General features: G+C 31.0%; 4 protein-coding genes, 2 long non-coding RNA genes and 1 pseudogene across 13 annotated transcripts in view; 4 read left to right on the top strand and 3 right to left on the bottom strand.

Annotated features, from left to right (window-relative positions):
* LOC121172903 (uncharacterized) overlaps nucleotides 1-1,654 on the bottom strand; it is a 2,813-nt gene extending 1,159 nt beyond the window's left edge. The window contains exon 1 of the long non-coding RNA XR_005886712.1: nucleotides 1,345-1,654. This is a non-coding gene — a long non-coding RNA (uncharacterized lncRNA). The remainder of the gene's footprint in view (nucleotides 1-1,344) is intronic.
* A 6,413-nt stretch (nucleotides 1,655-8,067) lies between these two features.
* On the top strand, nucleotides 8,068-18,394 carry LOC100815340 (putative 1-phosphatidylinositol-3-phosphate 5-kinase FAB1D). Of its 4 annotated transcripts, none has more exons than XM_006589401.4 (13): nucleotides 8,068-8,352; nucleotides 9,649-9,948; nucleotides 10,056-10,089; nucleotides 10,174-10,818; nucleotides 11,297-11,441; nucleotides 11,513-11,854; nucleotides 12,841-13,686; nucleotides 13,930-14,246; nucleotides 14,636-14,762; nucleotides 14,910-15,047; nucleotides 15,551-16,951; nucleotides 17,158-17,427; nucleotides 17,815-18,394. In XM_006589401.4, exons 2-13 carry the CDS (start codon nucleotides 9,708-9,710, stop codon nucleotides 18,127-18,129), a joined length of 4,821 nt encoding a protein of 1,606 aa, XP_006589464.1. In that variant the 5' UTR covers nucleotides 8,068-8,352; nucleotides 9,649-9,707; the 3' UTR covers nucleotides 18,130-18,394. The 4 variants fall into 4 exon arrangements, with proteins under 4 accessions (XP_006589464.1, XP_006589465.1, XP_014618814.1 ...); XM_006589402.4 differs by having other exon boundaries at nucleotides 8,068-8,357; XM_014763328.3 differs by lacking the exon at nucleotides 10,056-10,089 and having other exon boundaries at nucleotides 8,069-8,352.
* A 2,131-nt stretch (nucleotides 18,395-20,525) lies between these two features.
* Nucleotides 20,526-22,595, bottom strand: LOC100792831 (multifunctional methyltransferase subunit TRM112 homolog A). Its single transcript, XM_003536344.4, has 2 exons — nucleotides 22,433-22,595; nucleotides 20,526-21,188 (listed from the first exon to the last, which is right to left on the bottom strand). The coding sequence occupies exon 2, from the start codon at nucleotides 21,139-21,141 to the stop codon at nucleotides 20,773-20,775; it is 369 nt and encodes a 122-aa protein (XP_003536392.1). The 5' UTR covers nucleotides 21,142-21,188; nucleotides 22,433-22,595; the 3' UTR covers nucleotides 20,526-20,772.
* Nucleotides 22,596-23,767: 1,172 nt separating this feature from the next.
* On the bottom strand, nucleotides 23,768-27,879 carry LOC100814815 (probable arabinosyltransferase ARAD1; annotated as a pseudogene).
* A 1,283-nt stretch (nucleotides 27,880-29,162) lies between these two features.
* PTP1 (tyrosine phosphatase 1) lies at nucleotides 29,163-34,142 on the top strand. 3 transcript variants are annotated; one of them, XM_006588448.4, is made up of 9 exons: nucleotides 29,163-29,547; nucleotides 29,641-29,737; nucleotides 29,823-29,905; nucleotides 30,032-30,172; nucleotides 30,250-30,384; nucleotides 31,953-32,101; nucleotides 32,203-32,344; nucleotides 33,591-33,669; nucleotides 33,854-34,142. In XM_006588448.4, exons 1-8 carry the CDS (start codon nucleotides 29,353-29,355, stop codon nucleotides 33,657-33,659), a joined length of 1,011 nt encoding a protein of 336 aa, XP_006588511.1. In that variant the 5' UTR covers nucleotides 29,163-29,352; the 3' UTR covers nucleotides 33,660-33,669; nucleotides 33,854-34,142.
* A 4,550-nt stretch (nucleotides 34,143-38,692) lies between these two features.
* LOC100814283 (uncharacterized) lies at nucleotides 38,693-40,098 on the top strand. 2 transcript variants are annotated; one of them, XR_005886710.1, is made up of 4 exons: nucleotides 38,693-39,073; nucleotides 39,180-39,310; nucleotides 39,501-39,579; nucleotides 39,748-40,098. It is a non-coding gene; the product is annotated as an uncharacterized lncRNA (long non-coding RNA). The 2 variants fall into 2 exon arrangements; XR_005886711.1 differs by having other exon boundaries at nucleotides 38,693-39,310.
* A 2,119-nt stretch (nucleotides 40,099-42,217) lies between these two features.
* Nucleotides 42,218-52,970, top strand: LOC100812676 (protein PSK SIMULATOR 1). 2 transcript variants are annotated; one of them, XM_006589400.4, is made up of 13 exons: nucleotides 42,218-42,560; nucleotides 42,802-43,322; nucleotides 44,679-45,004; nucleotides 45,124-45,216; nucleotides 45,351-45,441; nucleotides 47,010-47,103; nucleotides 48,715-48,812; nucleotides 49,267-49,336; nucleotides 50,318-50,421; nucleotides 50,820-50,936; nucleotides 51,677-51,753; nucleotides 52,070-52,114; nucleotides 52,194-52,970. In XM_006589400.4, exons 2-13 carry the CDS (start codon nucleotides 42,966-42,968, stop codon nucleotides 52,705-52,707), a joined length of 1,986 nt encoding a protein of 661 aa, XP_006589463.1. In that variant the 5' UTR covers nucleotides 42,218-42,560; nucleotides 42,802-42,965; the 3' UTR covers nucleotides 52,708-52,970. The 2 variants fall into 2 exon arrangements, with proteins under 2 accessions (XP_006589463.1, XP_014618812.1); XM_014763326.3 differs by having other exon boundaries at nucleotides 42,784-43,322.
* Nucleotides 52,971-68,628: the final 15,658 nt, after the last annotated feature.

Raw genomic sequence — 68,628 nt, 5'->3', positions numbered from 1 at the left:
GGGGGTGTGGAGAATACATTGAACATGGGAATGCAGAGATAGGAGGAAACCAAGACAACGAATGTTTCAGATCTTAGCATAATCTTGCGACACCGATGGCGCTTTGAAGAGACTATTGTCACCAAATAATTGAATATCAAATAACACGGTTTTATCTAAATCTCTAAAACTTTCTAGGTAACCAAATATTAGGCCATGCAACACTTCCAATAATATACTATATCACTACGCAATTGATGCTAGAAATTATTAAGACATGGTATCTCTTAAAAGAGATCACCAATTCAATTCTACACGGTCTTTAACTTTTTGGGGGTACGTATTAGCATATGGCCGTTCCAGTTTGGCTATAGAGTGGAGACGGTGGTTTTTGGTTAAGTATCCTATGGATCTAATTATCCACATGTATATGGATAGGAATTGAAGACTCCGGATTTGGTCCCATCAATTATGTATGTTCAACAAAATATTCATAAGAAAAATATACACAAACTCGAAAGACAAATAAAAATAGAAGGCATATATGGAACGAGAATATAAATAGTTTAATGTTACTACAAAGAACATAATAAAATTGTCTTACATAAAAAAACAACTTTAAATAAATAAGAATCACGGTAGTAGTTGATAACTATATATACGACTACTTAAAAAAATAGTGTGTATTTATTTTTTAATCTTAATAGGAATGAACATAGGTAATGAATAATTCACTCAATAAATACCCGTAAAAATTGTTCATGATGTAAGTTAATTATATTATTTGTTTGATAAATATGGGTACAAACACAAGTATTATGATTTATGAATACCTTAGTACACCCTTCATCCTACACTTGTTTTTTTACAGCCACTTCATCCTATACTTATAAACACACAATTATAATAACAATTTAAAAACTAAACTTATAGAGTAATCGACTATTGTTAATTTGTCCTCTGTTATATATCAATCTATAGAGCGCTGAGAGGACCTCGACGGAAGCTAGCTATACTAAGTACTGACCATTAATTAAATCATAATGTATGACTATGACTATACTATAATGTATTTAATTTTATCATTGTTACATTTTTATATGGACATGCGTGTAGACTATTATGATTATTGTCTAGCTTGTTGCAATAATAAAATCATTGTGTATTTTTGCATTTATTATGACTTATGCTATAATCTCCGGCCACCTTCTGATGAAGTCAAACATCATTTACAGACAATGATACGAAAGTTAATTATTTTTAACATATTGAGAAAACAAATAAGATAGCATCTGTATAACAACGGTAAAATAGTCAAATATATATCATATATCAACAGTAGAAATCAAATGGCCAACTACTAACCTAGAAAAAGAGAGAGCAAATCATGAAACTCCGAAGGAAGCTTACATGCGTTATTAGGATGAAGCAAATGGTTAATGGTTCAAGAGATTTTGAATGTTCTAATACGAAAAGACATTTTTAAAACCAATATATAACAGTTATTTTATTTGTCGCCTTACATATCATTATCTTTTTTTTTTTTTTAAATGGTGTGGGTGTCGTTAACCAAATAGCACAAGAAGCATTTAAAATGCTTGATACAAATTTCTTAGTTAAAGAAAAATAAAAAGTATTTTTAAGTATTGAGATGTTAAATATGTGTTTGATTGTGTTTTTGTTTATTATTTTTCAAAAAAATTATTTTGAATAAAAGATTTCAAAAAATTGTTTTTTAAACAATTGAAATAGGGGAAGAGAATATGAAAATGTAAGGAAGAATATTAATAATAAAAAAACAGAAAATATAAAAACTTAGAGATATTCTATGTTATTATTTTTAAACTACTCTTATTATTTCTTCTTTTTTTTGGAAACAAAAAATATTTAAAAAAAACTATATACCCTAAAAAAGATCCACTTTTAATTTTAATTAATTAACCCATTTTTAAGGAATTTGATATTTATACACTATTAGATCAAAATTTATGTTAATATAACTTAGAGGATGCTAATTATACAATTTAATAAACTTATTATATATAATCGTCTAATTGTAAAATTTAATAAAGATGTTGTATAAACACTTTTTTTTTATAAAAATGTTTTTGAAAATAGAATATCTCTAAATTCAGTACGTTGTTCCATTTTCTGCTTTTTATTGCCTACATTTTTTCATCAAAATTTTATATTTTCTTCCTCTATTTCAATTTTACTTTCATTTTAATTCATTGACCTATTCTTTAAAAATACTATCAACCATTTCAAGTCCATGAAATGCTTTTTTTTCGTCATTCAATTTGATGTTATATTTTTAAATAGGGACATTTTTTTAAGAGGAACGTGTATTATTTGGATTTTTTATTTATTTTTCTTATCAAGGAAAAAAAATGCTAATATAGGTGACAAATTCGGAGTGGCCGGAAGTCACTCACAAGTACCAATTATGTGTGCAATTATTGCTTCCATTCCATACACGAAAACCCCTCACCCAATTACATTGTTCCATTTCATAATCTAATATCATGATATTCACAAACTCTTTGCAATAATTCAAGGATAAATTAATCCATAATGCCACGTGGCGATCCACCTGTGATCCCAATCATTGAAGCAACATAACTAATCAGCATCTCTTGGAACTCAGATACAACTTCTAATGAAAGAAAGACAAGTGGACCAATCATATGTCCCCGCGTCACTCATTCAAACTATGATTCCAAAATTATCCTCAGCCGCTAATTATGTTGACCACATAAAATCACATTGAGTCAGTGATTGCTCTCCAAATATGTTTCAACGCGTGATTTTAGAATGATATTTTTTCTTTATTATTTTAAAATATAAAAATAATAAAACACATCACATACTTTCTAATTAATATTCTAAATGTACGTGTTTTCCTTAAAAAAAATGCTCAATATACTTTTTAATTTTTACTTATTAACAGACTAATTAGTATGTTGAAGATAAGATTAAATTATTTGAACACAATTTAAGTTTGATATTTGACAATAATTTTTTTCAAATTTTACTTACCCACAAACTCTAGATTAGTTGATACTATGAATAGGGTGTTAAGGAAAAAAAAACTAATTTGTTTTAAAAAAAATTTCAAAAATAACTTTCCCCCTCATTCTTTAACATCTTAACCGTTGTATTACACATACTTCACTTAATTATGAAAAAATTATTGATTAAAATACTATTTAAATTTATTTTATGAAACATTATAAACATAATTATAAAATATTATAACAATATTTTACAATAAGTTTATATAAATTTGAAGTTTGATGCGGCCATGATGCACCTTCAATGCTGCATTTCGTGAAGCTTATTATGTTATTTTAGTCACAACTCATTACCTCACATTTCATGTAATTATAGAAGAAACTAAAGCTTTAATGTGACAAAAAAAAAAGGATTAAGGTTTACTAGGTTTTCATTTTTTTTAAATACTATTATAATTATAATTTCAAATGAGGTTTTTTATAATAAAAAAGTTGAATTATCTTTGGTTATATTTATTAAATTTTTACAAGGAAGGGAGGGGGGATCTTCATTTTAATAATTTTTTAATATAATTATATAAAAAATACAATGCTATTATAATACAAATTTAATGTTCTATGTTTTGATTTATAAATATTATATAATTCTATTACTCTATAAATAAATAAATAAAATATCCTCCATTCCTTTCCCTTATAAAAATTTACTCCCAAATATATAATTTTTATTTATTTAGTCGCGTACAAAAGTAAAATGTAACAAAATAAATAAATGATACGGTGTCCTTTTTTATATATACATATAAGTGATGCAATATTTCTCACCTTTAATAAAATAAAAAATAGAATACCTTAAATTATACAATAAAGAAATTGTCCTAAAATTCGACGTTTTCCTCTATTAAAAAACTGCAGTTAAAAACAAAAGTATATAATATTTTTCACAGCATAATGTAAAAAAAAAATAAAAATGTTTGTTCTTGTGTTCCCAACTTTCTTCCTTGTATCTGACTGTACCTCGGAGGATACAGCACGCAGGCCCATTAAAGTGGCAGATTCGCCTTAATTTTCAGTGACTAATTTTACGCAACAATTCTCTAAAATAAAATAACAAATAAAATTCTACGCAACGATTTCTCTCGTGAATTTAGTTCAGCTGTTGGATATAAAGAAAAGTGTGAAAGGGAATTAAAATATTCAAAAAGTTGAAAAAGAAACAGACGTCTAACCTCCTAAATGCAATTGCAACAGACAACGCCGTCTTTTCCAAAATCAAATTCCATTTCGGTTTCAGACCATCTAACGCGTTTAATTCATATTCAACCCCTCGACGTTAACATAATTGCGCCTCTGGTACGCTATCCATCACTATCAATGTGAACCTCATCAGCATTCTAAAATGGATATACTACCATTTACTGTAGATATTTAACATATTTATTTAAGTTATATACTGAAAATATGCTATTCGCTATTTTAAAATGTATTCCCTAATATATAAATCATTTTTATATAAAATATATTAATTATAATTTAAAATTTTATAAAATAACAATAAAGTGTCTGTTAAAATTTCTCTTGAATACGAAGGTTCCTTGCCTTGTATATTTTTCTGATGCCCCGCCTTCCTTTCATCCATTCACAACTTTACAGTATAACACTTTTGATAAGCACAAAACTTAAAGTATAGTTCTATAACTATTTTTCAATAAGAATTAAAGTTTTATTTTGATAATATGCAAAAATAAAGATTTATATTAAAATAATATGCATGTTACTGAGGGTTTTTTTTTTTTTTTAAAGAATGCATGTTACTGAGGTCATTTACATAATTGAAAAATAGCACGAAGATCATTTACATAATTGTATGTAAGTTTTTTTAATTTTGATAATTAACTATAGTCCTATTTGAATGAATTTTTTATTTACTTATAAAAAATTAGGAAGGTAAAATAATTAAAATAAGTTGTTCACATAGATTAAAATTAATTTATGTACTTAATTTTTATGAAAAAATTCATTTAACTTCTTTAAAAGTTAAGGTGAGTAAATTGATTTTATCTTATGAAAAAAATCAATGTTTTATATTTTTTTTATCTTATAGTAAATACTTATAAATTGACCCTAAAATAACAAGATATCTTACAAATTGAAAAGTGTTACTAACATTTTCATAAGTAATTTATGCACTTTTTTCAACAGTTTTATTCTTTATTATTGGTTGAAAATCATAATTTTATAGATCTCATTTTTTGTTTAAGGAACTTTACACGTGATTTGATTTTTCAACAAATATAACAAAAAACAAAAGTAAGTTAGAAGAAGTGCTATTATATTATATATCAGTATTTCACCACCATGTTAGCAAAAAAAAAAAAAAGTATACGACCACCCGTGTGCCGTGTAGAATAGAATAGTATTATTGTTATGATTTAATATTTATTCTTAGATGGTGATATAGGACCAAGATTCAATAGGCCATGGTGGGTGAGTAATTAATGTAAGAGGCAATATAAAATATTAAAAAATACCTTTTAAATAAACCCGGCTTCTGTTTTATAGTTTAACTTATGGAATAAATAATTTTTCGTAACAAACTAATCATCAAATCGCAGACGACGAACATGTACTTAGCACATTCATGTTAGCAAAGGTCAATAAGTTCTCAGTGGCTGATATAGATTTATTTATTTTAGATGCGTATATTTTGAAATTCAAATTCAAAAATTTAGACACAATTCGTTTTAGGTTATTCTATTTTTAACGTGTGCTGCTTCATGGGGTATTATTGGTTATGATAAGCGTGGTAATTTAAAAGCTAAAAATGATTGAGAATAAGTTTTAGAAGGTATTCAATAAAAAAATGTAAGATATAATAAGGAAAAAATTATAACATTATTAAATTTTATAATAATTACTTTAAAAATCACACAAATAATAATATAAAATTATTTTACTCATTAATACATCACTATTAAACTCAAATAAAATTAGAAGTTACACTGTAAGAATATATATACTCTGACATGCTGGCTATTTTGAGTTTTAGCCGGCAACATTCATGTGCATGTTCTGACATGTTTCAAAGAATACTTGGTCATCAGTTTATTTTAGAGACACTTTGCGAAAAGAATACTTAGAAAAGCAAATAAAAAGTCATTATTAGAAATATATATTAGGAATAAAAATTTAACAAAATTTTAATAGGGAATATAAGCAAAATATTTCTAAAATTAGTTTTGTAAAAAGTGCACTTAATCTTAAATATCAGCTACAATTAAGTTATGCTCATCTAATGCCAACTTTCACGGATTATTATTTCCGAAGTAGATAATTAAACGTTAAATATCTGTCCTTACCCCCCACCCCTATTGGTCCCACTTCAGCATGTAACTACTATTTTTGAATTTCAAACTTAAATCCCTGTTTTAGTGTTGGATCACCTCAACAAATATGTATGTAACATATCTTCATAATTTTATCTGTCTGAGTCCTCTCCCTCCTTTTAACTTTTAAGTTTAATTTTCAAGTCAACTTGTATTTAAGAAAAATAGATAAAAGTATTTAGCGTTAGATTGTAGAATATAAAAATTATTTAAGATAAAGAAACAATTATCACATAAAATATCATTTTATCGAAGATAAAGAAACAATTTTATCTCTCTTATATAATTATGGTTTTGACTGTTTTAAATCTGTGTTAATTATATTTCAAATATTTCATTTTTAGGTGTATTTGAGATATTCGAGAGCTTATGATTAATTTCTCAAGCAAATAAAATTCATTTAAGGGATTGATGTTTATAATTTTTTTTATATGTATAAATCTAAAATTGATAGCCGACCCCACCTAATGAGATAAGGCGTTGTTGTTGTATAAATCTAAAATTGAACCTACAACGGTAATCTTAAAGATATTATATCACAGTACCATAGTTTGATGATTTAAGATAATGTGTGTTGTATTTCTATACTTATTATTTATTTTGTTTCAAAATCATAAATAAGATTATGATGAATGTTAAATTGTCTTCTTAATATTGTGCACACTAAAACATTTATTTATGGTCCAATGTTATAGGAAATTTTTATATGATTAAATTAATTTGTAAATTTCTGAATTATTCAATAATTTTTAATTAGGTTCTTTAATTATTTTTATAATTGGATCCTTGTTGTAAGGTGAAGCCTAGAAATTTATGAAAAAAATATTTGAGTTGAGTGGAATAAAGATGTGAGAATACTAAATGAAAAATTGGGTTCAAAACTTACAAATGTAAAAATATTAACTTGGAGAGGTGAAAATATTCATTATATAGCCCTAAAGATGATAACATTGAATGCAAGAACTAATTAAGTTATTTTTTTTAACGATAATTAGATGAAAAGATAAATTAAAAAAAAATAATTATAAGTTCAATGACTCAATTAAGAAAATAATCTAACAACGTAATTAAAAATTATCAAATAATTTAGAAACTACAAATTATTTTAATCGTTTTATATTATAAACTATCAAGTAAACTATTGTAAACATTTTACTTTTTCTAACGTATAATGTGTATTTAAACACGACTTTTCAGAAAAATACTGTACTATATATATAAATTTTAATATTTTTATAATATTTTTTCTCTGAAAGATTTTGCACTATTAATATATATATATATTTTCTAATTTATAATTACGTGAATGATACACACAGCGCAATACACGAAAAAGGGCGAATCTTGAAATATCAGAAACCTGGAGGTGTCTAGTTGCAATATTAAGGCATGGGAAAATACCCTTTCACGTCCATGACGCGTACATAGCCACGTATTTGGACAAAGATTAGCCCAAAATCTAGCGTATGTAGCTGTCAGTATAGGGTACACGCGACCCTCCAAACAACTACTAACAAATAAATAACTAACATCCAATTTCCAATTTTCCATGTAACATTTTCTTGTAGATAAGAAAATTTTGAAAATATGAAGAAAAATATAAAAAATATTTTTTTTTTTGATATTTTTCGGAGGCAAGCAAATAGAGTGGTCCCACACAGGTAAAATTTTCTTCGTTGTGTTTTATTCTTTTTCTTCTTCTTCTTCCTACTTCTTTTCCTCTTCACACAGTTCTCTTGTTTTTTTTCTTCCATTCAGCAATTCTTCCATTCTTCATATCTCTCCTTTCTCTTGCTTACCCTCTTCTGTTTCCTCCTAAAAGATTGCGACTTTGCCTATGTGGCTCGGTTTCTTTGACTCGTTCACACCAAATTCTTTGCTTATTTCTGAAAACAGTGCAATTTTGTGTCTTTAGGAGCTCGGATTCATTTGGGGGTCACATCCTTGTATTTGTTCTTGGGTTTGCTTTGACGGTAAGGTGTGCATTTCTTTCTATTTTTTTTTTAAATTTCAAATTATGGGCTCTTATTTTAAGCCTTGATGGGAGCGGAAAATGGCAGCTTTCTTGATGAATTTTGGTCTAACATGGAGGATTTGATTGGAAACAGAAGATTTGATTGAGTGCTTTGTCTGATTTTTGTGGATCAGTCTTGTTTGGTTTCCTTTTTTCATAGTAATGTTCTTTCTGCTTTGAGCTCTGATTCATTTATTCACTACTGTTTCAAAGCTGTGTCTAGCTGTTGGCATTGCTTGCCATTTTAAAGTTTCCAATTCTAGATTTTGGGTTCTCAATGCTTTGTCAATGCACTGTTTACAAATGAATCTGGAATTGTAGTCCTTGATTGAGTTTTGTGCTGTCTTGTGTTTTAATTTATGTGTGGCTAATGAATCTGTGTCGTCCCAGTTGTTTTTACTTTGGTACCAATTCTTTTGATCTTGTATGGGTTGTTTGCTTTTGTTTGGAAATTAATATCACCAACATATCACCTTAAGTGGATGATTTTTTCTTTTCTTTTTTGCACTGTTAGACTAGCAATATTTTCCTTATTCGTTCTCTCGATGGAAACTGAGCTTTCCTTCCCGCAAGCTTTGTTTGATTCAACTTGCTGCTAAGTTGTTCTGTATTTCCTTTCCTGTGTTTATTGCATCAATCCATAAATAGGGCTGATTTTTCTCCTTAGGTGCACTTCTTAAAATGCTTTATCATTTTCGTGTAGTCCATGAATTTCAACACTCTCATATCTTACCAAGAGGCTTCCTGTCTTTCTCTCTCTCTGAAAATGTTTTCCATAAAATAAAGTAATTAGCATAAGCAATGATTTCTAATTTTCTATGATCTTTTTATGCTCCATGAAACACTTAGGGTCTTAAAACAATCATTTGATTCTATGGTTATATAAGAGCGAATATCTGTTTGATATAGGGTGCTATTGTGAATTCCGGCTTATATTTATTTAGTTAGATGATGCTTTTTCCTCTTTCTTTTCATTCTTTACATGTTACAGTTTTTGTTTTATGTACACATTTTAATTTGAATATGTAGTGTTTGATAACTATTACTTTACTCAAGGAAAAGTGAACTGAAATTGAATTTTATGCATCTATATATATATTTTTCTTTGGAAGATTTGATTTATTCTAGTTGGTCTATATAAGGAGTAGGAACATTATTATATTGACTTTTTGGTGAGTTTTAATGAATTAGTTCAATAAAGAGAATTTTTTTTTGAAAAACTCACTTAGTACTCATATACTTTTTGTTGTACCAGAATAAGTGATCAAAATCAGGCCTCTTTATAATATAGTTTCTGGATCAGTGTTGGATCGGATGTGTAGTATGTGCCGTTATTGTGGTGTGGGCTTGTCAGAATCAAATTTTGACAACAAGAAACAGGGAAATGAGAGTAGTCTAAAGTTGAATGGTAAAGTTTCCATTAGGCCTTGCAAATCTTGTGGAGAGAAGCTAGAGCGAGCAAATGCGAAATGGCATAGTACAAGTCCTTATGCAACACCACTTATCAGTCCAACTACGTCATTGCTAAGTACTGATAGCTGTGTCTCCACTTGCAGTAATTACTATCCTCCTGTCCTCATTTTATAATGTTGATGATATTAGTCTTATATCACAAGATGGTCTTTATATAACCCAGTCTTTCTTCAATATCTGATATTTCAGGTGAGTTTTCAGTTGATGTGAACTCATGTGATAGGTACTTTAGCTATGTCCAAACAGAGGTGTGAATATAATGCTTAACTCAGCTATGCTCAAATACTTGCTTTGTTTCTTCTATTAGGAATAGTCAAGAAGAAAGTTCAGTTGAAGGTGTTGTGGAAGAGCTTGATTATAAGTTGAATGGTTCACCAAAAGTGATGGAAAACAATAACAACAATGAGGGTTACACAGTGAGAGATGTGGAGATTGCACAAGGACATAACTTTCAAGAAGTAAAAGCTGATTTTTCTGAAGAACCTACTGCATCCTCTGCTGCTGAAGAAGCTGAATATTCTCTTCCTGATGATTTGGATGTCCAAACTTGGGAACCTCCTGAGCCAGAAAACCCACAGGATGATATGGAAAATAGTGTGACTTGTAATGACGACGATGAAGACCAGGGCCTAGGGATTGCAAACTGGGGTGAGCCTACCTCTATGAGTAGTTCTGAGAATGAATTAAGTGGGAGCTATAGGTTCAAAGAGGAAAAACAAAGAGCAATGGAAGAAGTAATGAATGGGAAATTCAAGGCACTTGTTGGTCAGCTTCTTAAATCTGTGGGAGTTTCCTCTTCTGATCAATGTGATAAGAGTTGGGTGGACATAGTTACATCTTTATCATGGGAAGCTGCTTCTTTTTTGAAGCCTGGTGCCATTGGAGCTAATGCAATGAATCCTGATGGATATGTTAAAGTGAAGTGCATTGCTGCTGGTTCCCGCAGCGAAAGGTAAAAAAAAGAAATAGGTTATTAAGAATTTGCTTTCTGGTATTTCTATTTATTGTTTGTATATACTTGCACTAACTGGTAAGGACATGGTGGTATATTTATTTAAGAGTTTTTTTTTTTTTTTTGTTTCAAATGCATAATGGTATTATGTTACTATGGTTAGGCTTTTGAGAATTCATTTTGCATTATGTTATTTTTAAGGTGTTTCCCCCCCTTAGCTATTTAAGAACTTTTTTCAAAAATTCTTTTCCATATTGAACGACATATAGAGTTCAATTATTGTGACGTTTTCAGTTTGACATTTCCTTTAGCAATATGTTTCACTTGTTTTACTTTGATATTTTTTTCCTACTATATTGAACTCATAGGAGTCTTGCCTGTCTCATAATCATTTAAATGAAAATTGAGCATATAAAAATTAACATACAATTTTATGAGTCATAATAGCAAATTTTAAAGAAAATATTTTGTGTTGTAGTCAACTGATCAGAGGTTTGGTCTTCAAAAAACATGCTGCTCACAAGCATATGCCTACTAAGTATAAAAATCCAAGATTATTACTGATCAGCGGTGTGCTTGGCCATTCTATCAATGGGCTGTCCTCATTTGACTCCATGGACCAGGTTACCTAATTAGATTGGATTCTGTCCTTATTAATATTCCATTCTCTGGCTGATTATTTTTTCGTTTATAGGAGAAAGATGATCTGAAATCTAAAATGGATCGTATAGAAATGTGTCATCCAAATGTTATATTAGTGGAGAAAACTGTTTCTCGTGATATACAAGAGTCAATTTTGGCAAAGGGAATGACACTTGTGCTTGATATGAAGCTTCATCGTCTAGAAAGAGTTGCATGTTGTACTGGTTCACCAATTTTATCATGCGATAATTTGAACGGTCAAAAGCTAAGACACTGTGACTTTATCTATTTTGAGAAGTTTGTGGAGGAACATGATGCTGTTGGTGAAGGAGGAAAGAAGCCCATCAAGACTTTGATGTTCATTGAGGGCTGTCCTACACGTTTGGGCTGCACGGTATGCCATTACCAGTAACTTAGAAACTCTGGTTTCTTATTTATTCTAATTCTTAATCTTCCAAACTATTTAGACGGATTCTTCATCTTTTGTGACACTGTAAGTTTGTATGTGTTTATTGACATATATTTATTTGAAAGCACATGTGCTTGAATAGTTTAGCATTCTGTCTCTTTAGCATGCTATGATTATGAAGCATCAATATAGATGTGGATACCATACTGCACTTACAGGTGTGTTAGTGTATATGACAATATATTAAATAATGACACAGCACTTTTTACATATACTGATGCTGGTTTTCACTTTGAAAGGAAATGTTAGAAAAATATAAAACCATTTACGTATTTTTTCCTAACAGCTCAAGTCTCAATGAGTTTTCTAGTTATATTCCTAGTCAATGTTGGACATCTTAACACATGCCTCACATCCAGGATTGGACATCTAGAGCCTCAAGTTTTGCAGGTTGAACATCTAAGGGTGGCCCAATATTAAGACCAGATAGAATTTATATAAAACCATTCATGTGTCTTCACCTAATAACTTAAGCTTTTGAGATAGTTGATTCATGACAAAAAATAAACTGCATATCATATGGTTGTTGTATACTATGGAGCATGTTGTTAAACATTAAAAACTACTAATGCTCTCATTTTCAATGAATGGATGTTTCCATATATCAGTATAATGCCTGACGAGTATTTTCTCTGACTTTGGTATACAAGAAATTTTAAACAATTTTTTCTTCATAGTTATCAGTGTAGCAGTAAGTTAAAATTGGCTTGCAATCCTTTATTTCCAAACTGCTCCTACAGGATATTTATTCTCCACCTTGTGCTTTGTTAGTTATGATGTTTATGGATTTTGGCTACCATCATCTGCCATGATATGAATGTGAAATTATAGTTTATGGCCTCTCTTCCTGAAAATGTTTTTTTATCTAGTGTTTTGGATGTTATTAACTTAAGTTTTACCTGCAATTGCAGATTTTACTGAAAGGTACACACAGTGATGAACTGAAGAGGATCAAATGTGTCATGCGGTGTGCAGTTGTCATGGCATATCATTTAATCCTTGAAACCTCCTTTCTTGTTGATCAGAAAGCAATGTTCTCTACCATTCCTGCTGTGAGTGTAGCAGATATCTTGCCAACTGATAAAAAATCCTGTGATTTAGCATCCACTAATTCAAGCATTCCATCTCTTGAGTATTCTGCTGAGAATGGAATAGTTAGTACTGATATTCCCATATGCAATGGACTTCATGAAAACAACATCAATGGTTTAAACCTAGGATCAGAGGAGTTTTCTCCATTCTCTTGTGAACCATATAATCCAGCCGTATTTTCTGGGTTCTCAGCTATTTCATCTTCTCTTAAAAAGGTTATGGGGGACAGTTTTCCCTTTGCATCTTCTGCTCCTTATCAATCTTTATCAGCTTACTTTGGCTTCAATGGAAGGAAACCTGACGGTCAGGTTAATGAGTCGATTTCTGTTTTAAACTCTCTGGAGGCTGATGAAAATACCATGATGGAAGCAAAAAGTCATTCTAATGAAGTGAAGTTACTTAATGGTGGACAATCCCTGTCTTCACCTGTGCATTTAGATTCCAATGGGGATATAAGTAAATATGATGAAAATAATAGAAAAGAACTCCAACGTAAAGATGATATCAATGCAGTGTTGGATTCTCAGAGTATTTTGGTCTTGATGTCTAGATGGAATGCCTTAAGAGGGACTGTATGCCAGCAAAGTCATTTTTCACATATTATGTTCTACAAGAATTTTGATATTCCACTTGGAAAATTTCTGGAGGATAACTTACTCAATCAGGTTTTCATTGCTTTTTTCTCCCCCTTCATTGCTATATTTAGTCGACTAATGGTAATCATATGATAGAGTGTGATTCTAGATAAGTTCATTTAATAAATCTATACTTATGGTTGACAAGCATGTTGGAAATGAAGTTTTCAAATGCAATATCATTTTTGTGTGTGTGAATTTGTGTATTTTCTCTGCAAAATGCGGTTGGACTGGGTTTATGTTCTAACTGATTGTTTTTTGTTTTATATACAGACAAGACTTTGTGATGCCTGTCAAGAATTGCCAGATGCCCACTTTTATTATTATGCTCATCACAGTAAGCAGCTTACTATCCAAGTTAAATGCTTGCCCCAGGAAAAAAGTTTGCCTGGGGAGGCAGAAGGGAAAATTTGGATGTGGAGCCGTTGTCGAAAATGCAAGTCTGGTTCTACAAAGAGAGTGCTGATATCCACCACTGCCCGTAGTTTATCATTTGGAAAATTTTTGGAGCTCAGCCTTTCTTACTATTCTTCTAGCAGAAAATTGAGTTGTGGACATTCTCTTGATAGGGATTTTCTCTATTTCTTTGGGTAAATTGGTCTACATATTCCTTTTTATAGTATAATCTGCTCTGTACTTATTTATGTTTTTGTTCAACATGTTCAATATTTGATTTAAAGAAACAGATGTAGTGTTTATTAGCATGTCTACCTTGACTTCTAAATTCTATTGATTATGAATTAGGCTATTTAGTAACATTTAGTTGATTTCATTTTGTACTAATACAAATTTGAAGTGCTACCCAAGTACTTTAAGATTTGGGCATGAACTTCACTGTGCTCAAGTATGTTTATTTTTATATTGTGCTCTGTATAGGCGCTATGACTTGTGGCTTAATAACATAAGGAGGGTTGGCAGTATGTTAACCTTGCGTGTTATCTACATTGATGCTGGGTTTTTTGTCTTCCTTATCATGCAGATTAGGTCACATGGTTGCAATGTTCAGATATTCTTCTGTTGCCACATATTCTGTGTGTATGCCTCCTCGAAAGCTGGAGTTCTGTGGTGCAATAAGACAAGAGTGGCTTTTGAAAGAGACTCAGAATGTATACTCCATATTAGGCTATTTTTGTATAGATATTTCTTTGATTTGTACTGGCTGAAATATTTTGTATACATAGTTGGGCATAGTTATGTTCTTAATTCTAATACATTCCCTACACTAAAATTACCTATTTCCCCCCCTGTTTAAGGTGTATATGAAAGGCATAACATTATTCACCGAAGTTGCAAACTGTTTGAAGACAATACAATTTGATGGCCTTGGAGGATCAATTAGAGATTTGTCTGAAGTTGAGAAGATGTTCAAGCAAGAGCAAGAAGAATTCGAGGTTAGCTTTCTGTTTGGAGAATGATTTAGACATTTTTTTTTTGACAAGGAATCAACTTAAGTCCTAATTTGAATGTGCTTCTAAAAGTTGTGAGCCCCAAATCCCTCTTTCCTACCTATAACCTCAAATTTGGACATTTGTTTAATATGGTATGCCATAACTTATTTAAAAAGATTCTCTTTGCATTATTAATAATGAAAATAACTAAGATAATAATACATGGAATGAAAGTGACATAAAGTCTAATAGAAGTAATACCTAAAATTTTAAAATTTAATATTGATATTACGATAGCTCTAGTCAGAAGTTTCATTGCCAATGCAAGATTTAATTTTAGTGTAATTTATGGTCTGGAAAGATTTAATTTGTCACTAGTTATACATTAGTTTTAGATTTTCATTTCGTTTGATTTCAAGTTTTCCCCCTTAATGAAAGCTTTGTGTATTGTGATTAGTACGATTACTGATGTTCTCTTCCTTTGACTTCTTGTGTTATGATAACAGGCAAACATCAAGACTGCTGTTGCTAAAAAAGGGGATCCAGACCAGGCTGCCTTCAAACTTCTCAGTTTAAACCGATTGATGTGGGATCTTTTGCTTCAATCCTATGTGTGGGTCCGGCGCTTGTACCCATTACACTCACCTGATGGTTTAAGACTTGAATCTGATGTCTCTGAGAAAGTTATGCATGAACATGATTATTCAAAGGTGGAAGGTATTGCTAGTAGAGAAACTGGGTCTATGGGTAATTTTATGGAAGATGGGGATGCCAATGTAAAAATTATGTTTGGCTCATCTGTGCAAGTAAATGAACTACCGATAAAGGAAATTCCTATCAGTGGACCTTTTCTAGAGTGCAATGAACTGGCTGATCCATCTAACGCACAGAATGAGAGGATACCGATTGTTGATGATTTGAGATCAAGAAGATCTTCTGACCAAAACTTGAATTTGAGTCTGGATGTTATACCAACTCATCTTGAAGTAGGTGAAAACTCTCCAGTTTCTACAGATATTCAAACTAATCATTTGGTTGCTGATTTAAAGGTATTAAACAAAATTTCTTCCTTTCATTCACCAATTTCCAACATGCTGGATTCAAATGATTGGTTCTGGAAGCCATTTGCTGACATTCGACAGATAGGCATAAAGGAATTCCAGAAAAGATTATTGCCAAAATTTGAATTTGTAAGCAGCTCTATTGCTGAATATATACCCACAGCCCATCAATTAATCACTGAGGAAGGTACAAGGTTGCATATCCCTCTCAAGACTGACAATCATGTTGTGTCTGACTTCGAGGGTGAACCCTCAAGCATAATTGCTTGTGCACTGGCCTTATTGAAAGATGCATATGAGGTGTCAGAAATTGATGATGAGGATGAGAGAAACGAAAGTGGAATAACTTCAAACTCAACAGAATGTTTGCATGGCTTGACCAATGGTGCTGCCTTAACTTCTTCACACTCATTTTCAAGAAGTTCTTCAGATTCAGATTCTGTGCATTCTGCAGGAAGCACTTCTTCAGAAGAGTCACGAGCCTCTCGTGCTACAGAAAACCATAGCATAGAGATTGCTATGGGTTATGCTAAATCACTTGGGAGGGAAAAATATTCAGTGATATGTCATTATTTTAAGCAGTTCCGTGAACTTAGAAATTGGTGTTGCCTATCTGAGCTTGATTTTATTGCTTCTTTAAGCCGCTGTAGGAATTGGGATGCCAAAGGTGGAAAAAGCAAGTCCTATTTTGCAAAAACACTTGATGACAGATTCATCATAAAGGAGATTAAGAAGACAGAACTTGATTCATTTTTGGGGTTTTCTTCTCTGTATTTCAAACACGTGAGAGAATCATTTGAGTCTGGCAGCCAAACTTGTCTTGCAAAAGTCTTGGGGATATATCAGGTCGGTGAGCTGTTTGTTATGCATCTTTTTCTTTTCCATTGGGCAACTTTTTCTCCTGTTTTAGGCTTACATGTTGTTCCCTGAAAATAGTTACTAATAGGGAAACTAAAAAAAAAATGCTATATTTTCAGGAACCAAAAATATATTTAAGCCACTGCTATATTTTCTGGCTTCATAGAATTTTAAGCATTTCAATCTCAATACAGGTTACTAAAAGACACGTTAAAAGTGGAAAAGAGGTTAAATATGACCCCCTCATGGTGATGGAAAATCTTACCTACAATAGAAATATTACTCGCCAGTATGATCTTAAAGGTGCTCTTTATGCCCGGTACAATTCTGCTGCTGATGGAGCTGGAGATGTTCTGTTGGATCAGAACTTTGTGAATGACATGAACTCGTCCCCATTATATGTCAGTCTTAAAGCAAAGCGTTATCTTCAACGTGCTGTTTGGAATGACACATCTTTTCTGAATGTAAGTCTGCATTACAAGCAATATGCCTATAAGCACAACTTTTCTCACTGAAATGTATTTCTCTGGACCAATTTATGTGCTAAAGATGGGGTATATACTTGGTAGGATGGAAAAGAAGGATATAATATAAAAGGAAGGGGCTGAAAATAAAATTGACAATTTATTTAACTATATTTTCAAATATGAGAAATTGTTGTACCTTCCCTTCATTTTTCCAATTTTGCATTACTAAAACACTTGTAATCCTCACCATAACTGGTATTTGTTTCTAAATTTTAATATACATGATGTTGCCCTAGTGTTCATATTTTTCTTGAATTTGTTCTTGTTTTGGACTTATTTTCCTGCTCATCTTATTGTTTATTTCCTTGTTTGCTCTATGTGCAGTCTATCAATGTGATGGATTACTCCTTGCTTGTTGGAGTAGATTCTCAGAAGAGCGAGCTTGTCTGTGGGATCATTGATTATCTCAGGCAGTATACGTGGGATAAACATCTTGAGACATGGATGAAGTCTTCACTTGTTGTGCCAAAAAATGTGTTGCCGACTGTAATATCTCCTAAAGAATACAAAAAGAGGTTCAGAAAGTTTATGTCTACATATTTTTTGAGTGTTCCAGATCACTGGTGTTCCCAGAAATCCTCCAATCCTTGCAAACTTTGTGGCTCAGGGGAAGATGACCCTTCTCAGCAAAAGCCCTAGCACAAGAGTGCCAAGTGGTTTCTCTGTCCAAATCTTTTTGATTTAATTTCTCAAAAGAAAAAAAAATACAAATTGAGAATTTATGCAAGTAGTTAGCAGTACTGTATATAGACAGTCAATATTGATTATAAACCTAGCCCCCTGCTATTCTGCGATTTTTAGCGAATTTCTAAGGATGCTGTCATACAGGTCCATCCTCTCCCAGTATATGAGATGAGTAAATTTTTGTAAAGCCTAAGGTAAATGTAAAGGTTTATTTAATCATTGAAAAGTACAGTTGCTAGCTTTCCTTTGTACCCCTCCCCTATTTTTTTTTTTTGCCACTTTACAGACTAGAGTAAAAGCACATGCTTAAATTGTTTTCTTAATCAGATTGTTATTGATATTTTTCAAAACAGTAGTGTTACATGCTAAACAAAAAGTGCAAGTTAGAATTTGATAAGAAATATGCTAAATTGCATAGAATAATGTGATAGGAAATAGGAACTCATAATAAGTGTGCCAACTTATATAAAATATTGTATAAAATCGTTTTGGCCGAGTAACATTTTTTCCTTTAAAATTTGATTTAAGGAGGGGTGGAGAACTGGAGATTCTGAAGCAGTCAAGAAGGATACAGTTCGATTTTCCTCCCTTGTGATGTTCAATTGTTTATATAAGTCAACCGAAGGGGACATATAAGTAATGAAGCAACGCTTTGAATTTTATTTTTTTTTTCTTTTCAAGTTTCATCCCAACTAGTTAATGGATTTATGGAGAGTGACTACGGATTTCTTAGGTGACATGTGACATGTGACATGATGGTTTCAAATCCAACCTGAGGAAACTAATTAGATTAAATGAGTGACGCACTAAAAACAATGGTTTCGACTGTTATAGAGTAAGGATCATTAGTTGATAATTTTTCGATTTTTAAATGGAGAACTTACATTAGAAGAATTTTGAATCCTAAAAGTAGTGATTATTAGTGAATGCCAAAAAAAAAAAAAGCAAAAAGAGATGATTCATTTTTATTTTTTTTTGTTAAATATGCTTTTGATCTTAAACTTATAAAAAATGCCCCGTCTTAAGTTTATTCTGTTAACATTTTTATTCTATTGTAATCAAGTATTATGGTTTAAGTGATGACATAAAAATCACATAGATTGCATGACATTAATTAATAAAATGTGATAATTACATTTTTTTTTGATAAATTATGTTTTTATTCTCGTCTTCTCATTCAATAATCTGAGTGTCTCAATTATTTATAAAAATTCACTTTGATCCCTTAATAAATTTTTTATTAATCTTAGTGTTTCAACTTTTTTTTTACTGTTTCAACTATTATTAGTTATTGTCTTAGTTCCTTCCATCAAATATCATCATTAAACAATGATGTGATAATCATGTGACTTGTCATGTAATTTATTAATTTTATGTACCAACTATCAATGGCATGGTGAATGTTGTCGATTTGAGAATTTGAAGTTCTGATGGTGTAAAATTGTGAGAAAAAAAATCTTTTTTAATTCTTATATTTTTGGTCAAAGTGAAAGATTCTTGTGAGAAAAAAAATCTTTTTTAATTCTTATATTTTTGGTCAAAGTGAAAGATTCTTGTAGTTTATATTGACGGATTTGGTTCACAAACTTTAAAAAAATAAGAGACTAAATCTGCATATTTCTTAAAGTTTGAGAATTAAATTCATCTATATGGAAATATAGGAACATTGACCATATTCAACTAAAATTATAAAAGACTAAATACAATTTTTTTTACTTTTAAAGAATTTAATTTTAATACACCAACAGTGCATAGCATTTTTACAACATCATTCATACATAATCATGTAAAATAAATTTATTGATTTTTATAATAATAACCTTAAAAGTCATTTCAAGAAAGATGATTCTAATCGTTTGATTTATAACTTTTTTTACACAATATGTGACAATTAATCTCAATTAAAATAAAAATTTATTTAAACTATTTTAATAAATTTTTAAATATTTCAACAAAATATCAAGGAAAGTGCTCTTCACACAATTTATTTAGTGGCACACAATTGTAAAAAATGGCATTATCCCAATTCAAATGTTCGTCCAAAATATAGTTTGCATGCAGAGTCATTCACAGGCGTAAACATTGCCCAAGCTAAAAGAAAATTCCCGCCGAAAGTTATTGCTATATTAGGAAAAGTATATTTCCACAAGAATTTTCATTTCCAAGGAAGGAACCTGAAAAAAAAATAGGGTCAAGAAAGACATGACTACCTTGTTTCTTCAAACATAAAAATTAACGCCAATATTTCACTGTGAAAAAGTTATCAGACTAAAATACCAACAGAACCATGTAAACATATCAATTCAAGTGCAAAAATAATGAAGTGAAAATGAACCGAGTAACACACTAACTCACGGTCAATGGCAACTAACTTCTACACATAAAATCCAGCACATGCTCTGTCAGCTGAGGAATGATCTCGGCAAAACTATCCAAGAATAGCCCGGCCAAAGGATACAACATTTGTCAACAAAAAGAAGGGTAAAATTGACACCCACAACTATAAATTTTAATTGCAGTTCCATTACCAGCATTCTTAAATAGTGTCAAAAAACCTAGTGCCACTAAACAGTTGAAGGTGATGATTAAAAACACAACTCAGACTTCGTCCTCATGAAGAAGCATATTCGGAATGCCCTTGCTGACTGGAAAACGTCGTCCAGTCTCAGGGCAAACAAGGGCACCTTCTTCAAGGTCGAGTTCCAAGAGAGCATGGTGAAACCTGTTCAGAAATTCATCAGAATCTAGCATGGAAGAGTTGGCCTCCTCAGGTAGTTCAGTATATCCCATTGCCCGCGATGCATCAACAAAAGCCTTCCAATCAACCTTCTCAAACATCTTTTCCAGAAACTCACTGTTCATTTCCATGGTCTTTTCCATCACTTTCTCTGCTTCAATGCGCAAAGGAAATCCATTCACCACACCCTTTATGTTCGATGACAGCATGTTATGTGTTATAAGTCTCATCTTTATCAACAAGTCACAATATCAGCAGCAACACTTGGCACTTAGCCCTACAAGTTCAAAATACAAATAAACAACACAATCAAGCATCCCTACAATACATAATCCCAATGAATCAAGTTTGTGTCAGGTTTTAGTGGCTGCTACATGGTTTTTGAACATATCACATGTCTAGGCAAAATGAAAATGAATTAAATTATACCCAAGACAAGAATCTTGAACAAAGTACAATAGAAAATGACAAAATCAGCATGTTTAAAGTCTAAACACTAAGCCAAGCTACAATATCAACTACCAATGCTAATTTTTTTTTTTTAAAAGTCGTTATGCCCAAACCTATGGTTTACAATTTATGCCAGTATTACCTAATTGGCCATCATTATCACATATTGGTAAAAAGTTGTAACAACCTTATAATTAGTATACTTGTTTAGCAGAAATAGCATGGATTTTAACATAAAGAAAATGTGAATCTCTTTGGCATAGCCACATCATAACTTGAACCATTAATTTTTTTTTGCATAACAAAAGCTTGCAAATACCTAGATTATCTAGAGAAACTGGGTCACATTCACATACAGCATCGAACAAGACCACTTTCAAAGTAACTTGTACATCACAGTTCACTATTGTTTTACATAATTCAATTCCTTATGCTCAATTGGTCTTTTATTTCCGTTGCAATTCAAAAGAAATGAGCAAATACATCCAAAGCACATTCCAATTCAATTCTAGCTATACATTCCTCTCACTCTAAAGATAAATTGAACTATTAAAATGCCAACACACAATTATATGGCCACTATAGTTCCATGCACCAAGTCCTAACATAATCCACTTTGAAACAGCAAACCATAAAGATACCAACTCAAGTACAAACAATGAGTTCACACTTCACAGGCCACGTAGCTATACAGAACATACCTCATCAGACCATTCAAGAAGGTGTGTACGAACAGAATGTTGGTGCTCAAAACAACAGGTCAATGATACAGATTTTCAGAAAACAGAATTGATGAAACAACGTATGCAGAAGCCACAACACACACACACACACACACACGCGCACCTTTTACACTTCAGAGGATGTAATTACAGAATTTACAAGACAAGGGACTTGTAGGCGGAAAAATTGGAGAACACGACATGTACCAAAGCTCTAATAGTTTAGGGTTTTTTGTCCTCTTATGGGTTAATTAATTCAAGCAAGAAGCTTTGAATTTTGATGCCCAGAACCCTACCGAGATAAAGAGAATCACCGTGCTAGACGAAACAGAAAGAGAAAGAGAAGTACCTGACGGAAACGCGACGCTCCGGCGAGATGTGACGGTGGCGGAAGACGTCGACGGCGGAGTGCGAAGACACAACGCTGCAGTGTGCTGTGGCGGCGAGATGGTCTGTCTGGGTATTGGGTGATGAGGCGGTCTAGGTTCTTAAAAGGTTTACGAAAATACGAATTCTTATTTTAAATTAGATTTAATTTAAGATTAAAGGCTGATTTGGTGATCTACGCTATCCTATCTTACTGTAAATATACTTTTTTTTGCATTGATAGCATATGATAATGATATAATTATTATATATGATAATTTTTATAATATTCAACTTATGATATAAAAATATATGTATTATTATAAAAATTTAAATTATATTTTTGACACAAATTTAAATTATATTACTAATTAAAATATTGAATAATTATTTTTTTAAAAAAAAAATCAAAAATAAAATATATTTTTAATCCTTCTAAAATATGTAAAATTTGATTTTAATCCTTCTAATTTTAAAATATGCTAAAATATGCCATGAGTCATTTTTTATTTTCTATCTAAAACACTTCTTATCTCTGTAAAATGTTTAAACTACTTGGAAAATCAAAATTAGACAAAAAATGACACATGACACATGACACATTTCAAAATTAGAGAGTGACTAAAAACAAATTTTTAGAGGGAATACAGTTGAACATATTTTAGGGGAATTAAAAACATATTTTATCCTATATTTAAATAATAATTATAATTTTGAAAAACTTGTATAGTGGTGTGTAGTTCTTATGTGTTTCCTTCTACAATGATTAAACGTGATGAATCCTAATTGTTGATTATTGCCAAAATTTGAATCCTAAAGTGAGCATGAGTAAAGAAAGCAATCCTAATCGTTGATGATAAAATCAATGATTGATGTTTCAATACATCAATGATTTGTTATGCATGTGAAAGTAATATCCATAATTATTTTCTAATTAATGACTGTGATTTGTTACTTGACCCTTTAGAGAAGCCAGATCCATTAAGGGAAACTTGGACGTTAGGAGGCAAGTGTAGGTGAGGAAATGTATGATAGGGTAAAGAGTTGGAGTTAAAAGGAGTTTGACAATGATATATATGGTAGTGATAGTAGTAGTGACAAAGAAAGAGGGGAGTTGTTATGAATTATGATTGCGCAAGTGAGAGAAAGAAAGGCCTATAGTCAATGATAAGCACACCTTGGCCGATATACAATTGCATCTTGAAGACTAACTTCTACACCATACATGAAAACATATCAATTCAAGTGCAATAAGAATTTCTTTAAAAACTAACATCTGCACCATACATGGAATCATACTAATTAAGTGCAATAAGAATGAAGCAAAAATGAAATACCGAGTAACACATTACTGACGGTCAATGGAAACTAACTTCTACACCATACACACAAGTATCCCAGTATCTAAAGATTAAACGCCCCTCAACCCCAAAAAAAGAAGAAAATGAGCCCTTTTGGTACAAAATTGAACCAGATATTAACCCATATCTCAGCCCCTTTTAAACTGGAAAAATATAGAACTACTTAAATTCAAGTACAATGACAACGCCTTGGAACTGACGCACCAGGTGGTTTTCTTCTCTCTCGAATTATGGCTTCTTTTATCATTGACAGTTTTTGGTGAACTTTCTTCCATATATGATTCACTGCACCATCCACAGGTATTGGTCCAATACCACCTGGATGGCCATTATCATAGACAAAGATGGGCTGTACCTGAGCCATATTTTGGCGGAACCTGTCTTTCTGCTCTTTGGAAAAGCTTTGAAGATGATTGCCTAGCCAGCTAGGTTTCCGGGCATCATTAACTGCTGGAAAAACAGAAAATTCTGCATAATCCACCATACCTTCAAATGGAAGCTCGATGATGTCGCTGACAATGACGGGTATACAAAGACTTTGAATTGCATCAAAAAGTCGGCATGAAGTGGGTGTATCCCCAGCTGGATGCAGGCAAAACTCTGATGTTCTCATCCCTTTAATTGATTGCTCTCGCCCAGTTGCATTAGGGAAGCCTTCCTCCATTATAACACCAGGTTCACTAACCAATAGATCCCATAACTTCTCTCTGATTATACCTCCCTGTAAATTGAAAGCTTTGTCAATGAGATAAGCATGGAACTATATTGAGTTAGGTTTTCACAATTAGAAAGACCAGTATAACCATATTCTGTTGGATGAGTATAAATATGAATTATCAGTTTCTATTTACAATAAAACACAGTGGATTAGCTTAGTTTCTTATTTGATCATGAGAAAAAGCAATCAGAGAATTCACTCCAACTCTCCAAGGATGTTAAACATTTATCACCAAGATTATGCTATAGGCTTTTTATGATAATAAAATCTTTCAAAGTAGTCCCCCAGTTGCCAAAATGAATAAAAATTGATTAAAAAATTAGACATATTTTCCCTAAGTAAATTTCACAGGTCATATCAATTTTTAATAGATTAATAAATTGGTACTTAATACAGTAGCAGACATCCTGTGTGGTGGGAATCGATGTCATGGGTGCACCTGGTGGGTGCTGTCCCGCAGCATCCAAGACAACATTTTCTCCAACACATTTTTGGAGTGCCGGAGGGAATGAAGACTAACAGATGGATATGGTGGTGACTAGCACTGACATGGACCATTTGGAAGCAAAGAAATAACATTATTTTTTCCAATGATACATTTAATGCAAGAGGGCGAGCCCTGGTGCAGCGGTAAAGTTGTGCCTTGGTGACTTGTTGGTCATGGGTTCGAATCCGGAAACAGCCTCTTTGCATATGCAAGGGTAAGGCTGCGTACAACATCCCTCCCCCATACCTTCGCATAGCGAAGAGCCTCTGGGCAATGGGGTACGAAGTTTTACATTTAATGCAAATAAAATTCTGGATGACGCTATTTTCTTGTTATGGACATGGCTCAGACACTTGGAGAAGGGTTTTGATATTCACTATAATCAATGGTCATCCAATCTCAGCGAGGGGTTTGCAAGAAATTGAGGATAGGAAACTATAGTAAATATATGTAATACATATTTATATATCCATTATCTGGTTTAGGTCAAACATAAAGTCTGATCTGAAACCAGCTTGAAGGTGTAACTTGTACTTTTCAGTACCACTGGTACTCAATTAATATATATATTATATTTTTGCTGATAAAAAAAAACAGTAGCAGACATCCAAAATGAATTCTCATAGGCTTTTAACCAGTTGATTCATGCAAAAATAAATAACTATGGAGTGTCAAAAGGTAAGGTCTTGTGTATGTGGTAGGAAATGTTGGGCCTACTCTTGTTAACGCTAACAGTTCTCAAAGAGCAAACCATACATTTAGAACAATGAAAACAATTATGTACCTCCCACTAAGAGATTTTTCAGTAAATCAAAATGTCATTAAATAGTTATGAATCATATTTGCCCAAATGGCAGATATGATTAATACTTCCAATGCATGTGGGAAACCACATATGATGAAAAGTAAAAACCAGAATGCTCCTCATATTTCTATCACAAGCAAGCATTTTACTAAAAATCTTGTAAGTGATTATCTATATCTAATATTCTAATGGCATATCCCCCTTTTTTTGTGAAAACACAGGAAGAGAGTAACATCACAGGCATTATCAACTTCGTGTGCAACTAGCATAAGAAATGACTAAATAACTGAATAAATGCCTTCTATCTTGGAGACAGGGACACTAATATAATAAATTCTTATCAGTTATCACAAGGCATGTCCAAAACATGAGCGAGAGTGTCTTATAATCAGAGACAGCAAGGAGAGATCATTTCGCCTTAAAAACTTCTGAGCAATGATACTCCTTAGAATACATGAAGCCAACACAATTTTTTTTTTCCTGAAAAAAACTGACAAAAAGCAGACACACGGATCTGCTCAAGTTTGGAACTGTCTTCAATCTCAATTTTTCTAATAAACCATATCCTTGATAAGATGGTATCACTACACTCCAGAGCTAAATTTATCTAAGAACATATGTATCCGGTTGATGTGAAAATCTCATAAAGAAAAAGTAAATCAGACAAAAAGAACCACTTAACAAACTTGGCCACTTACAACGTCGACTGCATTTGTGTGCAATAGCAAACTACAAATTCTGTCTTGGTAGGGCATGTATTTTTATTACTATTAAATTGAAATAGTTAATGGCGGGGTTACCATTATCCTTTTTGTGGGAAGGAATATGTGTTCCTAAAAAAGCAATTTATCCATTTATTCGGGGTCTTGAAGGGGCATAGAAACACATAAGAACTCTTGAATTGAAATGGAAAAATAGATGTAACTCCAGGCAAAGCACCACCCTTCATTTTCAGTCTTTTTAAGAATATGTAACCGCAACAACTGCAATTTAAAACCTTTAGACAAGTGATGAAACATAAACACTATCTAACCCGGTGCCTATGTTTAGCTCCTTTAAAATACAGAAGCTGGTGCCGGACCTTGTTTTCCGACAAATCCAATCTGGGCAGCAGATGCATGTACGGCACAATGACATCTTTAATCACAGAAACTTGCGTGTGCGGAACCACATCACTCTCGCCACAGTTTGAACCACCACCACCTCTGGACCAACCACCAAAATCGCCACCGGGTCTGCCAAACAACGCTTCAGTTTTATTTTAATTTTAACACCCCTGACAAGATTCAGCCAACGACCAAACAACATCATAACATAACCCCAAACACCATTACATCACATTCAAGGGAAAGGTCGCAAGTTCGCTCCCCTCTTGCTAAAAAAAAATTCAACACAAAAGAAAAAGAAGGGTTTTTGCAAAACGCACCGGTTAGCACAAACACGTGGTCACGTCCGCCGGAGCGGTTCCAGACTTGGGTGGATTTAACGGCGTCCACGACCTGCCTCTGCCGCTTGTAATCGTCGTTCCCGTGCTTCTTTCTGAAGGCGCCTTTGTTGGCGCTGAGCGTGGCGAAGAAGGGGACGAAAACGACGTCGGCGAGAAGCGGGTCCAGGACGCGTTTGGTAAAGGAATTGGCGCGGTGCTGGGGAGGGGTGATGAGGTCGCCTGTGATCCAGTACTCGGCGCTGTACTGTTTGATGAGAGGGTTTTAGGGGTAAGGGGGGATTTGAGCCGTCCGCAACTAAGATTGAATAACCATTTATGCAACTCAGAGTAAAATTCATCATAAAAAAGATAAAGGTTTTTGAGTACTTTAAAATTAGCATATTGAAGAGACGGGCTCAAATCTTTAAGTTGACAAGTACTCATGTGGAGCTCTGAAAGTCACAAGTTGAAGCCAATTAGTTTCCTTGTGAAGATCGAGGTTGAGATATTCCAAGGAGGAAATGTGGGAAAGCCATGGCCATTTAAGACTATGGATGGGAAATTAACTTACTATTCGTTAATTTTTTTTTACACAAATCCACTTCAAAGTCTAACCTTATGCCGCAAGATCATTCTGATTTAGTTAGCAAACTTTTCAAAATTATGCTTGATGAACTCATTAAGGAGATAAAGAAAGGAGAAGTTTTTGGCAAAGTTAAATCACGTATATAATTTTTATTCTATCTATTTTAGTGAAATCTTATGAATCTATCAATTGCTTTCTATTTTTTTAGTAATTTATCCAATTGATTTTTAGAAGCGTGGTTTATCACATGCTCATATTCTTTTGTTTATGTATCCTGATTCAAGATATTTAAATACAGATGATATAGGTATAATCATTTCATCAAAAATTCTTGGCAAAGATCTTGATCCATAACTGTTTCAAGTAGTTACATATCTGATGATGCAAAAAGGCAAGTGCTCAAAAAAAAAATTGTTGATATTCCACTTCTATCGATGAAGATGGTTACCTGTATATATGATATATGTATGAGGCGAGACAATGGTATGTCAATTAAAAAGAGTGAGTCATTTTTATATAACAGATATGTGGTTCTTTACAATAGGCATTTTCTGTTGAAGTTCAATGCTCACATAAATGTAGAGTGGTGCAATCAAACTCGCTTTGTTAAGTATCTTTTCAAGTATGTAAGCAAAGGACATGATCGTGCAACTGCAAGTTTTTTTTAGTCCTGGAAATGGAAAAAATGACTCACAGTGCATCAATGAAATTAATATGTACTATGATTAATTGCATATATTTGTCTGTGAAGTTTCTTGAAGAATATTTAGTTTTGATATTAATCACAAAGAACCTTCGATTGAAAGGTTGTGCTTTCATTTGCCTAATGAACAAACTGTGGTTTTTGAAGATGCAGATCCTCTTGATAGGGTGATTAATAATCCATTTATTCATAAAACAATTTTTTTTTACTTGGATGGATGCTAACAAGAAATGTCCTTAAGCAAGGGAGTTGTAGTACAGTCAATTTCCTTTGCATTTTGTTTGGAAGGACAAAGAACATGAATTTATAGATACCATTTTGGAGACAAGCATTTGGGGGTCAGGCCATTATTTACGGAAATTATTTGCAACTTTATTATGTGAAAATCAGTTATCAAGGCCAGAATATGCAGTATTACACTAATAATAATTATAAAAAATATATAATTATATTCAATCATTTATCCGCACAATTAAATCTCAAGTCATAATTATTTTTTTCAATTTTTTAGTGAATTAATTTACATCTTGAGTATATACTTCACATGGATCCGTCAAATAATTTTTTAGCGAATTATTTAGAACTCAAAATTTAATTAAAAAATACTAGTAATGACCAGGTCCTCCCATGCAAAAGAGTTACACACTAACACCCATAATAAACCTGCAATTATTATATAGCAACATAAAAACGGAAAGACGAATTATTGCGTCAAGTTCCACTCTATATCCATCGTCAACAGTGAAGTGCGAATACTCAGCAACTGGAGCTGGGGAACCTTGTCTCTACTCGCTCTCGTCCCCGCCGGAGATCCACCATGGCCGGCAACCCCGCCACCACTTCCTCCTCCGCATTATCTCCCGAGAAATTTAATTTCAATTTCTCCCCCGATAACCCCTCCCGAATCACCCTCACTTCGGATCAGGTCAACCACTGCACCCAAGCCCTCAACATTCTGAAGGAGAAGCTCCACGCTCCTAACGTGATCACTCAGGAGTTCGCACACTTGCAGGTTCGCACCCTAATTTATTATTCTGACATGATACCCCTAACATTGAGCTCACTGTGTTGCGTTGCGTTGCGTTGTGTTTTTTTGTGGTTTCAGGCGAACAGGATAACGCCGAGCGAGATGAGGAGAAGATGCACCGTCGCGTATGACGACGTCAATTTGAGGAAAAACCGATACACCGACGTTCTGCCATGTAAATTTGTTTCCAAGGGCTTCATGTGTTGTTTTCGGGGTTTAGTTGGGGAAAATAAAATGAAATTCGTTATTTATTGTTTCAGTTGACAAGAACAGGGTTGTTCTCAAATCTAGTACTGATTATAGACCTGAAGCACAGGGGTATATCAATGCAAGCCTTGTCTCGGTACTATTTTACTTCTGTTTTTTTTATTTGATATGCTCTGAATGAAATTACTGTTTTGGAATAAGCTTTGGGGGGATTAAGATAAATTGTTATTTTGTCTTGCTGGTGCTTCTTCAACGTATGTAGACCTCCTCAGCTGGAAACGTGTCCCAGTTTATAGCCACGCAAGGTCCACTTCAACATACTTACGAGGATTTCTGGGAAATGATCATCCAATATCACTGCCCTGCAATTATCATGCTTACTAGGTTGGTGGATAATTACAAGGTACTTGTCGCAGTTTTTTCTTCCTCTTTGAATTTTTTTTATTTATTTAATTACATTATTTTTACTCTTTTCCATAGATGACAAAATGTGGAGATTATTTTCAAGCTGAGGATAGGCCTAGAGAAGTTGGTAATATTTCTATTATTGGTAAATGGGAGAACACTACTGAAACTTCACTCGTGCTGCGCCATTTGGAGGTGAACCATAGAGAGGTCAGATGATTTTCCACTTGTAATGGTTGAGGTGATTAGGTTATATATCTTTCTTTAGCATGCCATGGGTAGTATTTTTTTTTTTATGGAAGAAGATATTTGGGGAGAGGCCTATCCTTCTTGAAAACTTTATTATTTTATCTAATTCTTGACCATTGTTTATAATTGTGTTGCTATAACACTTCTGAGCTCACTCTAAAGCCTAGGAAATCATAACTTTTCTTAGATATCTTGCACTTTAATTAGGGGTGTGCAAAAACTAGTTCAGTAAAAAAACCGCACCGAACTGATTTTGAACTATTTTAACCGGTTCGGTTTTATATTCAAATAGTCTGATTTAGAAACTGGTTCAAAGCCAAACTGGTTTTAAATACTGATTATGAACTGAACTAGTTTTTAACCAATTTTAAACTAGTTTTAAGAGCCAAACCAAGTTACGAATTGGTTTTCGAACTAGTTTTTGAACTATTTTTTTCAAATAAAAAAAATATTTAAATGAAGATCAGTTTGGTTAACTGAACTGGTTTTGTAAAAATAATTCAGTTAACCGAATTGGTTTTATAAAATAGTGCACTCATTTTTTCTTGAACTAGTTCGGAAAAAAACTAATGCGGTTTAGGTTCGGTTACAATCCGGTTCAATCCGAACCGTTTTTTTGCACACCCCTAACTTTAATGCTAAACCTCAATTCTTTCCTTAATGATTGATTTATCTCTCAACTATTCATAAGTGTTGCTGTAACACCAGAAGCCGAGTGGCCACTCCAAATTTAAGGATGCAAGTTTAATGCATGATGTATTGTGCTCATGTTATTGCCGGAGAGGGGTGGTTCAAGAGCTAGATTATATTTAAAAAGAAGCAGTTGGCTCTTACTCTTGTTTTTTTGGAAGTTTAGGGTTATTTTGGTGCACAAGTTCACATATATTAAAATAAACGAAGATGGGTACTTTTGTCAACACAAAAAAAATGACATCCTTCAAAGTGATTCTTTCTAATTATAAAAGAATAACACATAGCTTTGCAAAGTTTTCTGGTTGAGTTGCTAGTTATTCTGCATATATAAATCTTCCATAAATAGGTGACGTGAGTTAAACTTTGAGGAACAACAAATACCATAAGTATGATGAATAAAATTTCTTTCTGTTAGTTGTTTCCTAATTTGGATTTGTTTTATCCTCTCCTTAGTTGTATATTCTCCCATTTCTTTCAAATAAAGTTTCTTTTTCTATTAGATAAAAATAACCCTTTCATATTTTTGTTTTTTAAATGTTCTGCATTCCAAGTGAAGTTGGGTGTGGGATCAAAAGCCTACTGGATATTGATTAATGAAAACTAATTTTTCAATTTCTAACCTGGTTTGGGCTGATGGGGGCAATTGCATTAATACATATCAGCCTGCAATATTATTCATCTCAAGCTATGTATCGTTTTTTTTGTATTGCAAAAATTCTTGTTTTCCCAAAAAATCTTGAGTTTTCATTTTAATTTTTGAAGGCACTCTAGGTTTCTCTCCATCATTAAGATTCAAGATGTATAGCATTCTAGTTCATATTTGCATATTGTTGCAGGTAGAAGATGCGCCATTATCTGTTTTGCATATTCAGTATCCTGAATGGCCTGACCATGGAGTTCCCAAAGATACATTTGCTGTGCGTGAAATTCTGAAAAGATTATACCATTTACCACCAAACTTTGGTCCAATAGTGGTGCACTGCAGGTTCATCTCATTCCTTATTCTTTGTTGTTCACTTCATGGCAGTGATGATGATAAATCACATGCATTGTATATATGTCTCTGAGACAAATTCTCTCACTCAGTGCAGGTATTGGTAGAACTGGAACATACTGCACAATTCACAACACAATTCAGAGAATAGTTGCTGGTGATATGTCTGCTGTAGATATTGCTAAGACAATAGCTATGTTCAGGTCCCAGCGTATTGGAATGGTTCAGACCCAGGTATCAGGATGTGCTAATTTAATATAAGTATGATTAATGAATTTACTGATTTTGTGTGATGGTAAAGAAGGGGCATATTGTTGCAAGGATTAAGGAACTAGGCTAGATAGTTAGGCAAGGAAGGATGTTTATACAAATTAAAGTTTGAAAGAACACTGTTCTCCTTCAGTGGAGAATCTATCAATAATCAATCCCTTTCTGTTGACAAAAAAGGAATATTTTATTACTCGGAATGGAAGCTCCTGTAGCTTCTGTTTTGAAACTAGATAAAAATGATAATGCCAGGAAGCTTTTAAATCTTAGAAATGTGCAGCAAGGAACTAGTCTAGATAGTTAGGTAAGAATGTCTCCACACTATTACTCTGGAGGAACCATGTTCTTGTTTGAAATTATTCGTTCTTATCAACTTGTTTATTACTAGGGACTGAGGCTCCTATTACGAGTTTTCATGTAGAATATAAAGGTAATTAAGACCAAAAGAAAAATAAAATTGAGGAGGCTCTTCTAACCTTAAAATAAGGGAAACAAACTTGGAAGATTAATTTCCAAGGGCTTGCACAGGCTGAACAGACTACAGAGGCATTTTTCATTTAAAAAAAAAATAAAGAAAACAGATGTTGAATGGACTGTGAAGATATAAGTATAACAATTGCGATACAGTTGACAACTTTCAACAGCTAATGTGTTGTCTGATTACATTTATTGGATACTACAACTAGATTAAGTTATGACCAAGTTATTATGCATTTTCCCCCAAAAATTGCTCATCTAATGGAATTGCGACTGTATTGAGCACAATCTTCCTAGCTCGAATATTATGTGGTTAGATTTTAATTAAATGTTGGAGCTTGGGGGCATTGGAATTAGGAAATTTATTATCAGCAAATTACTCTATAACCTCCTATCAGAAATTACATGACCTGTTTCAAATTCTTATCAGATAAATACCCCGTACTAAAGATTTTTATAGACATATTCCTCTTTTTTTTTTTTTTTTTTTTAAAGTAAAAACAAACAAACAAACGACTTATACCTGCTTAAAGGTAAAAATTTGGTTGTGGAGGCCTCAGTTTACCAAATTCCAAACACTTGGAATTGATCCCATTTAGGAGGTTTACAGTTTTGGCTTCCGATCCTAATATTCCTTGCCTTCGTCCCTAAATTTTGTAGCCATTAACCTAAATTATTATTATTATTATTGTACTACTTGCAATTTAAACATTTTGGCGACTATGCAATTTATCAGGATCAGTACATTTTCTGCTATAACGCTATCATAGATGAACTGGAAGACCTTGTATCTCAGCAGCAGTAGGAGTAGAAGGGTACATACTTCTTTTCTTTGTAATTTTTCAAATTTATAAATCGTTCAGCTCCTGAAATTCTTTTGTACAGGATAGGATTTGAATGTCAGTTTTCTGTATTCTTTAATTCTATTATATCCTTGTCAAAATTATTGTTTTGCGAGCTTGACGAATTGCTGTCTTGTGTTGTTTGATGTAAATCCAGTGCTGGAACTTGGAAGGATGTTGAAGCTGCTTGCCTCATTTTGAAGCTAACTATCAATTCTTCGAACGTTTTTATGTTCCTGCAATGCTCATGTTTTCCAGCAGCTGAAGTCTGAAACATTAGCATCTGGGAGATTTTATGAATTTCACCGAATTCTGTTATTCTCATGCTTTTTTGTATAATTGCAGGCAGGGAAAGCTGACAAATATTAACATCCTTTTGATTATATTGTTAGAATTCTATTGGGGAACAGAATGGCATAATGACTACAATAATGCATTGTCCCTCCTATTGCTATTTTTCATTTTCTAAACCCCTCCCCTCACCCTCCACGGCCCCACCTCCCTCTTTCATTTGGCATAACTAATTAGGATGCTTTTTTGGCAGAACTAATTTACAGCATATTTGGATTTATCTTATAAGCTTTTGAAAATATCTTATGAAAATATTTTATAACTTGTACAAAAATAATTTAATCATATTTTTATTTTGATTCTATAAATAACTTATACATAAATACCTATACGATAAATACTTGTTTAATAAACGCTTAGTTAAGATATTTACCCCAAAATGCACCTTGGAGTACTAGGTGTAGTTGTTAACTCTATGTACTAGGGGAACCTCGCCTGAGTTATCTCTATGAGTATTAGTTTTTTTTTAGTACTGTATTTTTTTTCTTCTCTCGCTCTCCATCTACCAAACAAAAACGAATGAATCATTTTTTATATTTTTTCTCTTAATATTTATTTTTCTCGTCTGGAAGTATATCCTTAATGATCAAACATGAATATCAAATTTCGTTACAGTTTATTATGGATTAAATATATTTTTAATCTTTAATATATATTTAAATTTTGTATTTATTTTTTTAATAAAAAAATTATTCTAATGTATTTTTATATTTGAAAAGTTTTGTTTTAGGTCTTTACTGTTAATTAAGTGATGATGTATCTGATAAATATTTGATAACATAATTTGTGATGGTTCAAAAATTGTCAGGATTTATTTCAAAATTAAAATTAAATTTTATGACAATTAATAATTGTCATAATCAATTAAAGTAAAAATAAATAAAATATTGAGGACCCTCTTTTGAAGTTATCGCACTAGCGCTTCACATACCTTTTTCTCCTTTAACCTTCATCTTTCAAAACAAATGTCGAATTAAAAAAAGGTTGTTGTTGCTAATTAATTAATTACTTAATTAACAAAGTTGCACTGCTTCTTGATCTCACCATTAGAGCCACAATGGTGTGTTGCATGTGGTGCCGTTGAGATGGTGCAAGCGGCGCAACAACATCAAGGTTGGGTATAGGTGGTGTCCGACAATGCTGGTAGGGGTCATGGCGACGTTGTTGATGGCGCAATCGGTGTGTGACAATGCTTGTAGGGGTCTACATGCGAGAAAAAGTGTTTGGTCGAGAAAAGTTGCGTGCAATCAGATTTGGAGGTGGAGGCAGCATGCAACGTTGGAGGAGGGTGGCAAGGTTGGTGTGTGACTAGATCTAGTGGTTAAGGAGTGGTGCAGTGGTGCAACGGCGGTGGTGGTCGTTGATGGTGATGGTGTCAGCATGGATGTTGGTTGGTAGTATTGTTTGATGATGAATAGTGGAGGTAGTGGTGTTTGAAAATTGTAATTTCAAAATGAATTGATTTTGATGGGTTTTAGTTACCATAAATTGTAATTTTAATTTCAAAAGAATATTCACTGTTTTAAAATTATAACAAATCGTATTTTTTAAAAGTTAACTGCCATATCATCAATCAACGGAAAAATCTTAATGACAGGGGTAATAAACAAGACCTTTCATATGTCAAAGAGTAAAAATGAAAAAAAAAATTGAAAATCAAACACAAAATTTAAATATATATTAAGAATAAAAAAATATTTAAGCCTTTTATTATATATGGACTCAAATGCAAGAAGCTTCATGATTAAACTCAGTGATTAACACATGGAAAGCAGAAGCATCTTGATTAGGCCCAGCGATTAACACATGGAAAGCCCAAAGGTGATATATTAATTAATTTGATTTAAATACATCGACATGTAAAGATTTTCTTACAACTGTTATCTAATTATACTAATATTATTTATTTTCTAACAACTAGTTTCTGAGTATTCATTGCAAGTGCATATTTTGAACTCGAGAGTTGAGACCTATTCATTAGATTGTATAGAAATTTAAAACAACTTAAAAAATTATAATTATAGTAATTTTTAATTGACTAATGGTAGTGGTTATGCATATAAAAATTAAAGTCTTACTGAAGTAATAAACGATGGCTGTTAGCACATGGGAAGGCAACATCTTGAACTGAGAATACAAGTACATTGTTCAACTCATGAATTGAGGAACCTCGTCTCTCTGCAATGGTCACCAATACAACAACAGCTTCATCCTCTATATTTTCTCTCCATAAATTGAATTTCTGGCTCGATGATCTTTCCCCAATTTCCTTGACTGCGGATCAGGTGAAACACTGCAGAGAAGCTCTTACCTTAATGAAGGACAAGCTCCATCACACTCCTGAGGGCATTACCAATTCAAACTCTTAGATGTTCAACTTTCCCCTAACTTATCATTATCATCACACATCATTCTTTAACTTATCCTAATTTGTATTTGGATATAAAAACAAATTATATTAAAAGAGAAATATTTACTTTTTTATATTACGATTTCCCACGAAAATTAATTATTATTTTTAGTTGGAACAATTTTATATTCATATCATATTTAGAAAAAAAATGTTTTATGTTTTTTTGTTTTCACTTTTCAGGCTAACAGGCCAGTAACCGAAATTGATACCCAAAAAATATGCGCTGTAGCTCTTGATCCTGTCAATGTCAGGAAAAATCGACACGACGTTTATCAAGGTAAATTTCCCACTTACCAATCAATATACACAAAACTTGTATTTGTGCATACAATAATTTGTAAAAAAATTATGCAATGGAAAGAAAAATAATTAAGAAGAGAAAAACGAAATAATTCTCCTAGTTTTTTAGTATGATAAATATTAAATACTAGGTTTTATATTTTTATAACATTAAATATATTATGTATTAGTGGTATATTTTATTTAATACTTTCTTCTAAAATATTGTAGGAATGTCGTCACTTCATGGAAAAATGAAATTTAGCATTAATGTTTGTTTCAGTTGACAAGAACAGGATTATTCTGAAGTCAACACAGGGTTATATCAACGCAAGCCCTATCTCGGTATGCTACATCTTAATTTTGTGGTCTTTATGAAGTAGATTTTGATTGGGTCTTGAATTTACTTCCCTGAAAATATATCAAAGTTTATTGCTACACAATTGGTCCACTTGAAGAAACTTATGCTTACTCATGACGGGGTACTTCCCACTTCCTTGCTTACTCATTTTTCATTCTTCTTCGTGTAATACTTTATGTCATTACTTTTTAATTTCCCTACTCTTTTTTAAAAGATTGAGTTGTGCGGAGATTATTTTCAAACGAACGATGGAAATGGAAGTAGAGATGTTGGTGAAAATATCTCTATTATCGGGAAAGGGGTGAAAACTACAGAGACTTCACTGCTGGTATTGAGCCATTTCAAGGTCAACCATAATATGGATAAAATATGTTTTGGTACTTTCGGTTAGACTTCAATTTAATTTTGATTAATTTGATCTCTCAACTTCAAAGAAGAAATAGTGGTTTTTCTTCCTACTGACGGAAAAAATTATGTGATGAAAGACGAAAATCACATGATTAACCAATTTAATCAAAGTTATAATACAAAATTAATATTATTTTTTTTTTATCAAAACTACAAAAATTAAAAATATATTTTATACTGAAATAATTTTTTCGACCAGTTAATTAGTTTATATGGAAGTAGGTGAGACTTGGGGAGGAGCCATATTTCAATCTCCTCCTCCATGCAAGTGCTGAAGAGACTTTTCTTTGATCGTAATATTTGGAAGTTAAATATATATATATATATATATTAAGTACATCAAATATGTGACATGATTAATAAATAATTTTATATGTTAAACATATTCATAAAAAATGGTTTAAGTAGATTTCAATATCTTATAAAGATTAGTCCAAAAAATAGATGTATTTATTCAATAATATTAAATAATTCAAATATATAAAAATCGGTATAATTTTTAAATTATTTGATATATCATCAATTAAAAGTCAAAACTTTATTTTAACATTTAGTAAACTTTTCAAAATATAAATAAACATTAACCATAAAATTATATACATTTGAGTTTTTAATTTATTTTAAATTATACATAAATAGTCATCAAGATGATGTATATGATTCAAGGTCATTTCAATAGTGAGTGAGATTTAAAAAAAATATTTAAAATTAATTAGAGAATTATATATAATCTTTTTGTCAACATACGTGAGTGAGTGACATTTTAGCTTAATTTATAAAAATTAATAATATGTTTTTTTATTAATAAACTTAAAACTTAAATTTTAACAACTTTATCCTTGAACCGATCTTGATATGATTCAATAGTTAGATTTATAAATTTCACATTTTATAAAAGTTATTAAAAAGAATAAGTGTAAAAAAAATCTTACTCATGACATAAGTTAATCCTTCTCCTACGTAAGGAGAGACATCAAGCTACACTACACTTTACAAGAATAATCTTAAGCCAAATTACTCTCTTTAATAACTTTTGTACATATACATTTTATTAATCTAACCATCATTGAATATATTGATTTTATCTCACCTATTATACATATCAGATAAATAAGACATTTATAGATATATATTCTTATAGTTGATATTTACTTATATTTTTAAAAATTATAGTATATATTGTATTTAATTTTTAAAGAAGTGTCAAATAATTTCAATTTTTTTTCAAATTTGTAGATTTGATCTACCTAATTAGTATTTTAGTTTATAACATATTGGTGTGAATTACTCATGGACCCTGCCTAATTCCATAAAGCCATGCATTCTGAATGCCCATCAATGATTACAATTCTTCAAATGAAAAGCCATAACTGTCCCGAATGATAGCTTCCGGTTAACTTTAATCTTTGGTTGCATGTACAAGATACGCCATTATCTGTTTTGCATATTCATCATACTACATGGCCTGACCATGGAGTTCCCAATTATACATATGCTGTTCGTGAAATTTTTAAAAGATTATATCATTTAGAACCAAACCTTGGCCCCATAGTGGTGCACTGCAGGTTCATTTCGTTCATGCTTTTGTTTATTTGCCTTATGCATGGCAATGATGACTATTGTTAAGTCACATGCATATTTGATATATTTCTGAGACAAACTCGGTTTCAGTGCCGATATTGGTAGAACTGGAACATATTGCACAAATTCACAACACAATTCAGAGAATACTTGCTGGTGATATCTCTGCTGTAAATATTGCTGACACAGTCACTACGTTCAGGACCCAGCGTCTTAGAATGGTCAGATACATGATTTGCTAATTTAATATTTAATGAGTTAATGAAGAATGTTTACATAAAAACAGGACAATGTTCATCCCCTCCTTTTGATTCTTCATTTATGAAAATCTGTTAGATGTAGTAATCTGTCCCTTTTCTTCTATATACTTTCTATTTGAACTTCTTGGTGACTCATTCTGCAATTTATCAGGCTCAGTACAATTTCTGCTATATAGCTATCATAGAAGAACTGGATGACCTTCTATCTCAACAGTAACATGAATAGAAGGGTACGTACTTCGGTTCCCTTTGTAGTTTTGCAAATATTATAAACCGTTCAGCTCCTGAAATCCTTTTATACAGGATTTGATTTGTATGTGAGTTTTCCTTATTATTTAATTCTATTATATATCCTTGTTAAAGTGATTCTTTTGCTGTCTTGTATGATGTAAATCCAGTGTTGGAGAACCAAAGGATTTTAAGCTTCTTGCCTCGTTTTGAAGTCAAATTTCAATCTCCCATGTTCTATTTGGGTCCAACAATGCCTATCTCTCCCGGCAGTTGAGTCTGAAGCATTAGCTTTCAGGATATTTTGTGAATTTTGAACTCTGTTATTTTCAAACTTTCATGTATGTTAGAAAAAGCCTTAGTGCTTCAGTTTGTATGTTGCTAAATAATTGGTCAGCAAACCGAAGTTCTCTGGAGATATTATTGAGTTATTTTCTGTGATGTTCTATTTTAAGAACGGAAATTTCAGGTAGTTTTGTTATTGTTTTCCAGTTATATTCCAGCTCTATATAAAAGTAGTAACTTTCTTCTACTATGTGTGCTTGCTATTATAAACTTTATTCTTCTATCTCTCTACCTTCAATGTACTTTTTTGCCTTGTTCTTTCCATATAACAACAATGTATAATTGCAAACTGGGCTAAAAGCTAACAAATACAAGTATTCTTGTCATTATACTACTAGAATTCTGTTGATAGAACATAAGGGCTTAATGGCTGCAATATTTAAAGTCTATTGTCCTCATCTTACCATTTTACTGCTTCCTACCCTCTCTTCTTTTGCTTTCTGCAAGGTTTTATCAAACATTATGTGATTTTGATTGGAACATCAAGGTATTGGAGTTTTCACAACTGCAACGCACCTGTAATTGCAGCTATTACCGCAATTTCCTACATTATCAAGGATTGTGGCAAAACTGCAATTTAAAAGCTTGGCTGTCAATAATCAAATAAAGATAGGCTTTAGTGCATAGAGCTAATAACAGCATATCCTTCTAAAGTTGAATATACACAGTTTTTGATGTTGAAGATGTGATACATGATGACCATAAGATGGTCATTTGTAATAACTAGGCTAGATTTCCATCCGGGGATGATTACGTAGGTGAAAGGTAATCAATCAGTCCTAGTTTGCATTTCATACAAATTGACCAACCTCTATAGGTTGACAATTTTGGTAATATGATTTGAGGGATTTCCTAGTGAGGTTCATATAGTAGTTTTTTAACAATTTAAATAACCACCAAACCATTTTGGAAAACCATTTTTTTAAAGAAAAAATGACCATTTTTTTAAAACTTTGCTAGAAGCTAATAAAAAGTAATTATTCTTGCCAAATAAGTCACTAATAACAAGTTCAGACAAGTTCTGAAAACTTCTAAATGAGTGATAATGATCTACTTGTTGGGTGTGTCTGTCAATGGCTAGATATGGACAAAAAAATGTATAAACAAATATTAGCATCCATCAGTTTAGACTAAAGATGCTATGCAAACCCAGCTTACCTTAACAAAGAAAAATCTGAAACGATTTGAGATTGAACAAACTGACAAGGGCAACTTCACATGGGGGATGGATCATCTCAGATAATACTCCATGTTCAAGGCAAATAATTGACAAATAGTTTTCTCTTTCCTTTTTTGATTTGTTTTTTCATCAATCCATAAGAAATTTCCTTGAAATTTCATGAAGTTGTATCAGAACAATTGTTCTTTAGTACGTTGGAATACTAGTTAAAGTGCTCTAAGAGAAAACATAACGTGCTTTAACAAAACTGAAAGTTTAACCGTGCTTTAACAACACAATTGTTCCACTGAAAAAACAAAAAAAAAAGTGTTCAACACAATTACGCCAACACAATTACGCATAGTAGATTTTAATTGACGTGGATTCATTGTTTCACAAGGAGGGACCATACACGAACCAGGTCCTATTTCAAATTTGCGTGTTTTGGACATACATCTTAACAGCTGAGTAACATGTAGAATTGTAGGTCCGTGTTGATTTTTACTATATATATCTTTTAAAAGTTATATTAACAATAATTTTTAATTGATTATAATATAATTTACTTTACATGTGCATGATTATTAAACTTTGGAATTATTCAAAAACATTTTACTATTTGAACATATTTTTCAAGAAAAATATGAATAATTTATTAAATATAGTCCTATATCACTTCATCACCTCAAAATTACAATTTACAAGCCAATAAGATTAACATTGAACATGTTATTTTTAAGATTTAGATTTAAATAAGATTAACATCGAACATGTTTTCTTTTAAGATTTAGATTTATATTTGTGGCACGTGTCACATAATTTGATTTTGCAAGTGGACAATGTTATCTTTTCCGAATGTTCTACTCAAATAAAAAAAGCAAATACTAATTAATTTTTTAAGACATTATTCATTATTTGAGGAATTAAGAAAAATTATATAACCATGATTTTTTTTTTATAATGGTCTCCACACTAATTTCTTGACCATATAACCTAACCTAAGACACTTGTTAAAAAATTTCACCAACGACAATAAATTGTTTTTATTACAAAGGTGATTGTTGTCATTAGGAGAGGAAGTAGTGAAAAAGACGAAGCCAACCCCATCCATCCATGGATGCGTTTTCATTGGTAGTTGGGAGAAGAACGTTTTCACCACGGTCAAAAGTCAAACACAACACAAAGTTTTGATGCGTTTTGACTATCGCTGAAAATGGAACAACACACAAGAGTGGAGAGAGAAAGAAAAGAAAGAAAGAGAGAGAAGAAGAATTGCTGATTTTATTCACTGATTCCTCTGTGAACTTTTGTGTTGCGTGTGGCAGCAGCTCCTGTTCCACTTCCGAGTGTCAAAGAGAACACTCACTGAACTTCTCTCCGATACCCATTTCCATCTTTTCTCTTTGCACCCCTTTTGCTTCTTTTTTTTCCCCTTCTCAGAATGGTACTCATGCAACTTCTCACAGATCTCTGATTCTGGTACCTCTCTACCCTATCAATTACCTCTTTTGGATCCACTACTCTATCGAGTTTCCGTAGAATAGCTTTGATTCATTGGGTGGGGGGTTCTTTTTTTTTTTTTTTTTTTTTAGAAAAACCCCATTTAGTTAATTAGGTCTCTCTAATTTTCCACTGGATGTTTTTTTTTTTTTTTTGTGTATTTCAGATTTTATAGATTTTTAATATATTTTTTTTAATTAAGATTTGGTGACTTGAACAGAGTTGATGGAGTGGAGCTGTAAGGGTGATCAAAATTGGTATGATCAAAATCTGTGTCTTGACTACACCATTCCTGTGAATTGAGGTTTTCTTGTAGGGTGTGTTGTATGGACATTGTGTACAGAGAGTAATAAACTATATAAGTCACAAGCAATTGGACATAATATGGGTGGTATTTGCTCGAGGTCATGGAAAGCGACTGTGGATGGTGTAGCTGTAGATAATGCACTTAGTGGAAGCTCGAGGCATGCTAATGGTCATGTTAATAATGAACCTGGAATGGCTTATCAGCCTATTGTACTTCCCAGAAGTGTAGATAGCAATTCAATTGTGCTTCCTGATGAAGATGATGATGATGTTGATGATGATGACGACTTGGATAAGCATCAACGAGAATCGTTTTCGTTTACCAGAAGGGAAAATGTTTTTAATGGATCGGGTATGGATGATATCAATGATGGGATTCCTCGCCTGCCCAGGGCTTTATCACATAAATCTAGGTCCAAGCAAGCTGTTGTTAAGTTGAGTTACCTTTCTCCTGTTTGATCTTTCTATTTCTTGTGTGTTTGGATTAGAATGTCTGAAATTTCTAAAAGCTTATAATCAATATGCTGCAATGATGCTTCTGGCTGAATAGCTGATTTTGTGTAAATATTAAGGGAAACCAAGCAGTTTTATTAATAGAAAATTAATTTACTAGAGAGAAAAGAGGGAAGGCACAGTTGGGGAGATTGGGGGAGGAGAGGACAAGATACTATTCAAAAAAGGAAAGCATATTACAGGATAATAATCTAGAATGCAACAAAACTGACTGCGGATTAGAAATGGAAACTCTCTTGAAAAAGCCAAGGGTAAAGCACCTTAGTGAAGCCATAAACAAAAGCTCAAAGCATATTTATTTGCATAGGGATACCCTTAAAAATGTACGTACTTCACTCTGGGAAAGATCAACGTTCATATCCTCCTTTGAATCTCATCGCAATTCCTTGGCAATGTGTCCTAGTTGTCAAAGCAAATACCCTAATTCTTTAGGTGCACTAGGCACTCATGCATTATGCATAGGATTCTCTAATATTGCATACAACCTATACGCCTCAATTTCTAAAGCCTATTTAAAGCATGACATTTTTTCATATCTCTATCTCATAATGTCTATTTAACCCTAAGCTAGCTACTATTGGTTGGTTTCCACCTTACCAAAGGCATTAAGCATAGAAAAATAAAATTGACAATTATGTATACGGAGAAATTATATAGTGGACTGATAACCACAGTATATTTCCCTTCAGGATACCAATAGGCAGATAGATGTGTTAATTAAGGGGACTGAGAATGGTTGAGTATTTTGCAATATAATACTACTATTAGGACAGGTTATATCCTTTTTTCTCTGTACAGATTCATTCCTTTATGTTCTTTTATTAGTTAGGAAAGAATTCTTCCTGTAATACAGCTTTACTATAGGAAAGTATTAGTTTAATTCTTTCCCTTCTTTTTACCATAATAATCTATATTGTGTGGTTATTTGTCTAGATAAGTTGTGGTCTTTGTCTCTATGTCAGTCAACTGTTCAATAAAAATGGTTAGAGTTTCTACCAAAAGATATATATGATTTAATTGAGAAAGGCTTACATATGTTGTGTTTTTAATTATATAAATTAGATTCCTTTTTTTTAATGAGATAATACCTCACATGGTGCCAAGCATTGGTCTTATAGAATAACTTGTTCTTGATGTTATGGATTGGATTAGATCTCTATTCTTTACACTTCCCTTTTCCTCTCCCTTCCCTATTTCCAGTTCTTTAAGGCTTCCCATGTAACAAAAAAAAAAAAGCGATTAGATTGGCTTTTTGTCTTATCTTTTGGTGTATTACAGGTATCAGAGGTGAGTTCACTTTTGGGCCGAGCTGGTACAGCTGGGCTTGGCAAGGCAGTAGAAGTTTTGGACACACTAGGCAGTAGTATGACAAATTTAAATCTCAGTAATGGTTTTACATCAGGTGTGACAACAAAAGGAAATAAAATTTCCATTTTGGCCTTCGAAGTTGCAAACACAATTGTTAAGGGCGCCAATTTGATGCAATCTCTTTCGAAAGAGAACATCAGACATTTAAAAGAGGTGGTTCTACCATCTGAAGGAGTGCAAATTTTGATATCCAGAGATATGGATGAACTCCTAAGAATTGCTGCAGCAGACAAGAGGTAGGTTATCATGGATATTTTCATGATCAACTTAGTAGCATTCTCCCTTTGATTTGGAGTTTATTTTCTTCAGCTACTACTGTGCTTAAAGTTTTCACTATCTTGTACTGTTTTGACAGAGAAGAATTGAAAATATTTTCTGGTGAAGTTGTGCGTTTTGGAAATCGTTGTAAAGATCCTCAATGGCACAACCTGGATCGCTATTTTGAGAAGTAATTGTAGTTGAATTGATTTAATCTTGTATTTTTTAGAACTAGTCTAGATCAGTTGATCTTTCCTTATATTTTTTCTTGTAACATCTAACATTGTGTTAGTTATGGTTTTCTTTGTCTTTGTTGATGTTTAGGTTAGGTTCAGAGCTTACACCACAAAAACAATTGAAAGAGGAGGCAGAGATGGTGATGCAACAACTAATGACCTTTGTTCAATATACAGCTGTGAGTATGCCTGTTAAAAGGAACAGTGCATATGCCTGTCATCTTCCTGAAATTTGTATGCTGAACTCATGACACTGTCTTTGTCATTGAAGCGTGTATTTGAGTATTATACTACGGAATGTGTTACAGTTTGAACAGAACTGAGGGGAAATTGTGTTCTGGTTTAGTTTGAAATTCTTTGATCACCCTCATTTCCTATATTGGAAATATCACTATTCACTACAAACAAAACAACAATCATATGAAGAAAATAAAGCTGTCTCAATTGCTCGGTAATCAAATGAGATTTAGTCGAATTCACTTGTGTTTTATGCTGCTGACATGTTGTGTTAATTTAAGGTAATTTGTTTAAAAGATTCACTAATTCATTGTCACACTTGATCTTTAATTGGATATAAAATTTACATTTCAGAGATTGTTAATTTTCTGTCTAGTATATTTCCATTTTATAGCTGAATGTTTATTCTTAGTGTCCTTGCTATTGTATTTGTTTAAGTTACTGAACAGTCTGTTACCTGATGCTCAATAAGAAATTATGTGCATAAACTTTATAATATTTGCATATTGAGATTGAGAGATAGTTAGATGGACTTTTTTCCTGTTCTTTCTGGGTTTTAAATTCTTAAAATTTACAGATTTCTTTTCTCTATGAAATGACAACTTTTTTTCATCTGTCATGTTATGCATCTTAAGAAACCTATCAACATTTTTTTAAGACTCGTGTTGAATTTAAGTCAAGCTTGATATCCAAATTGATATTCCAATGTGTAAACGTTCTTCTTTTTTTATGAGAAAAAGGGAGTTTGATATCAAAAGTTAATCATGAACCAGATATGGACAATTGAGTTATGCAGTGGTCAAGTATTTTGATATAAATATTATGTTTTTGTATAAGTAAAAAGTGTCTGCATTGTCTTATTTATAGGTAGCTCAGTTTTGGGATTAGGATTAAGTTTTTATATTACTCTTTTGTGGGATAAGAAATTATCCTTTCAAATCCAAGCTTTTGGCAATTTTTTCCAAGTATATGCCTCAAGCTACACAGATGTGGCATTTATGAGCTTTCTATTTAAATTTTCAACTTTGAACTCAACAAACACAAGCAACATCTGCGCTATTCATTGGATATCAATTATTCATTTGTGGTGAAATAGCTTGTCAGTTTAATATTTTTCAATTACTTACATGCTTTTTTCGATTATATATATATTTTTAGTTATGTGCATGTGAAGCATTGGAGTCAATAGTAACAGCATGCAAGCTTCTGGAATATGATTTTGAATTTTATTATAATCTCTTGATAAGAAAAGAAATTCATAAGACCAAGAGAAAAAATTATGAAGAGTTAGGATTCATTAACTTAAGAACAAAACAGAAAACAACAAAGAAAATAAATATTTTTTTTATAAATTGAAAAATGAAGCATGATCTGATTCTAACTCATCTGCCTTTATTCTCTGTAATAAGAGCAAAACTAGACATCCTGATGGAAAGTTGATTCTTATTTCTTCATGTTGAACAGCTGATTTTGTTAAGTCTTAATTTAGTATACTTTTTCCTGAGTGCAGGAATTATATCATGAATTGCATGCCTTAGATAGATTTGATCAAGATTATCGGCGCAAGTTTCAAGAAGAGGACAATTCAAATGCCACACAAAGAGGTATAAAAATGAATATTATTTCTGATAATTGAAACTGTACAACATCCCTCCCCCATACCTTCGCATAGCGAAGAGCCTCTGGGCAATGGGGTACGAAGTTTTTTTAATTGAAACTGTACAATAAGGGTTACAATATGTACAGACTTGATAATAAATGATATTCTAGAATTATGGGCATCTCTGGCCCGATTACTACAAATAACGAAAATCAGTCTGAATTATATATAATGATGAAACAAATCTAATTAAATCTGTAAAAACAATAACAAAAGGAAATAATAATAATATACGAGTTACATCAAATCCCATGTTCTTGTATTGTGTATTTGAAAACTTATTCTGTTTACAGTCAATGTCTTATTTATGGTAGTTTTGACCAAAAATGTGTTGATCCATCCTCTAGTGGCATTCTTTGCATGTATTCAAACTACCTTAACCAATTTTCTGTCATTTTATCCTCTATAGGTGTTTAAAATCTAAACATATTCATTTCTGTTGCTCTCAGTCTCTCACTTTTTTCTCTTGATATCCCTTTGAAGCCTAACATTCACTACCATATAACAATATGATGAAACTTTCATTTGTATCTTGTGTGACATCTTCATTAATTTCCCTATCATTTGTAATTTTGACTCAGATACTTTAACTACCTAGTTTGTATCTTGTGTGTGACATCTTCATTAATTTCCCTATAGTTTGTAATATTGACTCAGATGCTTTAACTTAAACCTGTGATATGAAATTTATCTTCAATTCAGATTCCTCTTGTTTCTTGTTAAAGTTGCACTGCATATACTCTGCCTTACTCCTACTCAAGTGAAAACCCTTTGATTCCAATGTGTCTCCAAAGTTCAAGTTTGTAGTAAACATCTTCCCTTGATTGTTCAATTAAATGTATCATCAGCAAGAAACATGTATCTAGGGATAACTTTTTGTATATTCCTGGTAAGAACATCCAATACTAGGTCAAACAAGTAAGGACTCAAGCCTGAACTCTAATGTAAACCTATCCTTATAGAAAAGTCCTTAGTCTTGCCTCCAGAAGTTTTCACACTAGTAATTATACATGTCTTGTGTAACTCGGATATACCAAAGAAAAATCACAAAAGAACTATTTTTCAATAATAATAATAATAAGGATAATGAAGAACTGTAGAAATTATGAGCATTCTACGCCAAACTTCACACTCACACCAACTCTGACTTTTATACTGCTTGCTCCCTCCAAACCCTATAAACTCTACAGTTCAATAAGTACCCAGAACAAGCCCTTTGGTTTAGAGGGATAGACAATTAATTGATCAACTGTTGAAGAATTAGCAGGATATTTTCCTCATATTGTATAATTTTTTGTTTTTCAAAGTGAACAACAAATTTGGAACACACGGTGTAATTAGTTTTAGACTGTTATACAATTAATCAGTTTTCTATTTACCATTATCAGTTCAATACGTTGCATGCCCTATCTCTGGGATATTAATCTTTGTCCAGATGCCCAAAAATCTGACCAAGTATTTTCAATTTAGGAAAAGAATGTTATAACTATTTTAGTCTTTGTTATCACAATGAGTATTCATATACTTAGGTGATCAATGTTTATAAAATGTGTAGGAGACAGCCTTGCAATTTTAAGAGCAGAATTGAAGAGTCAAAAGAAGCATGTAAGAAATTTGAAGAAAAAATCACTATGGTCCAAGATTTTGGAAGAGGTAAGAACAGTGTTGCTTCTATAGATTTTTATGAGTGGATGCATGAATGTGATTATTGTAATAGAAGTTGAAGTTAAATATAGGATTTTATTTGTTTTTAGTTTTGTCTATGGTCCAAGATTTTGGAAGAGGTAAGAACAGTGTTGCTTCTATAGATTTTTATGAGTGGATGCATGAATGTGATTATTGTAATAGAAGTTGAAGTTAAATATAGGATTTTATTTGTTTTTAGTTTTGTACTGTTGATTTGACATCCGAAAAGTGTTACTTCTGAAATCCTTGAATGATTTTATCATCTTATTTTGTTGATTCAGTTTAACTACTTTCCTTTCCCCAAGTTGTGCTTTCCCTCTTTTTTCCCCTAATAATTTTGTTTTTTGAATTCTTTTTAGCCTCCTTTTCTTGAGTGTTTTTCTTATCATACAAGTATAACATCTGATTGTTGTATCTGCAGGTGATGGAAAAGCTTGTAGACATCGTCCATTTTCTATACTTGGAGATACATGAAGCATTTGGTAGTTCTGGTATGCTTTCTAGAATTGCCAGGATTATTAATTATGTTTAGCTAAGGGTGTAATATAATTTATTTTTTGTTCTGAGTATGGATAATGAGTTAGGGTGGACATATGTAGTTATTTCCCAGGCTTGTCTTTGTCAAACTTGCTGGCATCTATTTATAGAAATAGTATTTGATTTAAGCTTAATTGCACTTTTTACTCTCAATTTTTTTATTTTTGGCGACTTTTACCCCTAAAAAATTAATTTGGCGCATTTTACCCCCTTGCTCTTAAGAAGCTTGTGAACTTTACCTTCCATCATTGTCCATTAATTGACTAATGGAAAGCTGACATGACATGCTCTCCAAATTGCACGTTTTACTTTTTAGCGAATTTTACCCTAACTTTTTATTTTTGGGCAAATTTTGCCCCAACTTTTGCACTTATGAGCATGTCATGTCAGCTCTCCATTAGTCAATTAGTGAACAAACAGTGAAAGGTGAAATTTGCAAGTTTTTAAAAGTTGTGGATAAAATGTGCCAAATTAATTTATTGGGGCAAAAACTGGCTAAAAATTAAAAAGTTGAGGGTAAAAAATGCAATTAAGCCTTTCATTTATTGATGGAAGAAACTCTTTGCTATCATTATGACATACAGTTATGGATTTGGTATTCAGCAAAGGGCAATAGGGTTCATTCATTCGTATAGTTATGATTGCAAAGTATTTGTACTTTCAATTGTTTGATACTTTGATATGAAGTTGTGTCCATAAATTTGATTAAATATGAATTGCTTCTCATAATTTTATTTTTAACTTATCCTATGTTATTTGTAAATGAATTTTCTGATCTGTTCACCTTGTCCTGGTCTATTTTGTACTTTAGTCCCCCACAGTTTAATTGCTGCTCCTTTCTTTTTACCGACAAAATGTAGACCATCCTTTGCTGTTGTTAAGATACCAGGTAAATAAAACATGTCATTTATACTTCTTCCTCTACAACCTTGCAGATACTGATAAGCAAGCGAAAGATTCTCAAGGCAACCATAAGAAGTTGGGATCTGCTGGTCTTGCTTTGCATTATGCGAACATTATCACTCAAATTGATACTCTCGTGAGTTTAGGATTTTACTTAAATTACATAATCTCTATTATTTGTTACTGTCTTAGAAGTTCATATTATCTTTTAGTCTCTGTTGGTTGTGTGACTTTGTTAATAACAAAAATTGGAGAAGGGAAAAAAAAGGGTAGTAAGCACATTTACACAAACAAGCTTAATAGTGTGTGTGGTGTTTGGAAAAAAGATCACCTCAAACTCAGGTTCCTAGTCATGGTAATGCTGGGGATATGGTGGTATCATTGGTTCTTTCAACTTGTTTTTTACATTATTTTCTTGAAATGAAACGGTTCTCTCGTTTTCTCTTCTCTCTTCTGCCTCATATTTGTCATGATCATCTGGTCCTAATGATAGCAAGACTACTTAGACCCGAGTTGACATTTTAATTTAACCAGGTGTCTCGATCAAGTTCTGTGCCTCCTAATACAAGGGATGCTTTATATCAAGGGCTTCCACCTAATGTAAAATCAGCATTGCGCTCGAGGTTACAGTCATTTCAGGTTAAAGAAGAGGTGCATATTCCACCATTTCCATCATACATTTTATTAGCTGCTTATCCATGCCATAAATACTTGAGTAGATTAATATGTCTCCCTTGAATTTTTCGTTTAGCAAGATTAAATCTAAATGGAATTTTTATCTTTTCAAGATCGCACTTTCTTCCAAGTAAGATCATGAATAGTATAAAGATTATAAAATGCACCACCGTTTTCTCGCATATGTACTCCAGACTTCCAGTTAATAGATTTGAATTTATAAATCCACTTTCCCCTTTTATGCTAGTCATATGCATAAAGGAATTTAATTGACTTAAACAAGGGGAAAAACTAGACACTGTATGGCAATGTTTTCATGTTATATATAATGCAAACTTACATGCTTGTCTAAACTTTTGATACTATAAGAAATTATTATTTATTAAATTAATATATTGCCTTTATGATATTCTCCATATAATAATTTGCTTCGAAAAAATTTTCCTTTACACTTAATTTTTCCTTTTTAAAATTTAATGTTTTCCTCAGAATTTTCAGTTTTCTTGTCTGTACAAATTATTTAGAACCCATACAGTGGTTTTATTTTAAATTCATTAAATGCTTGTTAATGACTTGCTCGGTTCCATCTTTTAATGATTTTTATTGATCTTCTTTCAGCCAAAGGAGTTCTACTAATAAGCTTATACTACATTTCCAATATTGATTTTGACCAAAATTTTAAATCTAAATCTGAAATGAATGAAACATTTTTGCAGCTTACCGTGCCACAAATCAAAGCTGAAATGGAGAAAATATTGCAATGGCTTGTTCCTATTGCCGCCAATACAACAAAGTATATTTGCTAACCCCTTACTCAGCAATTCCTAGATTTCCTAGTATTGCATTTGGTACAACAAATTTGTTTAAATTTGCTTTTCATTATGGTCAATAAGCAGCATTACTCATCATTCTATTCATAAAGAATAATTCAGGTTGCTTTGTCTAAAGACACCATTTCACATTTAGAGTTGCTTTAGCCTTGTTACCTATTACTCTATTAGGCATTAGCTTCGATATGTTCTTTTCTATTATTCAATTACCATTAACCTCTACATGTTCTTCTCTCAAAGCTCAATTTAACCATATCTTTTTCACTTGGATTAATTTAGAGCTCATCATGGCTTTGGATGGGTTGGAGAATGGGCTAATACAGGGTGAGAGAACAGAATACTAGATTTACTTGCTCTATGTTTGTACGTTCTACCGGTTTTTTTCTAATATAAGTTTGTATAGGTCTGAGTTCAACCGAAAACCTGCCGGCCAGACCGACTTGTTGAAAATTGAAACACTACACCATGCTGACAAAGACAAAACAGAAGCTTATATACTTGAACTGGTCATTTGGCTTCATCATCTAGTGAGCCAAGTAAGAGTTGGTAATGGAGGAATAAGGTCCCCAGTCAAATCGCCCATCCGTTCTCCTACCCAAAAGACAGGGCAGTTATTTACACAGAAAGCCTGCTCTTCCCCCATGTTAACGGTTGAAGATCAACAAATGCTTCGCGACGTCAGCAAGAGGAAACTAACACCTGGCATTAGCAAGAGCCAAGAATTTGACACTGCCAAGACCAGGTTGAGTAAACACCATAGGCTAAGCAAGAGTAGTAGTCATTCCCCAATCAGTGAAAGTAAAAATGATATATTCTCTACAAGGAGGTTACCTTCTGTTCCTGTCATCGACTTTGATATCGATCGGATGAAGGCCTTGGATGTCATTGATAGGGTGGATACCATTGGAAGTTCATAGTTGTGTGGCATACCTTGATCTTCAAGCCAAGGGGGAATGCTAGAATTAAATGAATCTGTTACCTCCTTCTTCAACTTGGGTGCTCCCCCTATGTTTCTTGTGAGCCGTGAGAAATGTTTGTTGATTTCCTAGGCAAAGAGTGATGTGAGCCATAGTCTTTTTGAGATTGTTGTAGATGATTATGGGACGGGGACAAAGGGGGCCACCGTTTTCCTGAGATGTATATGTACAGGTTACATCATCATATAATAATTGTTCGTCTATATGTTTTTTCTCTTCTCTCAATCTTGTTGTGTGTGTGTATATATATATATATATATATGAAACAATTTACATAACAAACTGTCCTTAGAGTATAGAGAAGGTAATGAGTAATGACTTTTTTTGTAAAGCAGATGAGGAGGAAAAGAGCTTTATAAGCAAAAAAATGTATTTGTAAAGAACATGTTATTTACAGATAGCGTGATAGATGTTTCTTACATCAACAGTACTGAAAGAAAATAAATTTAATTTTTTTTATCTAATCGAATATTCTTACGTACTTTTTATTTTTTATAGAGTTGTTTTTTCTTTTAATTGTAAATTAATAAGCTCAAGTCGAGTAAACTTATTAAAAAAATAGTGTTGAAGTTTGGTTTATTTGTTTAAATGAATCAAATTTAAAGCTTGATTTTTACTAGTTAGAAAATTATGAAGTTTGAATTTAGTTTATTAGTTCGTTTATCTTTTAATTATTTTTTATTTATCAAATATATTTTTGAAATGCTTTAAGTATATTAATAGGATTTTCTATTCTAGGATGAGATAAAAGTAGGGAGAGAAAGAGAAAAAAATGATATTTAAATAAAAAAGTTTATATAGTTGTCAAGTAAGTTCTTTATTTATATTGTTTTATGTTTTTTTAATTGATTGATAATCATTTTAGGATTTATTAAAACTATATATTAATCACTTAATGTAATTATGTGTCTATTTTTTGTGCAATATATACTTATATTTTAAAATATTTATATATAAAATATCAGGATAGTTCATGTACGACAATAACAAACTAAATATTGTTTTAACTGACCATCCTTAATTATTAACATATGTTTTGTGATTTGCATGTTTTGAATGAATCCATTGCGGGTCATAGTCATGCATTTAGACTCCAATTTAAGCCACAAGTTATAGCTAATTTTCATCAAAACACTCCTTTATAAGAGCATGGTATACACATATATCTAGTTACTTCATATTGCAACCGTATAAAACTTTTAACTATATAGAATCCCTAACCAAGTGATGATGCATATATATGGAGTAGACGTAAATGCCTTGGAACTACTTACTTTCACAGAAATTAAAGAGCATTGAATTAAGTTCACATGGAAGGCATCCAATCTAACAATGCTCTGCGCCCACGGCTGAGAACCTGATGCCAAAGAAACTAATAATGCCCAGAGAGACCAATTCAGTCATGGTTGCGAAGGGTGAGATTCTTGTGTCCAAACTCAAAATTGCGTGCACTTAATTATATACACATGAAAGTCTTATATATATTACACTTACATTGTTAGATGCTACGATTTCATCATCTCAGCCATATAGTATATATTGGAATGTTTTATTCTAATAATTAATGTGGATTAAATTAAGTCAGTTTTACCCGACAACTAAATAAGATGGTATGAATTTAAATGAGTAGATATCAATGTTGACTTATTATGAAATAATGAGAATCTTATTAGGTTAATACGTTATGGTCTCCAATATATTGAGACATCACACATAGTCTTTCTTCCTTTCATCTAAAGAGTTACAAATGTCTCATTGAGGAATAAAAAGACTCTAGTTGAGAAAGAACAATAATGTCATTGTTCATGATCGTAATGAATAGTCACTAAGATCTTACAACAAATGTCAAAGAACGCTTAGATCAAAAATCAATTACAAAATCTAGGTATTTTATCTAATCTTTAATAATCAAACATGATGTAGATCCTAGAGCTTTTGATAAATTGTCCTAAATTATAAACATGTGAATTTTTAGCTTTCACATGAAGAATAAAGATTAAAAATATTCCAACTAATGGTATTAGAGTAGGTCTTCATTGTTTGATTGTTAGGATTCAAGGTTTTCTATATAAAGCATTATCTGTTATTCAAAATCCTTGGATGTCATTGTCTTGATGTTATGTATATGGCAAAAAAAAAAAAATTGATGAATTTGTGTCTTGTGCTTCCTTGATACATGAATAGATGATGTTATAATAAATTTGATATAGTCTGATAACATTATTTATGGATGTGATATTTATTTGTCATAATTTAAGTATAAATCAATGATAGCCTTAAATATAATTTAAGGATATTATATTTACTTGCTATCATTAATATTTTTATATTTATTGCTATCACGATTGGATGCAAATTTAGTAGTTATGGATTCTCCCCATTTATTTGTATTATTTTTTTAAATTAAATTGATCGACACTAGCTAAAATAATTTACATTGTGAAAATTGATTTGATTAAAATTACATAGATATTTATAAGAGATTATTTATACGAATTGTGTTTGGCCTAAAGGAAAATACAATTTGACCAAATAATAACATACTTGTGATGATAAATATGTGACAATTATAAAATATTTTTATGAGAATAATAGTCAGTCCAAAGAAAGACTATTATTTGACAAAACTAATTGTCAATATTTGATCTTGAGAGTACCAATTATAAAATAATTTTTCTATTCAAAGATTAGGAACTAACGTTGTGCCGAGTATCTTGTGGTGAGTCTATTATTTAAAATATTAGTTGTCTTGTTTATATATATATATATATATAAACTTGTTTGTTATTTGTAAAGATGTTAAATATTAGGAATGATTCTTTGTTATTGACTAAGTAGATATATGACTTATGACAGAAATAATGTCAATGTACAAAATATTGATTTTGATACAATATTAGTATATATCACATTATCTATGGGTGTAGGTGGTTTGGAAATTAACATGACTGTATTTTATTCTACTTTTTTTTAATTAACCACTAAAGTCATTTGGATTATGGATATGATGAGATATTATTAAGTATATTTTAAAAAAATTCAATAAAATTACATTGAATTTGGTGGGTTGATTATATTTAGTAGTGATGTAGTTTTATTATGGTAATTTGGAATTAATCTTTTACAATTATATATAATATATAAAGCCTTGTGAAATTAAAAATTATTTTGAAAATACTTCATTTTCACCTAATGACTGTTTAGTGATTATATGATCATTAACCAATAATGTCCACGTACAATTTTTTGGTTTTGTTAGCTTATGTGTAAATTTAAAATCTTCCATTTCAATTAAATTGTCTAATAGTTTTGGTTGGACTAATTGAAACAACATGTTGCAAAAGTAACATTTGTTGCATAGGTTAATCTGATTGAATTTACATAAATGTTGCGTAAAATTATTCGTGAATTATATTCGACTCAAGGAAAGACATAATTTGACTGAATAATTATATGTCTGCGATGGTAAATGTGATGATTATAAGGATTGGTTTTTCATGTAAATTATGAAGTTTCCAAAGACAATCATTATTTGACAAGATTTATTACCAAATTATTTTTTCATGTGAACAATGAAATGTCCAAAAACAATCATTGTTTAACAAGACTTATCACGAGTTTTTGATCATTGCATTGAGAGTATCACTTGTAGTTAATTCTTTCAATCCAAAGGTTGGGGACTAATGATATGCTAGGTATCTTTTTAGGTTTTTAAATTTACCATAAAAATAAATTGTGCATTATATGTTTATTGTTCTCTCATTAGTAGTCACTGCTATCACTCTTTTTTCACTACTCATATTTTTTTGGAATTCCAAACTTCTCATTTTAAAAGGAGTCAATTAAAAAATTTCTCAATTGCATGAAATTGGACTTTTTTTTAACTATGAAAAATGCTGATGTGACTTTATTTATCATGACACTAGATCAAACTAGGTCTTTTTTTATAAGAAAAGGAAGAAAGTCGAGGATATTGCATAAAGTTTTTTTCTCAATTAAAGTAGAAACACGAGAGTAAAATAAGAAATTTACATGCTACTTTTGTAAAAAGGTGAGACATATGAAGTAAAAGTGTCCCAAGTACATTGTTTGATGTGTGAAGAAGGATACTTCTCATTTTATTTGTTCTAAATTTAATTTACTTTCCATACCCATGGGCATTTGGTGGGTAGATTTTGGTGTTATTACTCACATAAGTATGTTTTTGCAAGGTTGTTTGTGGAGTCATTTGCCAAATGATGTTGAAAAAATCATCTATATGGGGCAATTAAAATAAAGTTGTAGTTGAAGTTATAGAAACTTTTAGGTTGTTTTTAAATACTTGTCATTTGGATTTGGTTGAGACATATGTTGTATCATCTATTAAACAAAATTCAATTTTTATTTTTATTTTGGACAAGTCCAATTATTTTTGTTCATTTGGAAATAATAAAATTAAACTCTCTTGTAATTCAAATGATGTTGGTTATAGGTCTTTAATTGATATTGAGTGTTTCTATAATTAAATGTTGTGAAAGATTCGCATAGTGCAAAACATAAATTAAATGCAAAATTTTTGTCACTTTATGGCATAGGCACTTAGGCCACATCTTTATACAAAGAACTCAAAAGCTTATGGTGGAGGAAATTCTTGGACCCTTAGATTTGTCAAACTTTTAAGTTTGTATTAAGTGTATTAAGGAAAAACAAACAAACAAAAAGAATTTAGGTGCTGAAAAAGTTAAGGATATCTAAGAAATAATTCATATAGATATTTGTGGTTCATTTCCTATGGATTCGTGGAACGGACAAAATGTATTTTATTATTTTCATAGATGACTACTCTTTCTTTAATTGATGAGAAACCTTGGTTTTTAGATGTTTTCAAGTCTTTCAAAGTTGAAGTTAAACTTCAATTAGAAAAGAAAATTAAGGCCGTCAAATTTAACTCTGACGGTGACTACTACAATAGATATGACAGATAAGGTGAGCAACGTCTAGACCCTTTCACTTTTTTTTCTTCTTCAATAAGTTTGAAATTGTTTTACAATATACAACGTTAAACAAACCTAACATGAACTGAGTTGTAGAGTGATGAAAATGGACTCTTAAGGATATGGTAAAAAGTATGATTCTTCTCTACTAGAGTTACTTTGGGGAAAGATATTAAAGATTGTAGTTTATCCTCAACAATGTACCAATTAAAGTAGTCACTAAACCTCCCATGAGCTATGGACTGAGAATAAGCCCATCATTAAGCACCACATTTGGGAATGTCTAGCCGAAGCAAGGCCTTATAGGCTGCATTAAGTTAAGCTAAACTTAAAAATATAATTACTAATTTGTTGGTTAGATTGAATTCTCTCTTCAGTGTAAGTTTTACAATTCCACTATAAACTCATTCGAAAATGCAAAATTCCTTGACGAAGTTGAGTTTGGAAGGGGATAAAGCATAAGGAGTGTTGTCCTTAAAGAATAATCTATTATTGACAATGAATAAGTCTTTGTACTTACCATTGTTCAAAAAACATATATGGTAATTAATAATGATGTTATTCTTGACATCATTCAAGGACAAGACAACACTGAGATTCCTCCTCAAGCACCACCTATAGTTCAAACTCAACAGCTTCAAGAAGTGCATTTTGAAGATTCATTAGAAAAAGGACAAATGTAACTTTGGATTATTATGGTGCATCTCTTTAAGAACATGAATATGATATTAGGTTGATTGAGGAAGATCTAATCAATTTTAGTCAAGTCATATGATGTTCTAACCCTTAAAAAGTGAATTATTGTTATTAATTATGTGATAAAATCAATGGTTAACAATGACTTTTGGAATATCATCAAATTACCTGAAGATGTGAACTTCATAAGTGGTTAACAAATATCTATAGTTTAAAGGGATTCAAAGGATAATGTTGAGATATATAAAGTTTGTCTTGTTGCCAAAGACTTTACTTAAAAGAAAGACAATGATTATAAAAAGACTTTTCTCCGTTTCATAGAAAGACTCTCTTAAGACTATAATGACACTGATGACTCATTTTGATTTAGATTTGTATTAGATAGATGTAAAGATTATGTTTCTAAATGACAACATTGATGAAACAATATAGTGCAACTAAAAAACTTTTGTTAAGGTGATTTAAAGTTTATGGTCTGCAAAATAAAAGAATCCACCTATGACTTTAAATAGGTTCCTGTTAATGGTATTACAAATTTTATCAAGTTTTTACCTCTTATGATTTTGAGGCAATTTTGGTTGATGATTGCATATACCAAAACTTTAGTGGGAGTAAAATTATTCTTTTGGTATTGTTTATGTTCATGACAACTTTCAAATCATAATATAGTTTTGAATATATTCAACATGAAAGATAATAAAGCGGAAGATACACATGTTGGTAAAGGAGACAAGTTAGTCTCAAATAGTGTCGTATCAGTAATCTTGAAAAAGAATAAATGCAAATGATTCCTTGTGCTTTAGGTGTGAGGACTCTTATGCATGCTTAAGTTTTTTTTCCTCCTAAATAGCTTTTTTCTTGTTGGGAGTCCTAGGGAGATATATGAGTAAGCATGGTATGCGGCATTAGAAAGTAGTAAAGTGTATAATGCACCATTTGAAAAGAACAAGAAACTACATATTTACATATCGGAAGTCTAGAAGTTTAGAGATCATAAGATATTCTGACTTTGATTTTGTGGGATGCCTAAATAGAAGAGACTCCACATTAGGATATATCTTTAAACATGATGGTGGAGTTAATATCTTGTTTTGATATAATTGTTATAATATGTAGAACAAGTGAAAGATTGTTGAAATTTTCTATTCCGATAATTAATATGGGTTAATATTATAAGATAATTATATTAATTATTTATTATTAGTGATTTTATTTTATGTGGTCAAATTAAGTGAGTTTGTTAAACAACTAAATAAAATTATATGAACTTAAATGAACATATGTCAGTGTTGACCCATTAGGGAATAATCAAAATCCTATTAAGTTAACACGCTATAAGAAGACTATGATCTTTAATATACTGGATTGTCACACATAATTTCTCATTTGAAGAGTTATGAAGGTTTCATTGAGGAATAAAGAAGATTTGATTGAGAAATAACCATAATGTCATTGTTTGTGATCGTGATGAATAACTACAAAAATCTTACAACAAATTTCAAAGAACACTTAGATAAGAAACTGATTATGGATCCAGATATTTTATATAATTTTTAATAATTAAACATAATATACATCTTAAAATTTTTGATAAATTATCTTAAATTATAAACATGTCAAATTTTAACTTTTGGATTAAAAATAAAAATTAAAGATTAAAAATATTCGAATAATATATACATAAATGAATCCTACCCAATAATTGCATGTCAGCATATATGTTGAACCTATATGAGCATATAGGATAAAATAAATGGTATATATATCATCCTTGCATCACAATCCATGTCTCTCCCCTCTGTCAATTTTATTCGATTTGATAAGAATCTAACATGTACAGATGATAGCGCTATGGTAGTGTAGTGTTCTGTCATAATTGCGTCATATAAGTATTCATGTTGAAATTATGAAAATTGAACATTTTAAGACTTTAATGTACGTGTATTTAAACATTTTGCGCATATATCAACTAATTAAAATTGTTTTCTCGCATTACATGAAATAATCTGCAAGTGTCAAAAATATGTTTTCTTCATTTAATTAATTAATTATCACGTGAAAACAATATCAGTACGCAGTTTAATTTATCACCGTTAGTCTTTCTGTCTTTGTTGATAAAAGTTATAATTGACTGAGAAAGTGATTGAAATTTGTTTTTTTATCAAAAAAATAGTGGTTTAAACTTATACCACAATCAGAAATACTAAAAGTTGTTTTCTTATTTTCTTTTCTATTTTTTTTCAATTGCTCAGAGAATAAAACTTTTAGAAATAGTAAACAAACAAAACCTAATTGCATATATTATTTTTCTGTTCTCAATGTGAAAACACGATTTGCAATGTACCTTTATAGAAGAATAAATTTATCGCAGGAAACATGGAATTTCAAATCTGGTCCAACATAAAATAAACAAATTATTGTGCACTAAGTTAAGGCTTGGCATGAAGCCATGAACAATCGAGACTCTTGCTACTCCACTAGGTGCCTATAAAAGTATTCTAACGTTCAATTTTTTATTCTAACAAAATCGCATATCTGGCATAACTTATTCGTAAGATTCTGTTGTGAGTGATCACTGTCAAGTGAGAGGAACATAATTCCCATAATCGTTCCTTGGACACGTAGGTGTTATAATAGAAGAATATTTTGGAACCCTTAACCTGACATATATGAATATAACGCATCATAAGAATTCTCTGAGTCTAAAATAGCATTGCATGTGGTTTAGGCCTAATAATCCGATCCATAAATTAGGTAATCCAACCAAATATTCAATAGAAATATAATGATATTCATGCTCCACGTATTGTGGGACCATAACTTAAATCAAGATTATGATCAAAATTAATATAATCCATAGAAAATATGTGAGATTAATCTTTTATCTATTTTCACAGACCATGGTGCTAAACAAGTCAAAAGATGAGTGTTTATTTTTTTATCGGTTAAAAAAATATGAGTGTTGTGGGTATATATATTAAAGAGTTCAAATTCCTAGGATAAGAGGGAAAAAATAACATTACCCAGAGTGATGAAAATTAAGCCCAGAGATTGCCAGGTTTGAAAAGCCATCATAACGTACTGTCGTCAACAGCACACCAAATGAAGTTAACTCTCCACCTAATTCGCAAGAGACTCCCACGTAATTAATTGCTGTCTGGTTTCTGTGGCTTTGACAACATTTTTTTTAGATCAGCGTGGCTTTGACAACATATACATGCATTAATTGATACATGTGAAATATTTTTAGGCAGCATATATAGCTTTTTTTTTTTAATAAGGTGGCATATATAGCTCTGACATTAAAATTATAGTTGAAGTAGTTAGTAGTTATAATCAGACACTTGAGTTATATTTAAAATATAAGTTCAATAGTTTAGACGAAGAGAAATTTATGCGCATGTGTATTTTTTATTATTTTGAGGGTCGGAATATGCATAAGGTACCTGAGCCCTAGCTTTAGATTTCCCAAAACAAAAAATAGTATTAATATATATATATATATATATATATATATATATATATATATAATTTTTATTATTAGTTGGTTTAATGTGGTGGTAATTAATTAAGGTGTGTTTTTTCATTGATGAATGAGGTTTGAATCCTCTTAGAGAGAAAATTCACTTTTATATTTTGTAAGGCTCCTAATTTTTTGTTACCCCCCTCACTTAAAAGTTAATTAATTAGTTTTGTTAATTTCTATTAAATAGGTTGTCTTTTAATATATTAATTTTCACCAAATTTAGCCCAAAATTCCTCAATTGGTTATATCAAAGTTACTATCTGTTTAACATATTCAGCAAGAAAAACTATCTGTTTAACATGAGAAATTAAAGTCACTGGAGAGTGAAAATTTTAAAGAAAATTGTCTTAACCTTGAATTCATTAAAATATAACAATCAAAATTATTCAAGAAAAAATGATACACCAATATACTTAATTATATAAGAAGACTTGATTTATTTCCAAATGCATATATTGTTTATAAAATAATGTTAACGATTTCAATAATTATTGTTTCGAAAAAAATAGTTTTTTCAAAACTAAAGTTTATTTAAAATTAACCATGTCTCAAGAAATATTAAATAAATTATTTTATTATCAATGAAAAAAGAAATGTTAAACTAAATTGATTACAATAATTAATATAAGTGGTTTTGCTTCCCAAAATGTTGAAAATACAAACTTTCAATAAAAATAATAATTATTTTAACCAAAAAAATTATTAGTTATTCTTTTTCCAAAAACAAAATTTTTTATTAGTTTTTTAAAAAAACCCACTTCAAAATCCGCTTTAGCCCTAAAAATATATCACATCTCCTAAAAATATTATTTTTTGGTATAACCTAGAGGTATAATCTTTCCTCCACCGGATCAATCTATTTTAAGAGTAAAATAATACCTCCAGTTATCACTTTAGTCAAAAATCAAACCTCAAACGTTAGACCCAAGTGTTGAATCGCATGCCAACAACTTTTGGTTCAATTCATGCTTGATGAACTCACTATACGTATATATAATATGACATTTCGACACGCTTTAACTCAATATTTGAGAAGAGGAACCATGTGTATAGTATGATAATTATATTATAAATAAACAAACAATAAATTAGGTAAGTTTTCCAAATCACGATCCCACATTCATGCACATAGCGTATAAGGAAAAGCAACATACACTGCACATAAAAAGGCAAATAATCTACCAAGTACCAACCTAGCTCAATCTATTTTCATTACTAAACACACTCAAAAGGTCATTAGAGATCCAAATCGTAGTTAGTGTTCCATTTAATATCCATTATTCTTTCCTTTAATAAGTTTGCATTGCTTTTTAAGGAAGAAAAAGATTTTGCTTTTGGTCTCAACAAGTCCGGTCATGTTCATAATACGGGGCTATCCACTTATCTAAGTTTATTTTCTTGTAAAAGAGACATAATAATCTGAGTTTAGTTTCGATTAAAAGACACAATATTTTTAGTTTTTTTAATTTCAATTAAGATTTAATTACACCTTTAATCTCTCTAGTTTAAATAATATGCATGATTTTAGCCTCCCAAATTTTTAAAACTAAGTCTCTAAATTTTTAAAATTAAGCAAATTTATTCTCTCATTAATTTTATTTAATTTAAAATATTCAAATTATTACTTAGCTTAACTACATTTTTAGATCTTTTATTTTAATTAGCCTATGAGCTACTTTGGTCCTCTGATTCTAATTGTTCACATTTAGTCTCTATTGTTTCTCAAATGTTCAAATTAAATCCATTACCTTAAAATTTGATCCAACAATGAATAGAAATGTAACATTGCTGTAACATACTAATTAAATAAAAAATGACTTTTTGTTACGTCTTATATTTTATAATTTTTTAACTATTTTATATATTAGTTTTTTTATTAATTTATATAACTTAATTATATGTGACACCTCCATTACACTTGTGTTAATGATTAAATGAAATTTTGAGCTAAAGGACTTAATTTAAAAAATTGGAATACTAGGAGCACGACAAGCGCGATCAAGTAATTAAAATTAATTAGGAGACCAAAGTTGCACATAGGCTAGAATAGAGTCACCAAAAGTACAATAAAATCATATTATTTTTATCCAAATAATTGAGTGTTTATAATTTATTTAGGATATGAAATGGTTTTAAAAGTTAAAATTAAGAAATTTAGTAGAAACGACTTTATATAGTTTGAAGTATCCTATAAGATATGATCTTAGGGTTTGTAGAGGGAAAATTTTGATTTTTTTGGAAGAAACTTGATAATTTAGTTAGTGAATCTCTTGACAAAGAAATAATCTAATCAATTAATTTAGTTTATAAATAATTTGAGTAAAAATTGAGAATTTGAGGGTTACATATATATATATATATATATATATATATATATATATATATATATATTGAAAAAAGTACTAATTTAAAAACTGGAAGAATTTAATTTAATCAACTAAAAATACCAAAGTCACATATAGTTTAAAAAATATAACTAAATCTTAATTAATGGTTATTTTTTATAATTTTAAATATTTTCATCTAATTGTATATTTTTAATATTTTATTCAAAATAATTGTTCATATTTTACATTTTTGTTATATTTTAATTTAAAAAGCATTCATACAACTCATAGAATATATGTTTTTTTTTTTACAGAATAGAATATATGTTAGTTAATTATACTTCTCAACACTTCCTAATAATGGAAATTTGAGTGAAGGCCTAGCTAGCTAGATAGCTTCACACTAACATTTCATGAATAATTGATGCAAGAAAAAGTGACCATGTAGAATTAATTAAAATGAAAGTGACTTAATTATGAGATAGTTTTTTGTTTCAACATCATTTTTAATCAAAATATTTAGTTTTGAATACATGAGTAGTCTCTTCCACTTAATTTGCCTTATCCAACATTCATCCCTAAACTTTGGTAAATTCTGAATGAATTTGTCATGCTATATATATTTTACTATGCAGGCATGCAGCGTTAAATTCTTCATATTTTCACTGCAGGAAGCTTCCCTTTATCTCTCACAAATATATATATCTGTGTTTATGCTAATACCAGCTATCAACCTTTAAAGTATAAAAGTCGTTCAAAGAAATATTATTATGATATAAAATCTGGTATATAGGCATGCTAAATTTAAGGTTTATTCTTGAATATTGGTTGTGGACTTAACCCTGATTTTTTTTATGATGACTATAAATTGATATCTGAATTTTGAATCATAGGCTCTGATCTAGCTTTAGAAACAAAAAACTGTTTATGTCATAAATTGTTTTTATATATTGTTTGTTTTAGCGTTATCTTTTCTTAATTATCATGACAATTTTTTGTAAGGTTATTATGGCGACATAAGTAAAGACTATAAGAGAGATCACGTGTTGAAGCAGATCAAGTTCCAAAAGATTTTAAAGTTACTTGTTTCAATCAGTGTATATATCCTCTAGACCTGATTCTCTGCTACTTTAATATCGTACAAAGAACATATATTCATTTGAGAACCAGAATAGGAAAGTTTCATAGAAATGGTTAATCAAATGGAATTTTTTTATGTTACATAAGGGAATCAAATCATCTGTATTCTGTACTTATTTCCCGTTCTCTTTTCATGTAGAACTTAAACATTTGGAGGGCGTAGACAAGTAATTTCAACCATCCAATTAAAACCCAAAGAAATACGATAGATCACTAAAAGGAGCCATCCTTAATTTGCTTCTATTTCTTCCATTGACTCGATCTGATATATATAGATCGGATGAAGGCATCGGATGTTGTTGATAGCTAGGGCAATAATTGGAAGTTCATAAGTGTGGCAATTCTTGATCTTATGCTGAAAGGGAGAAAGGCTATATATATTAATCTCCTGCCTTCTTCAATTTGGGTGCTACCCCTCTTGTGAGCCATGAGAAATTTTTATTATTGATGACTTCATAGAATATAAGCCATAGTGTTTTTGAGATTGTTATATATGACTACAATTTAATTAAAATATTATATAAAAACCAATAAATAACTAATTTTAAAAGAAACTTAATAGCTAAATTATATTTTTAATATTTAATACTTATTTAATATTTCTTATTTTTTTCTATATATATTTCTTCTTTTTATATCATATATTCTATCAAATTATAATTTATTTGTCTTATTATATATTTACTTCTTAGTAATATATGTTTTTTAGTCATTATAATATTAATGTAAAATATCTATTAACTTTTATCTGTATGTTAACATGCAATAAATTTTAGTATGGAAAGAATTTTATGAGAGGATCTTATTATTTATATTCTATTGAAATGGTACAATAAGAGCATAATAGTATTTCTATATATTTTTTTATTTTATCTCTTACTTATTTCTTTGAAACTAAACAACCAAAATATTTAATTTTATTTTTAACTATATTTATGTTTTCTTTCTAATTATCTTTAATTTATTTTTATATACTTTATTTCTTTCTTGAAAACCAAACACAACATTAGTATCTATAAAATATTATTCAATTTCTAACCTAAATAGTGTAAATAGTACTATAAATATATCTGATGCACATTGAAAAACAAAACTGACTTAGCAGGTATCTATATACCTATCTGAACCAACGTGTAGTGCTGGATTACCCTCCCAAGGGTGGAGGCAGATAAGCAGTGATACACAGTACCCCAAGTCATATATACCTCACTTACCTCCTAAGAATTCAAGACTCAACCCTTCATGTGTAAGGCAACGCAACAGTGCGCAGTGACCACTGCTCATGAGATCGAACCTGATACGAAACACCCATTCTACCATGCACACTTAATTGCTTGTCAACGTAAGACAGATTCTTGGCTAACATCAATTTATACATGTGCAGCATCGATTATATATATTTCATCATCTCAACGATATATATACAGTATATATATATATTGTACCCAAAATTAATAATGTCAACTGCGTACGTACAGCACCTGCTTCTCAATATCATATTCATATGTTTGCCAATTTGGTCGCATCCGATCTTGTATGGCGGCAATTTGCAAATCATTTACGTCTCTCTCTAAGATAATTTTATTCGATTCATGATAATAAAGCCTACCTCACAACTGTCACGTATCTATTATTTCCTCCTTATTTTTCACATGGACTTAGTGTCAGAGCACAAGGGATCAAGCTATGTAATCTTTATAGTTGCAATTGGCCGGTGGTATACCCTTCTTATCGAAAAATCACATACAACCCACACAAATTTTTCTAAGCATATGTAGAGACCCTTTTTACGAAAATATTTACTCATGCTGGCCATGCATATCCTATAGCTTGTTGTATATCTCCCTTAATATAAAAGCTTTATTCGCATATTAATGTTAATGAGAAGATATTCGTATTCGTATGGCAAAAAATACTCTAATTGCATAAGTTGTACGTGATTTAATTTTAAAATTGAAATATTCAAAGAAATATATATATATATATATATATATATATATATATATATATATATATATATATATATATATATAAACAATTAATGTTAATGAGAGGATCCTTTCCAAAATAATAACTCCAATGGACAATTTTTTCTTTCTTATTAGATGAAATAATCTGAGCAATCTCCACCGATCGGCAATAATATGTCCTCAACAATTTATTATGATTAAAATGTACTTTTAATCTCTATTTTTATTGAAATTTGATTTAGTTATTTATCTTTTAAAAAATAATTTTTGTTTTTTATCTCTCAAATTTAGATTATGGTTGCCCTATCATTTTTTATTTATTTTGGAGTATAATTTTAAACCCTTTTTTAATATATTAAAAATATGAATTTCTTATTACATTTACTTGCATAAAAATTATGAAATATAACTAATATAACTAATATTAGAACCGAAAAATACTATTAACATGATAAAAATTACATAGAGACAAACAATTATAAAAAAATATAATATCATATTATTTTATTTGTCGGTGCTCATAGGACTCACTTTTCAGGTAATTTTTACAATGTTTATGAACTTTTTTGTTTGAACATCAGTTAACTTTCATATATTTTATATAAGGGAGTTTAATGAAATAACTTTCACATCTTAAATTAGTCAAATAAAAATTTAAAATCACATCTCAAAATAAAAAATGACTGTTGTTTTAAAAATACAACATTGACCTAAATTTGATAAATATATTATAGACCAAAATAATTTTTTAAAGATAAAGAATTAAAAAGGTTAGATAATCTTTTTGGCCATCGAATATATAGATCGAGACAATGATAAATTAGTTTCTAAAAGAATAAAAATTTTGATTTAATTATTAAATATGTAAAAAATATAATAATTATTCTTATCATTTAATTTAATAAAAAAAATTATTCTTAAATTTTATTACTTAATATAAAATTAGTCATTAAAAAATGTGACAAAATAATACCACAAAATTTAACAATGAAACATAATTATTAAACTTTTTATATATTCTGAAATTAATTCAAAATTTTCATTCTTAATTTTAAGAACCAAATTATCATGGATTCTATTTTTATCCTATTTTTATTTTAGCTATTAGTTATTCATCCTATTATAGTCAAAAGGGAAAGTTACTTGTACAAGTGCGCAATTACATAGGCGGTGCTCTTACAATGAATGTTGTGCAATCTACAGTGTACACTGACTTGCCGTTTCAAAAC

Source organism: Glycine max, chromosome 10 (assembly GCF_000004515.6).
Source record: "Glycine max cultivar Williams 82 chromosome 10, Glycine_max_v4.0, whole genome shotgun sequence".
NCBI classification, from domain to species: domain Eukaryota; kingdom Viridiplantae; phylum Streptophyta; class Magnoliopsida; order Fabales; family Fabaceae; genus Glycine; species Glycine max.
Note: the sequence above shows the minus strand (reverse complement) of the source record. Positions and strands in the feature narration are given on the sequence as shown.

Excerpts from the sequence above, each read along its gene's own strand:
- LOC100815340 (XM_006589401.4), top strand. The coding sequence starts at position 9,708 with ATGTGTAGTATGTGCCGTTATTGTGGTGTGGGCTTGTCAGAATCAAAT. Across the intron at positions 10,819-11,296 it reads GCTGGTTCCCGCAGCGAAAG|TCAACTGATCAGAGGTTTGG; the intron begins GTAAAAAAAAGA and ends TTTGTGTTGTAG. Across the intron at positions 11,442-11,512 it reads CATTTGACTCCATGGACCAG|GAGAAAGATGATCTGAAATC; the intron begins GTTACCTAATTA and ends TTTCGTTTATAG.
- PTP1 (XM_006588448.4), top strand. The coding sequence starts at position 29,353 with ATGGCCGGCAACCCCGCCACCACTTCCTCCTCCGCATTATCTCCCGAG. Across the intron at positions 29,738-29,822 it reads ATACACCGACGTTCTGCCAT|TTGACAAGAACAGGGTTGTT; the intron begins GTAAATTTGTTT and ends TTATTGTTTCAG. Across the intron at positions 29,906-30,031 it reads TCAATGCAAGCCTTGTCTCG|ACCTCCTCAGCTGGAAACGT; the intron begins GTACTATTTTAC and ends CAACGTATGTAG.
- LOC100792831 (XM_003536344.4), bottom strand. The coding sequence starts at position 21,141 with ATGAGACTTATAACACATAACATGCTGTCATCGAACATAAAGGGTGTG.
- LOC100812676 (XM_006589400.4), top strand. The coding sequence starts at position 42,966 with ATGGGTGGTATTTGCTCGAGGTCATGGAAAGCGACTGTGGATGGTGTA. Across the intron at positions 45,217-45,350 it reads CTGGATCGCTATTTTGAGAA|GTTAGGTTCAGAGCTTACAC; the intron begins GTAATTGTAGTT and ends GTTGATGTTTAG. Across the intron at positions 49,337-50,317 it reads TGAAGCATTTGGTAGTTCTG|ATACTGATAAGCAAGCGAAA; the intron begins GTATGCTTTCTA and ends ACAACCTTGCAG.